Below are 72,089 nucleotides of genomic sequence, written 5' to 3'. Positions count from 1 at the left end.
ATGCAAAAATCGCTGATGTGTCTCCTTGCATTGCAGTAGCGGACTTACCAGAGGTTGACAGTATCCAGTCTAATGTGCAGTGTACAATGACGGCCTACACCGGCCAAACCCAGACGACGCTGGGCAAATGTGCGGCGCCCTATATGACTCCCAATCACGGCCGGTTGTGATACAGCCTGGAAAGGAACCAGGGGGTCTGTAGTGACGCCTCAAGCACTGAGATGCAGTGCCTTAGACCGCTGCACCACTAGACTTGGAGTCCTGTGAAGTCTCTCTGGAATGGAAGGACAAACTGCTGCACCTCATTGAAAATCATGAGTCAACCTTTTCTAGGCACAAAATGGATTGTGGTGAGGCCAAGGCCTTTGTCCACAGAATTCATCTTGTTGATGACAAGCCGTTCCGTCTGCCTTACCGACGAATACCTCCAAGCCAACTATGAGAAGCTGAGAACTGCCCTGAATGAGATGGAAGAAAGAGGCATCATTCGCAAGTCTATAAGTGAATATGCATCTCTGCTTGTTCTGGTGTGGAAGAAAAATGGCGATCTCAGGATTTGCACTGATTTCCGGTGGCTCAATGCCAGAACAATAAAAGATGCCCATCCCTTGCCCCACCAGGCCGACGTCCTAGCTGCATTCGGAGGAAATGGATTTTTCTCAACAATGGATCTCACGTCAGGCTTCTATAATGTTCCTTTACAGGAAGAGGACAAGAAGTATACTGTGTTTTCATCACCGTTTGGACTCCATGAATACAATAGGTTACAGCAGGGCCTATCGAACAGTCCAGCAACGTTCATGCGCATGATGATGTCTATATTTGGTAATGAGAACTTCACAAGCCTACTGTGCTATCTTGATGACGTAATGGTCTTTGCACCTACTGAGCAGCTAGCACTTGAACGCCTCTAGATGGTGTTTTCTCGTCTGTCAAAACTCAACCTGAAGTGCCACTTCTTCAGAAGATCTGTCAGATTTCTTGGTCACATCATCTGTGAAAATGGTGTGCAAACAGACCCAGAGAAAGTTGAGGCCATCAACAACGTCCAGAAAGCTGACCTAATGGACTCTGATGGAATAACACTGTGTCAAAAGAAGATCTGCTCGTTCCTGAGAATGGTTCTCTACACTTCATGGAGACCTGTTCAGCCAAGGCCAAGCCGCTTTTCAAACTCACAGCCGAGCCAACCAAACATAACACAGCAAGAAGAGGACGAAAACCTAAACAGAAAACAGCATATGTCAAGCTCTCACCTTCTGACTGGACTACAGCGTGCCAAGAAGCGTTCGAGACCTTGAAACATGACCTGGTGACTAGTGTGACCTTAGCTCACCGAGACTTCAATGAGCCGTTCATTCTTGCTGTTGGTGCTGTATTTGATGGAATTGGAGCAGTGCTTTCTCAAAAACCCAAGGGTGAAAAGATGGGCAGACCCGTGGCTTTTGCAAGTAGAACACTCTCCTGTTCTCAGATGAACTACCCAGCTCACAGATTGGAATTTCTCGCCTTGAAGTGGGCAGTCTGTGACAAGTTTAGCCACTGGCTAAAGGGACAACACTTCACAACCTGGACTGACAACAACCCACTAACATACATACTGACGAAACCCTGACTCGAAGCATGTGAGAAACGTTGAGTGTCTAAGCTTACGTCATACAGCTTTGACCTGAAACTTGTTCCTGGAATGAAGAACGTAATAGCCGACGCTTTGAGCAGAGAGACCATTCGTCCAGTCATGTATTAGCCACCGCCTTGTGACAGAGCCCTATCTGTCTCTCCTAGATCGGGTCAATGGAGTGGCCAATAGGACTGTACAGGACACCTTCAGAGCAAGAAACAACTGTCAAGCAGTGGTGAGCCCACCAGACCGAGACTCACCTGAACGGAACACTGATGAAGTCACTTCACCTTCAACCATGGTTCCATTATCTCTCAAGAAATCTCAGCTATCTTGAATGCTCACTGCATTGGTGGCCTGAGTCAGGTAATGGGAACAGGGGCAGCCATTCCTCAGCTACAACAGGAAGACCACACCGCTGCTCTCCCTCAGAGTGCTTAGCCTACAGGAGCAAGACAGTACTGTGAGTAGAGCCCTATACTACGTTCAGAGACATCAAAGACCAAACAGGTGTGAGAGTGCATCTGAACCCCGCAGCGTGATCAAACTACTGAAGCACCTGAAAAAGCTCACCATTCGTGATGGTATACTGTACAGGGAGAAGAGAGACCATCACATGAACAAAAAGCTCTTCCAATATGTTGTACCTGATTCCCTGAAGGAGCAAGTTCTCCATGGCCTCCATGATACAGTGGGTCACCAAGGGCGCTCTCGAACACTATCTCTTGCAAGACAACGATTATTTTGGACTGGGATGGAGCGTGACAATGAGAATCATGTGATGAACTGCCATCGATGCATTGTTGGAAAGACTCCGGAACCCCATGCTCGAGCTCTACCTGAGAACATTTGCACCACAGAAGCAATGGAATTGGTTTGTATCTACTTTTGGACTGCAGAACAGAGTGACAACAAGTCCATAGATGTTTTATTTGTAACCGACCACTTCACAAAAATGTCCCATGCATTCCCATGCAAGAATCAGTCTGCAAAGCAAGTAGCTCGTTGCCTGTGGAATGACTTCTTCTGCATATATGGATTTCCGAGGCGTATTCACTCCGACCAGGGAGCCAATTTTGAAAGCAGGCTGATAAAAGAAGTGTTGGAGTTAGCTGGTGTGGAGAAATTACACACTACTCCCTACCATCCTATAGGGAATGGGATTACAGAACGCTTTGTGATGTCACGAGAGGCTGTGTCCTGGAGGGACGTTACATCCCCCTGAGGTGGCTGCAAACCCAGACAGCTATGGCTCCATCTGCTGGTATGGTCGGGAACTCCACCCCTCTATGGCCAATCTTCCCACGCAGCTGAAACAAATGAGGAGCTGATGAGCTGAAGGTTTGGGAAGTGAAGAGACACAGTCTCCAACCTGGGCTCTCTGGAGGACAAGAGTGCTGCACGTCCACTTCCATGAGGAATATAAGGATTTGGAGATACTTACCTTTGGGAAATACTCACCTTTGGATATATGCACCTGTGGAAATACGTGTGGGACATTTGGAAGGACGTTTTGCTGGGTTGGCCACTAGCTGCAACGTGGAATACAGTAAGACTGGGGAAAAGTTATTTGAGCGAGGGAGAGTTATGATTTTGGATGTGGAAGAGACATCCCTGAACTGTTAACCCTTAAAGAGCCACCAGAGAACAGAATTGTGTTATACTTTCGTTAGTTTCCCAAGACCTTTAATAAAATCCTTGTTTTGGTTGAACCTGGTCTCCTTGCACTACTTGAGCAATCCCGCTGAAAGCTGTGTAGCCTCTCGTGACATCACAGATGGTGGAGAATACAGGCACGCTCAAGCGTTAATAGTGCATGTCAGAGGAGGATACCGAAGGTTTGATCACCCAGTTTTCCAAGTTGGCCGTAGGCTCCCCGCCGACTGAAATGGAGGACATATTGAAAGCCCTTGTTGCTGGCCAGCAAGCCCAGATGCAAGCAAACGTGGCTCTCTTGGAGGAGCAAAAGAAAGCCAACCTTCTGAAGGCAGAGGAATTGCAGTTGCAGAGACAGAGGGTGGTCCAAAATACCCGCCCAATAAAGGCAAGTTACTTTATATCTAAGATGGGAGCTACCGATGACATTGAGGCATACCTGCATGCATTTGAGGCCACGGCCACTAGGGAAGCCTGGCCCAAGCAACAGTGGGTTGGTCTGTTAGCCCCCTTTCTAACCGGGAATCGCTGAATGCTGTCCGGGACCTGGGCCCTGACCAGGTTACTGACTATGATGCCCTGAAGTCTGAGATCCTCAGCAGATATGGACTCACAAAGTTTGGTATGGCCCAGCGCTTTCACAGCTGGACCTTCCAACCAGACCAACCTCCTCGGGCGCAGATGCATGAACTTGTCCGAATCGCAAGGAAATGGCTGGATCCGCAGAGGAATACAGCAGCGGCGGTGGTGGAGGCCGTTGTGGTGGATCGTTACCTACGCGCCCCTGCCTTATGAGGCAAAACGGTTCATCAGTCAACAGGCCTTGACCACGGCTGATCTGACCGTGGAAGCTGTGGAAAAGTACCAGGCCACAGCGGAGATGCTGAATGCTTCCCGAAAAAGACCCCAGGAGTGCGGCCCCACCACAAATGGGAAGAACCCGTCCAAAGGACCCCCAAGGTCTCGAACCCAGCCACGTCAGGACTTATCCCGGCTCCAGGGGGAGCCAGAAACCAGGCGGGTCCAAGAAGAGTACACCAGGAGGGGGAAACTTCGACAGTGTTACCGGTGTGGGGAGATGGGACATATCTCCTGGCAGTGTGGGAAACCAGCCGAGGAACCTATGCCCACTGCGGAGTCCTCCAGCTCAGCACCCACACACCCGTTTTGCCTCGCTCTTGGGAGTCGTAGATGGCGGCCCAGATCGACCCCCCACCTGCCCGGTAACTGTGAATCACCATGATGTGGAGGCCTTACTGGATTCTGGTAGCCGGGCCACCCTGGTGCGTAAGGATTTGGTGGGCCCAACGTGTCTGACCCCGGGGAAAGTCCTCCCAGTTTCCTGTGTCCATGGGGACACCAGAGAATACCCCATTACTGAACTTACAATGACCAGCACACGGGGAACCATACACACGACGGCGGGGGTGGTTGATTCCCTCCCCGTCCCTGTCCTAATTGGACGAGACTGCCCAGCCTTTTACCCACTCTGGAGAGAGTCTCAGGAGAGGATAACCCGAGTACCTCGGAAACGGAGAGGCAAGACTCATCCTGGGAAGGCTCCGGTGCAATCCTCCGAGTTACTCACTCCCGCCCGGGCTCTGATAGGGATGGCAGGTGCCCAGACCGACACAGAGACGGAGCTACAGAATCTGGACAAAGAACTGTCTGGTCTGAAGGGGACCGCTGAGAGGTATCGTTTGTTAAAGCAACAGTTAGACATGAAGACAGAAGAGTTAGATATCCTCCAGGCTAAACTCCAACAGAGCTCCTTCCCTAAGCAACCGGAGGAGCTGGAGAGGCTGCGCAGGACCATCGAGGAGTGTGAGGAGACCCTGCGCAGTAGTAAGGAGGTCCAGAAGAAGGCAGAGGAGAAGTACAAGGTGTTGGAGAACAAGATGAAGAATGCGGAGGCAGAGAGAGAGAAGGAACTGAAAGCTGCTCAACAGAAGCTAAACTCTGCTAAAACCAAGGCTGATGCGTTCAGTAAGAAACTCAAGGAGAGACAACAGGAGGCTGAGTCCCTGGTCCTAGAGTTGGAGGAGTTGAAGAGAGAGCAGTCTGGCAAGCACCACGGCAATGCGGACGCCCTCTCCCGGCGTGATGCCTTCTTCGCTGCCTTTACCCCGACGAGGACGTCGGTCCCGAGGAGGGGGATGTGTGATGTCACGAGAGGCTGTGTCCTGGAGGGACGTTACATCCCCCTGAGGTGGCTGCAAACCCAGACAGCTATGGCTCCATCTGCTGGTATGGTCGGGAACTCCACCCCTCTATGGCCAATCTTCCCACGCAGCTGAAACAAATGAGGAGCTGATGAGCTGAAGGTTTGGGAAGTGAAGAGACACAGTCTCCAACCTGGGCTCTCTGGAGGACAAGAGTGCTGCACGTCCACTTCCATGAGGAATATAAGGATTTGGAGATACTTACCTTTGGGAAATACTCACCTTTGGATATATGCACCTGTGGAAATACGTGTGGGACATTTGGAAGGACGTTTTGCTGGGTTGGCCACTAGCTGCAACGTGGAATACAGTAAGACTGGGGAAAAGTTATTTGAGCGAGGGAGAGTTATGATTTTGGATGTGGAAGAGACATCCCTGAACTGTTAACCCTTAAAGAGCCACCAGAGAACAGAATTGTGTTATACTTTCGTTAGTTTCCCAAGACCTTTAATAAAATCCTTGTTTTGGTTGAACCTGGTCTCCTTGCACTACTTGAGCAATCCTGCTGAAAGCTGTGTAGCCTCTCGTGACATCACAGCTTCAATAGAACTGTTGGTGGTATGATCAGAGCTCTGCCTCCAAAGTCCAAAGCCAAGTGACCCCAAACGCTACAGATGTTGACCTTCTGCTACAACTGCACAGAGCTCGAAACAACTGGCTTCGCACCATTTTATCTCATGTTTGGGAGGATCCCACGACTTCCCGTTGACGTCATGTTTCAGAATGTCCTCGCAGACATCAGTGTAATCAACCATCTGGAGTTCGTGTCACACTTGAAGAAAGACCTGTATGAAGCAGTTCAAATAGCTCAGAAGCACAGCCTTCATGAACAGACACGCCATGCAAAGCTCTACAACGGCAAGAAAAAAGGATCACCATTGATGGTAGGAGACAGAGTGCTACTAGCCAACAGGGGTGAAAGAAGATTGCAGAAAGATGGGACTCAACCCTATTTGAAGTGACATCAGTGAAACCAGACATCAATGTGTACAGGATCAATGATCTACAGACAGCCAAAGAGAAAGTTGTTCACAGGAATCTCCTCCTCTCTGTAACGTTCCTTCCAATGGACAGGGGAATTGACGAAAACTCTTGAGGACAATGAAGCCATCTGTGGAAGTGTACCTGAGATACCTGATGAAGAAGAGGACTGTGATACACGGACAGTGAACTGGCTCATGCAAACCGCTGAAAGCGATGAACGAGACTTACCTGATGACTTAACTGATGCAGTTGAGAATACTCCTCATCCAGATGAAGAACTGGTCAGCAACCTCAGTGATGTAGTGATTTACCAAGATAGTGATGACCCCAGTAGTGACATCACCCACTCTTCTGTGGACAGTATGAGTAAACAGTATGAATTACTTTCACATCTCTGAGCCTGCCCAAGATAATGACCACTCAGAAGCATCCATTGACAAACCCGAGCCTGTAGTCAGCCAAAACAAGAGTTGGTGGATCTATTAGACCTTCAAAAAGGCTTATCTGTGAAGTCATAGATGATTCAGATTCGTCAGTTAGCACTTTGCTTTCCTTCATCAGAACCATGTTTGCAGTGTAGAGGAGTAGAGAATGTGTCAAGAGGATAAGCAGAAGCCAAGCTAACATGGTCTGAGGATTTAGGGATGTGCTTCCCCAATTTAAGGGGGGTGTATATAACGGTGTAATTAAGTTGTTAAATTCCTGCTTAAAATTGGTATTATGCCACCTCCTGGTAGATTAGTGTGTTTAGTGTCTTCAACGTGACGTAATTAGAGCTGCTGGGTTCTTAACTAGGTCGAAAATATCTTCACCCTAGGTTCTTAAACGGAAGTTGTAGTTAATTTTAATTGTATGGTTTCCACAGGTTGCCATTCCAATCTGAATAGTCTAAGACAGGGGTGTCAAACGTACGGCCCGCGGGCCGGATCAGGCCCGCAAACGGGTTTAATCCGGCCCGCGAGATGATAAAAAAAATAAAAAATTAATAAAAATAAATTGTAAAGTATAAAAATGCGCTGCAATTTTTCAATAAAATAAACTGCTGTTCCAATTGCGTCCACTGGATGGCGCAATAGCTATTGTGTTAAGCAAGCAAACTGTTTATACCGGGGCAGAGCAAGTAGGTCAAGCACGTGCAGCCAATGAGCTACTTTGTTTTGCCCGCAATATTTATTACGGCTTCTACTTTTAACATTATGTGCTTTGGCACCCTCATTGCCCCAATATGTCTCTGTCAAAAAAGAGAAAAGTGGACGCAGAGTGCAGAGTGTTCCAAGAAAAATGGTCATCCTATTTAATCACGGAATTGAATGGGAAAGCTGTATGTTTGGTGTGTTCAGAGCATGTTGCAGGGCTGAAAGAATATAACCTTCATCGCCACTATGTGAGTCTTCATGCCGACAAATATGACAACTTTCAAGGACAGCGGAGATGAGAGAAGGTGAATGAACTGTTGGCGGGTCTGAAGAAACAGCAGTCTGTGTTTACTCACAGCCGAGACATCAGTGACGCTGCAGTGAAAGCTAGCTACCTAATTTGCTAATGAAATCGCAGTGGCTTCAAAACCATTTAGTGAGGGTGAATTTGTAAAAACATGCATGATGAAGGCAGCGGAGATTGTGTGCCCTGAAAAGCGGCAGGCTTTTGCAAATATCAGCCTGACAAGAAACACAGTTGCAGACAGGATTTCCGATCTTTCAGTGGATTTGGACAGCCAGTTGAAGCAAAAAGTAAAGTCATTTATTGCGTTTTCGGTTGCAATTGATGAAAGCACGGACATTACAGATGTTGCACAACTGGCCATTTTTTCATCCGCGGAGTTGATGACACATTGACCGTCACCGAGGAGTTCGTGGAGTTGGTGCCGATGACAGATACAACGACAGCAGCTGATATTTTTACCGCACTCGTCGGCGCGCTGGACAGGGTCGGAGTGGACTGGTCCCGCTCTGTCAGCCTGGCTACAGATGGTGCGCCCTCAATGATCGGGAAAAAAGAAGGCGTTGTGACAAAGTTCAGAGAGAAAGTGCAATCTGCAAATGGAGGACGTGATTTTTTGATTTTTCACTGTATTTTGCACCAGGAGGCTTTGTGTTGCAAGTCATTAAAGATGGATAACGTCATGAAGGTGGTCGTCCAAACTGTTAATTTCATCCGATCCAGAAGCCTGAATCACCGTCAGTTTGACAGCCTTCTCAGAGAGAAAGACCACATCTATGGCCTGCCATACCACACTGAGGTAAGATGGTTAAGCCGAGGTGCTGTGCTGAGGCGTTTCTTTGATTTACGAGAAGAAATTGAACAGTTCATGGAAGAAAAGGGCAAACCAGTGTTAGAATTTCAATCCGCAGAATGGATGCCGGACCTTGCATTTATGGTGGATGTTACAGAGCACCTGAATAACTTGAACAAACAGCTGCAAGGGCGCAACAAAGTTGTCACGCAGTATTATGACAGTATACATTCTTTCAAGTTGAAGCTGTCATTGTGGGAGACGCAACTTGCCGGTGGTGATGCAGCTCACTTCCCCTGTCTGAAAAATGTGTGTGCGACCCAACATGTGGCAGACATGAAGCGGTTCAAAGATAAAATAACGGGACTGTTACGGGAATTTGAGCAACGCTTTCAGATTTATGTTTATATGTTTTTATGTTGATGTGCTATTGTTTTTAATTGATTTTATTTTATTTGTATATTTAACCTATTCTTGACTCTGTGGTTCTTGCACTTGTTTGGGAACAGGATTTCATTATTTTTATCTACATTTCTGCCTGAGAAATGACACCCTGATATAGTTCTGTGATCTGTGATATACTTCTGTGAATCACTGAGGCATTGTGTGTTTGTGTGTTCTTTGTCCTCAGAACTTTCAAATAACTTGAGGTGTTTTATGATTAATAGTGATGTTGTGCTTTTGGACACTGTCCTCAGGCTCCAGCTTTATGTTTATATGTTTTTATGTTGATGTGCTATTGTTTTTTAATTGATTTTATTTTATTTGTATATTTAACCTATTCTTGACTCTGTGGTTCTTGCACTTGTTTGGGGAACAGGATTTCATTATTTTTATCTACATTTCTGCCTGAGAAATGACACCCTGATATAGTTCTGTGATCTGTGATATACTTTTGTGAATCACTGAGGCATTGTGTGTTTGTGTGTTATTTGTCCTCAGAACTTTCAAATAACTTGAGGTGTTTTATGATTAATAGTGATGTTGTGCTTTTGGACACTGTCCTCAGGCTCCAGCTTTATGTTTATATGTTTTTATGTTGATGTGCTATTGTTTTTAATTGATTTTATTTTATTTGTATATTTAACCTATTCTTGACTCTGTGGTTCTTGCACTTGTTTGGGGAACAGGATTTCATTATTTTTATCTACATTTCTGCCTGAGAAATGACACCCTGATATAGTTCTGTGATCTGTGATATACTTTTGTGAATCACTGAGGCATTGTGTGTTTGTGTGTTATTTGTCCTCAGAACTTTCAAATAACTTGAGGTGTTTTATGATTAATAGTGATGTTGTGCTTTTGGACACTGTCCTCAGGCTCCAGCTTTATGTTTATATGTTTTTATGTTGATGTGCTATTGTTTTTAATTGATTTTATTTTATTTGTATATTTAACCTATTCTTGACTCTGTGGTTCTTGCACTTGTTTGGGGAACAGGATTTCATTATTTTTATCTACATTTCTGCCTGAGAAATGACACCCTGATATAGTTCTGTGATCTGTGAAACAGTTCTGTTAATCACTGAGGCATTGTGTGTTTGTGTGTTCTTTGTCCTCAGAACTTTCAAATAACTTGAGGTGTTTTATGATTAATAGTGATGTTGTGCTTTTGGACACTGTCCTCAGGCTCCAGCTTTATGTTTATATGTTTTTATGTTGATGTGCTATTGTTTTTAATTGATTTTATTTTATTTGTATATTTAACCTATTTTTGACCCTGTGGTTCTTGCACTTGTTTGGGGAACAGGATTTCATTATTTGTATCTACATTTCTTCCTGAGAAATGACACCCTGATATAGTTCTGTGATCTGTGAAACAGTTCTGTTAATCACTGAGGCATTGTGTGTTTGTGTGTTCTTTTTCTGTAGAATTTTCAAATAAACTTGATGTGTTTTATGATTAATAGTGATGTTGTGCTTGTAGGCTCCAGCTTTATGTTGTATGTTGATCGTATTAATACAAAGAAAACAATCTGAAGTTGTTGTTTTTAAGTTATATATACCATGATTTTTCCGGTCCGGCCCACTTGGGAATAGATTTTCCTCCATGTGGCCCCTGAGCTAAAATGAGTTTGACACCCCTGGTCTAAGAAGTGTTTGGCACAAGCTGCACATCTATAGATGATAGGTTCTTCCATGATCTAAAGTGGAGTGAAATCTGCGGTGTTCCTCTGTAGCTCAGCTGGTAGAGCACGGCGCTTGTAACGCCAAGGTAGTGGGTTCGATCCCCGGGACCACCCATACACAAAAATGTATGCACGCATGACTGTAAGTCGCTTTGGATAAAAGCGTCTGCTAAATGGCATATTATTATTATTATTCCTTCCAACTTCTTCCAGCCTCTTAGTTTTTTGAGAGACATGACTGAACTACAACTTCCGTTTATGAACAAAACGGAACTAAACAGCATTTTTAGTAAACGGTTTCTGTTGCAAAACATTTTTCAACAGAGGAAACTTTTTATAACGTTACCGTTGAAGAACCAAACGGAAGCAAATAGAGCAAACGGAACGAAACCTGAATTTGTCCAATAGAAACTGGTTTTCGTTGCAATTTGTTTTCCGTTTGGAGTAAACGGTTTCGATTGCAAAACGTTTTGCAATAGACTAAATGTTTTGCAACAGAATTGGCGTAATGAATACACCCCAGTTGTTCACTTTTTCATCCTTCTGCCTCGTTCAAGATATCTCGGAACTTGGAAACTCAGACTTTGGAACTAGTTGTAGAAAGGTGAGGTTCGAATTTCCCACTTGGAAAGTATCAGAATCAACCAATAGGAAGCTCTAGGCAAAAAATATATGTACATTTTAACTCGGAGGTTCCAAGTTTTCCGCATGGTGAGGTGTCAGGGGGGTGTTTATCAGAGCTGATCCGATTGCACAAAAGACCAATTAGTGAAGAAAGAAAATAGATCAGAATTGGGCTGCCTGTGTAAACGCAGCCTCTGACAAGTAGCACAAGGAATCACATTGACTCTATTCATGACATTTCTATCTGCAACGTTGGACAACATTTGACTACTGAATGTGGCCCTTGATTAAAATGATCCTATCCAATCCTTTTCTGATAAACTAGCTTAAAATCAACCATTATTGATCTGATCTTGGATTGCAAAATAGGGGATAAAATAATATGGATCATTCCTATCCAGATGGAGAGAAAAAAAAGTACAACTGGGCCTTTAGTAAACTCAGATTTTATCCTGGTGCCATGGTCTGGTCAACCAGGCAAACTCTGCAAGTGGGCTATGTAATGAATAGTAAATAATATGCTGCAAGTTGATCGTTTTAGAGAGGCCTTTGTTATAAAGAGCCTCTGCTATGAGCTATAAAGTCAAATTCACATCCTAGTCCACTGTAAATTTAAAGTAACTGTCCAGTGTTTCCATATTTCTATGAAACATTACCTATAATTAATAGCAATATGAGTGAAATAGTTTTCCTTTTAATTAAGTATGCTAAAAAGCAGCTTTTCGGTGTTGGAATGGTGTGGGTGTACCCCAACAACAGAATGGTGTGGGTGTTTACCAGTCATAAAAAATATTAATGCGAGTAAACTGCTCATTGGCCAGATTATCCTCCTCAGGAGGATGACATCATCCTCTATGAGGAAATAGCAAGCATTTTTTAGGTGTTGTTTTTTAAGTGTTTTTTTTTCTCCAATTTATGCTTTGGCTACATACGAGTATAGGATGAGTAAACAACATTATTTGGGTATGAGTTAACAGAATATTAACTTTTAAAAGTAAGATTTTCACTGGACAGTTACTTTAATCTGAGCTAAAAACACTGTATCATAAGGTGTTAGGCTTCTTCAATTACTAATACCACCAGAGGACACTGTTGGCTAAAATACAGACACTGTACTGGTTTTAAGGAAGCAAAAGCCTACCAATGTAAGGCTTCGACCCCATGCTGGCAAGGGAATCATATATGTTCCTAAGAAGGTTGCCTTAACCGCAACGCCATCCTCAGGCATGTATGTCTTGTATTACATAACATACATAATAGCTATAGTATTATCCCAATGACCTCTTCTGACTGACTAAAGAGCAACGCTGCATGCTCAAGTAGTTGTTACATGTACATCGTATTTAGCTTAGTGATCAGATTTTTATCTGCTTCTTGAGTGAGAATGTGTGCAATTAAAATGAATTCATACTGCAATGTCTACTCTGACAGTATGATGACAATTTAGGCTCTGATTATGAGAGGATCGGTTGGGAGGGGAGCTGGTTAAATTCTATTTGATGATGTCACACCTTCTGGTGGTGAGGATGTGGCATTGTGTGATTACTGTAGGTGTTCAAATTGTTCTGTCAGTAAAGAATTTGGAAATGTAAGAAATATTAATGTGTGTGTGCACGTGCGCGTATGTGTGTTAATGTTCTGAAGGTACAATGTAACTAGTGGGTTTAATGTAGAGTAGGCAAAACAAAGTAGGTCCAAAATAGAATTGTTTTATTATGGCAAAGTACATCATAGTTTACTCAATACCTGCAGTGCTAGCATTTAATTAATCTTTCAACCTCCCTGCAAAACTGATACATTCTGTAACTTTGTAGTCAAGTCAAACACTTCTCTTTGACAATATGTCGTCAGCAAGCATGAATTGCTATTCGTTACTGCTAATAAAAGCATAATAGTATGGCACTTGCTTCATAATCATTGTCTAAGGACCAAGAGGTTTTGCACATGTATATGTAGTAGCCTATGTATGAAATATACAAAAGGTTGCAGTCTGGCTGCAGTCTGAAATGTGGTCTGTTCTCTTGTGATATTCCTCTTAAATTCAAGTATAAGTTATCTCTGATCCAAAAGCAGTTAGCCTATATATGCCGACTGGAAAGAGTGTGTGTGTCTTCAATCCAGATTCCAGATCTCCACTTTTGTTGAACCAGACACATACTTTTCCCAACACAATGACATTCAATGTCAATGTCTCTTATCCCAGGTCTCGCACTATGTTTCAGTCACTGTCTGGTATCACTTTTGGGAGTGATACGTCTCTGAATCTCAGCTGCGATAGCTGGCTTTGACTGTGTGTCTCAGACCTCCAGCAGCAGTAGAACACAGGTCCTTGTAGTAGTCAGACTGAATGAATCGAGGGTACGCATCATATTCCATAAGGCTATAGGCCTTCCTCTTGGCGCCGTCAAAACAAGATGGCATTGGCTGGTGGAGATTCTGAGCAATGGTGTCTCTTGTGTAGAAATCAATGTTGACTTGATAGAGAATAAAATGCTATGATCACAATCTACACAACCTTTAATAACACTATTATCATACATGTCAGTCATTCTTCATCTAATTTGGTTAACATTTAGGTTATATTTATAAACTTTTAAATCTATTTTATGTTTTTTCATGTCATCCTGGAAGGCTCAAAGATTTCATTCTCTCACTGTGCGGTAATTACAGAGTTACTCATGGTGAATTTCTAAATATTATTCTTATGGATCTGTATAACTTGCAAAAAAAGTCACTCATCTATTATCACTGTAAGGAAAATAAAGTAATATAATGTTATTGTCATAATGATAACTTTATGTGTGTTTACCTCCATGGGGGAGTCATTTTGGATGAATTCTTCATAAATGCTGGTAGCTCTATAGGCAAGCTTCTCTGGACTGGTGATGGACTTGAACTCTTCACAGGCGAGCCAAAACTCCAGATTCTCCTCACAGAACTCAGACTTCAGGAAGACCTGAAACGCCGCTTGGCCACCTAGAAGTGATATGGAGGGAAAATATTTGAGTCAACTTGGGTGAACTATGCAGACTGGTAAAGTGTGTTTTATATACAGTACCAGTCAAAAGTTAGGACACACCTACTAATTCCAGGGTTTTTCTTTATTTTTACTATTTTCTACATTGTAGAATAATTGTGAAGACACCAAAACTATGAAATAACACATGGAATCATGTAGTAACCAAACATTTTATATTTGAGATTCTTCTTTGATGACAGCTTTGCACACTCTTGGCATTATCTCAACCAGCTTCATGAGGAATGCTTTTCCAACAGACTTGATGGAGTTCCCACATATGCTGAGCACTTGTTGGCTGCTTTTCCTTCACTCTGCAGTCCAACTCATCCCAAACCATCTCAATTGGGTTGAGGTCGGGTGATTGTGGAGGCCAGGTCATCTGATGCAGCACTCCATCACTCTCCTTGGTCAAATAGCCCTTACACAGCCTGGAGGTGTGTTTTGGGTCATTGTCCTGTTGAAAAACAAAAGATAGTCCCACTAAGCGCAAACCAGATGGGATGGCGTATCGCTGCAGAATGCTGTGGTAGCCATGCTGGTTAAGTGTGCCTTGAATTCTAAATAAATCACTGACGGTGTAACCAGCAAAGCACCATCACACCTCCTCCTCCATGCTTCACGGTGGGAACCACACATGCGGAGATCATCCGTTCACCTACTCTCCGTCTCACAAAGACACGGCGGTTGGAACCAAAAATCTCAAATTTGGACTCATCAGACCAAAGGACAGATTTATACCGGTCTAATGTCCATTGCTTGTGTTTCTTGGCCTAAGCAAGTCTCTTCTTATTATTGGTGTCCTTTAGTAGTGGTTTCTTTGCAGCAATTCGACCATGAAGGCCTGATTCACGCGGTCTCCTCTGAACAGTTGATGTTGAGATGTGTATGTTACTTGAACTCTGTGAAACATTTATTTGGGCTGCAATCTGAGGTGCAGTTAACTCTAATGAACTTATCCTCTGTGGCGGGCCTCATGAGAGCCAGTTTCATCATAGCGCTTGATGGTTTTTGCGACTGCACTTGAAGAAACTTTCAAATTTACCGGATTGACTGATCTTCATGTCTTAAAGTAATGATGGACTGTGTCTCTTTGCTTATTTGAGCTGTTCTTGCCATAATATTGGCTTGGTCCAAATAGGGCTATCTTCTGTATACCACCCCTACCTTGTCACAACACAACTGATTGGCTCAAACATTAAGAAGGAAAGAAATTCCACAAATTAACTTTTAACAAGGCACACCTGTTAATTGAAATGCATTCCAGGTGACTACCTCATGAAGCTGGTTGAGAGAATGCCAAGAGTGTTCAAAGCTGTCATCAAGGCAAAGGGTGGCTACTATAAAATATATTTTGATTTGTTTAACACTTTTTTGGTTACTGCATGATTCCATATGTGTTATTTCATAGTTCTGATGTCTTCACTCTTATTCTACAATTTAGAAAATAGTAAAAAAATAAAGAAAAACACTTGAATAAGTAGGTGTGTCCAAACTTTTGACTGGTACTGTATTTACTACAATATTTAGAATATATGTTATATATTTACTGTATATAAACAGTTTTTCTATTTACATTTATGAGTGAAGAGTTTCTCTAAGGATTGTCCCTACTGTTCCGCCCCATCAACAGATTGTCTGCAAAGAAAGAAAATAACAACAAAAAAGTTTGAAAGCTGGGAATAGTGTAATTGAATATACATACCAGAACAAATCATAACAAATCATTTCAGTATCACATACCTGTGCATTTTCTTTCTTGAGGTAGGTGAGAGACTATGGATGGAAGTTGTGGAGTCTGGATTTCCAGGGTTTATGCCTGCAGAAGAAATGAGAAGAACACATGAAGAATGTTCACAATGTTCTTTTTAAAAATTAATTATAGCTAGGGTTGCAAAAGGAGGTTTATATTACTGGAAATGTTTAGCAGTAAACGACCAGCATTTTGATATCTTTCAAGGATGTTATGCTATCTATCACAATACCTTTAGTGGTCCTTTTGGGTACTTCAGATTATCACAGGTGTCTGTAATTATCTCTGGCCCTCTGTGTGGCCTTATCACATGTCAAATATATGAAATAATTCAATAAGATGATTTTAAAATAAGTTGTGGCAGTTGTGAAAAAGAAAAGTAAATAGTGATGAGTGGCAGATGTAAATGAAAATAATTCCATTGTTGATTAGAGTCTTTTTTCATTAATAAGGCTATTTTCTCTTTAACCATATGGTCTATCTACTAGAAACTCGTGGACAATATGGACACAGATTATTTAAAAGTTACTTAAGTATAAATTACCAAAGTTACGATAGATTGCCTTAGATTTTCTCTGGTAAATTACTGGTAGCTTTGCAACCCTAATTATAGCAAACTTAAAGAACAGTGACATAATCTTTTTCCAAATATGTGCTGAAATTATGCAAATATAATGAAAATTGAAAAAATTTGAACAAATACGGTATGTGCTCATAAAGCCTATAAGAACTTTTTATTTATTGGTGAAGCCATCTCACAGCAAATATCCATTTTTTATAATTTTTGTTCAGTGGCTAAGTACTGTGTACATAGCACCCTCTCATCCCTGTTCCTCGAGTTTACGGACCCAATTCTCAAGGAAGCTCGGTGGACTCTTTATGCTCTCGGATACAGCCAATAATACCCAAGCTCCACCTGCATCTCAATCCTGATTGGCTCTTCTGCATAATCAGGGTCAAATCTACCATTCCTAAACTGGCGGCCTCCTCATAACACTTATAACAGTTTCCCTTTCTCTGCATGGGCCGCGGCTTTTGTGGAGCGATGGGTAACGGTGCTTCGAGGTTGACTGTTTTCGATGTGTGCAGAGGGTCCATGGTTCAAGCCCAGGTAGGGGCAAGGAGAGGGACAGAAGCAACACTGTTACATTGATGCTGTTGACCCGGATCACTGGTTGCTGCGGAAAAGGAGGAGGTCAAAGGGGGGTGAGTGTAACCGGTGTGAAATGGCTAGCTAGTTAGCGGTGCGTTCTAGTAGCGTTTCAATCGGTGACGTCACTCGCTCTGATACCTTGAAGTAGTTGTTTCCCTTGCTCTGCAAGGGCCGTGGCTTTTGTGGAGCGACGAGTAACGGTGCTTCGAGGGCGACTGTTGTCGATGTGTGCAGAGGAGCACATGGAGGCTCGCCCTTGGCCAAGCTGGATGTCTCCTGTCAGTACTGTGCCTTATTGGTTTGAAAACACTATTGTTGATCTTTGAATTTTGAATAGGCTTGTTCATTTTCCTCCAAATGAGATATACCCCCCCCCCCACACCCCTTTAACCCATGTGTGCAGAGGGTCCCTGGTTCAAGCCCAGGTAGGGGCGAGGAGAGGGACGGAAGCAAAACTGTTACACATGGCCCCAAGCTGTAGCGATTGCTCAACAGAGGAGTGCTTTTATCTCACAAGCATTACTCCAATTCCTCGCATTTTTAAACCCGTGTTTCGCTTTAACCTGTGTTTACTTGCAAGGCCTTTTGTGATATTAATAGTTGGGGGCACATGAGCGCAAAGTGTATCAGAACTCATGCTCCTCTTTATTATTAGCTAATTACATAACAATGCATTACATTCTTCTCTACTGTGTAAGACTGGATATCAGCTGACTTGATTGTCATTGATCAAGCTGAACTAGAAGCGATAACAACTTTATTAAAAGAAACACAAGGGTATCAACATTTGTATTTGCCACATGCTTCGTAAACAACAGGTACAGACTAACAGTGAAATTCTTACTTACGGGTCCTTTTCCAACAATTGCAGAGTTAAAGATAAAGATACAAAATGAAAATGTATAAATAGAAATAGTGACACGAGGCAAAGGAAATTATCAAAGGAGTTGTGGTTATGTCACCATTTTATTTGTGTGTGACTTTTAGATTTAGATATTAAGGTAAATGGGAGAAAGATAAAATAGAAGTGGATGGACATACTTGAAAGTTGCAGATCAGGATTCAAACCAGACCCACTGGGCACAGACGTCAATTTAATGTCTATTCCACGTTGGTTCAACATAATTTCATTGAAATGACGTGGAAACAACGTTGATTCAACCAGTGAGTGCCCAGTGGCGTTGGCCATGCATGGTCCAGAGTTGGTTGTGTAGAGTAGACCACCATTCCAAACTCCAGCACATCCAACGATTGTTGAGCGAATACGTGTGTATCTGCATGTTCCCTTTAGGATTGCAAATGCTCCCTATGCAGATATGCTTGAGTTGTCTAACTTTGTAAGTGCAACAAAATGTAGAGTTCGGGGGGCCCTAATTCACAAGGCATTTGCACCTGTTGCTTTCATTGGGAAATGAGACATAAAAAGTTGGGGAAAGGACAAACGTTGCTATAAATGAGGGAAGATTAAAACCATTAAATTAAGTGAGAAGTAGATCACAATCTGGTGGTAGACTATTGGTAGATTGTTTGCTTTTCAATAGGCAATATGAAACATGTTAGAGTTCCTCTTGTGTTTTTGGCCTTTATCAAAGAAGCTCAGACGTTAACTCAGGCTATTTCGTCATCAGGTTGAGAATCCAGTTCAATCAGGTCAAGAATGTTCTTTAAATAGACTGTTTTAGGGGTTAAAAATAAACTTCAATGGATGAAGGCTATTTCATCATCAGGTTGAGAATCCAGTTCAATCAGGTCAAGAATGTTCTTTAAATAGACTGTTTTAGGGGTTAAAAATAAACTTCAATGGATGAAGGCTATTTCATCATCAGGTTGAGAATCCAGTTCAATCAGGTCACGAATGTTCTTTAAAGAGACTGTTTTAGGGGTTAAAAATAAACCTCAATGGATGAAGGTTTGGTGAGAAATGTCTGGAATGTAATATATGCCGTTTAGCAGATGCTTTGTACTCTGTTGTGTGACATGATGTAGAACAGACATTCAAATTATGTAAACTGTAAATGAACAGAACTATACAGATGTGTATGTTTGTAAATTGTAGGCAATAAGCAACCTACAATTTGAAACTGCATAAGGAAAGGATGGTGCATTAACTGCATGAAAAGCAGAGTTTCTGGGTGAAATCAGAACTGCTATATTCCCATTAAATTTGAGGTGTACGGTTGTGGGTGGCTTCCTGTAGACTTCCGCGCATCCCCGAACACTTGCGTGATACGGGAATTTCTGTGACAGTAAATTCCCAACTATGCATTAATACGTTTCTGGACATTTCCAGACCGTGCATGTCACACGTATCTCATGTGTCGGAAGAGAAGCCCAGTGAAAAGAAGCCAACTCTCCATGTCTCCTTATTTATCCTGTTTTTAGGTTTGTAACAATTATAAGAACGGTTTCAAAATCTAGAGATAACATGTTTATCTAAACTTTGATGAGTCTTCTGGTCATTTTTATGTATCATTTAAGTGTTTTGACGGAATGAAAAACATGCAAGATTTTCTCATTCATATGAGTGTAGCCAAGCTAAGCTAGCTAACTTTGTATGTAAGTTAATGAGAACAAAATGGCATCTCAGATTATTTTTATTTCTCTTATAAACGTTTGTACATATGAACAACACTAATGCTATGTATTTTAGAAGTTTACTTCTTATGAAATTTGTATCTAACGGTTGCATGCTAATTGATAACCTCTAACGCTAGCTAGCGCAGCGCTAGGTGCTAGCTAGCCTACCATTTCTCCCTACTAGCTAGCTATTTTTAGCTTATGTTGTTGTTGTTGGCTAGCTGTTCATGGGTTTTTGTTACATTTAATACACAGGCCTCTTCTATAATTTGTTTGTACTGTTGTTCATGTCTGGGGAGTTTTCATCAAGGCAACCTATATCACACGGACCAATCAACACTATAGCACCCCCAATGGAGGCTCGCCCTTGGCCAAGCTGGATGACTCCTGTCAGTACTGTGCTTAATTCTTTTGAAAACACTATTGTTGATCTTTGAATTTTGAATAGGCTCATTCATATTCCTCCAAATGAGATATACCCCCCCACACCCCTTTAACCCATGTAAGCAGGTAAGCACCACATTTGAAATTCAAAGATTAATTGAAGTGTTTTCAAAAGAATTGAGCAGAGTACTGGCAGGAGTCATCCAGTTTGGCCCAGGGCTAGCCTCCATGGGGGTTACTTTAGTTTCAGGCCCTGCTTAGCCTAAATGCAGATGCTATTAACCACTTTCTCCTGCTCTACTGAAATTAATTGTCATCATTCAAGAAGTGTATTTGTGTGTTTTATTCAAGGAACTAAGAGTTGTTTTAGTATAGTGATGTCTTGAGGTGCTGGAAAAACCTTGATAGTGGTGCTTGAATTTTATTTCTGAAAAGGTGTAGGAACCCTGATGTATAATATTAATAATAATACAAATAATTTATTCATTCCTAATTCACTGTAATTCATTCATTAATTGAATAATTAATTGTGTTTTTAATATATCAGTGACAGTCACTAACGCAAGCTAGCAATGACTAGCATTAGCATTCAGTGGGGTGAATAAGCTTGCACAACCTTGAGCAAGTTCACAGCCATTTACTGACATTTATGGGAGAGACGGGGCGGACGTGGAGGGAGACGTTAAAGGTGTGCACTGGAATTTCAAGATGTGTCCTGGTAAGTGGGTGGACGTGTGTGGTGGTTTGTGGGGATTTACTGAACCGTTTCTGGACATACTGTATACACGTCCGTGAATGTCAGAGCACAAAAATTGTCCGTTATCTGAGATTTATGGGACGTATGCAGGGCCGAACACTGTTGGACAGGTGCCCGCAAATGTCCAGAAACGGTACATCTTCGTACTTGTGCACTGGAGTGTTTGACCTGTAAATTTGCCTTTTCATACAGTGATAGGGCATTAGAATTAAGGAAAACTATCTTGTGATGCAGAAATAATTATCGTGGTTGGTTTCATAATCGTCAGTCAGTATATTGAAAACATAACTTCATGATGAAGTAGTAAAATAACCTAACATCACCATACTCCATATTATAAAACGGGTTGTTTGGATCCTGGATGCTGATTGGTTTATAGCAGGGAGTTATAGCACCACAATCCCTGCATTCCACGGGTAATGCCTGTTAACAGTTCCATTAGATATATCAATGCGCATCCACGGTTCCACAGACCAGCCAGTCAATTGATAAACTTAATCTCTCCTGGAAAAAAGTGTCTAGACAATATTTCCCAATGCTACTAGCCTAGCATTTGGTTTGGTACAGCGGGGGTTAATATAAGCCTTGCTATGTGCCTATCCGACCTGTGCAACATCTCACTGGGCAAAAACAGTGTTTCCACATCATTTCAACCAAAAAAACCAATGTGATGACGTTGACAGAACGTGGAAAACGTAAAAAGTCATCATCAATGTAAGGGAATTTCGTCTTTTTTTTTACCCAAATTTTAACCTAAATCCAATGACATGGTGACATTTATGGTTGAATTCACGTTAGTTGACAACTCAACCAAATGTAAATCAAAACTAGACGTTGAACTGATGTCTGTGCTTAGTGCAATGCATATGAACGTGACGAGACTGACAGCTACTCTGATCTAGGCAAATTCATTTATCAGGATCATTATACTGGATATATCCAAAGAATTGGCAATATAAAAAACAAGGTAAAACAAACAAAAATGCACATAGTTTGATGTCATTTCAGCTCCTTGATGTGATTGTGTGTTCGCTGTAGTTGGCTAGTTAGATGGCAAAGGAGAAGTAACATTAGCCTAGCTATCCGCCATAACTATCTTATTGACTTGACTCGATCAGCTGGTTGTTGCCTATTTATAAATGATTTATTAAATCAGTTATTGTCTCTCTTGTAATCATTGAACTTCTGCTAGCTAGCTACATGCGTATGATTTGTTTAGCATAGCAACATGGAATGAATAGAATGAACAACAGGGTCAAAACATGAGAATAGAAATAACAACCACCTGTTTGGTTAGCAACTTCAGAACCTCAGAACTAACAACTGGCTTTTGCCCGGACTACAGTTGAAGTCGGAAGTTTACATAAACTTAGGTTGGAGTCATTAAAACTCGTTTTTCAACCACCACAAATTTCTTGTTAACAAACTATAGTTTTGGCAAGTCGGTTAGGACATCTACTTTGTGCATGACACAAGTAATGTTTCCAACAATTGTTTACAGACAGATTATTTAACTTATAATTCACTGTATCACAATTCCAGTGGGTCAGAAGTTTACATACACTAAGTTGACTGTGCCTTTAAACAGCGTGGAAAATTCCAGAAAATGACGTCATGGCTTTAGAAGCTTCTGATAGGCTAATTGACATCATCTGAGTCAATTGGAGGTGTACCTGTAGATGTATTTCAAGGCCTACCTTCAAACTCAGTGCCTCTTTGCTTGACATCATGGGAAAATCTAAAGAAATCAGCCAAGACCTCAGAAAAGAAATTGTAGACCTCCACAATCTGGTTCATCCTTGGGAGTAATTTCCAAACGCCCGAAGGTACCACGTTCTTCTGTACAAACAATAGTACGCAAGTATAAACACCATGGGACCACACAGCCGTTATACCGCTCAGGATGAGACGCCTTCTGTCTCCTAGAGATGAACGTACTTTGGTGCGAAAAGTGCAGATCAATCCCAGAACAACAGCAAAGGACCTTTTGAAGATGCTGGAGGAAACAGGTACAAAAGTATATATATCCACAGTAAAACGAGTCCTATATCGACATAACCTGAAAGGCCGCTCAGCCAGGAAGAAGCCACTTCTCCAAAACCACCATAAAAAAGCCAGACTATGGTTTGCAACTGCACATGGGGACAAAGATTGTACTTTTTGGAGAAATGTCCTCTGGTCTGATGAAACAAAAATAGAACTGTTTGGCCATAATGACCATCGTTATATTTGGAGGAAAAAGGGGAGGCTTGCAAGCCGAAGAACACCATCCCAACCATGAAGCATGGGGGTGGCAGCATCATGCTGTGGGGGTGCTTTGCTGCAGGAGGGACTGATGCACTTCACAAAATAGATGGCATCATGAGGAAGGAAAATTATGTGGATATATTGAAGCAACATCTCAAGACGTCAGTCAGGAAGTTAAAGCTTGGTCGCAAATGGGTCTTCCAAATGGACAATGACCCCAAGCATACTTCCAAAGTTGTGGCAAAATGGCTTAAGGACAACAAAGTCAAGGTATTGGAGTGACCATCACAAAGCCCTGACCTCAATCCTATAGAACATTTGTGGGCAGAACTGAAAAAGCGTGTGCAAGCAAGGAGGCCTACAAACCTGACTTAGTTATACCAGCTCTGTCAGGAGGAATGGGCCAAAATACTAATTGTGGGAAGCTTGTGGAAGGCTACCCGAAACGTTTGACCTAATGCTACCAATGCTACCAAATACTAATTGAGTGTATGTAAACTTCTGACCCACTGGGAATGTGATGAAAGAAATAAAAGCTGAAATAAATCATTCTCTCTACTATTATTCTGACATTTCACATTCTTAAAATAAAGTGGTGATCCTAACTGACCTAAGACAGGGAATTTTTACTAGGAATAAATGTCAGGAATTGTGAAAAGCTGAGTTTAAATGTATTTGCTAAGGTGTATGTAAACTTCTGACTTCAACTGTATATCGTCTGGTGGAAGGATACAAACGTTTTTAATGAAAATATGTTCTTTTTATAAAAGCAATTAGTTATCATGTGATAACTCCCTCCTGTTTCCTGGACTTTGGCTTCGCCTCTGGCCTAAGAACAGTTATCACACGATAATCCCCGGGTTCTCATGCTTTATTGCTGAAATAACTTAATTGTCTATTGTCCTCAGATGGAAAATTTTGGCCTCAGCTTTAACGTTATTATGATGCTACTTAGCTTTAGGGAACTGTGTGACTGCCTGAGGTTTGTGTTTATTGGATCATGTGGTACAGTAAATGAGTGTCACAGAAACATTGGGGTGGTAGTCTGGGTACCTATCTATTTTAGCCATCGTCTTGTCCTTTTCGTCTTGTTTTGTTTGGCCATACATGATGTAATGTTGTTGAGTGGAAAACCAGTCAAGTATCTATGGGCTCTGTGTGTGGACGTCAAACTAGTAAATCGACCAACTCAGCATAGAGGATTCGTTGTTTCGAATTTGCATTGGCTAACTACTGTATAAGCTCAGGGAATGGAAAAAGTATATATTTGCATAGAGCAGCATATTCATACAGCAATACAAAGAAGAGAAGTGTGATGGCTCAGATATTCAGAGGTTATACTGACAAAATTTTAAATTTTAAATGATTTACGAAGATTATAGCCAACAGTAAGTGTATTCAGCCTTGGAATAGTCTAACACCAGGGACTGTATTCACAAAGCGTCTCAGAGTAGAAGTGCTGATATAGGGTCAGGTCCTTTCTCCTATTCGTTATGATTTAAAAGCCAAAACTGATCCAAGTTCAGCACTGGTCTGAGACTCTTTGTGAATACAGGCCGAGAAATGTAGCCAAAACATAGACATTACTTCATTTGTCCTCATGTTCTGAAGGGCCTGACTTTTCTTTTTTTCCACTGTTACAAATGCGGAACATTAATAAGTAGGTTACTGTGCATATACTGTAGGTAGATAGCTGTGTAGTCAATGGCAATGTAAGAAAAATTATAATTTGTGTGATGACCCAGTTGTCTCCAACACAGAGGAGGTGAGAACCTGCTGATCGAAACAGATTACAATCAATGGAAACACTCACATTGTTTTCCTTCAATGAAGCAAGCATTTTCACCTTCTTTTGGTTTAACATACTGTACAAGGCTTCCCTTATGCATTGTGTGGTAAGTTAACATGGTAAATTAACCTAGAATCACACAGTGTTTGTCTATAGATTCCCATATGATTAGAAAATAGTGATGTTCGTCTCATGACTTGGACTGAAGCAATGCATTCTTGATTTGGTCTGTGGTTTTGTTCTGAACCAGACCATAGATAATAATAATAATATGCCATTTAGCAGACGCTTTTATCCAAAGCGACTTACAGTCATGCGTGCATACATTTTTGTGTATGGGTGGTCCCGGGGATCGAACCCACTACCTTGGCGTTACAAGCGCCGTGCTCTACCAGCTGAGCTACATAGATATAGTGATACATGGAGACTATAGACATCATAGATAGGTAATAAATATGCACAGGTGTCCAAGTGAGTTCCATTTGCATGTGCATGTACTGATGCAGTGCATTGTGTATAAGCAATACAAGGGATCTTGCTTTGTCACTTTGGGTTATTCTTGCATGAAAAGGAAAATGTTTTCGGTAACACTTTACATGAAGTTATGCTTTAATAAGTATTGAACAGTAGTTTTTATAGGAATTTTGTAACTGCTTATTATTAGCTTGTATGTTGTTTATTAATCTATACAAAGCAGCTATAACACATATGCATATTTTTCTTCTGACGAGACAGAAACACTGACACGACTGTCATAAGGCTTCTGACTGTCACATAACCCAGAATCTAGTTAGTAATATACAGCGTTGTCCAAACAAGGAAAATATGACTGGTTGTCATGATGTGGTTTTGTCTCACTGCCTCAATCAACAACCAAACCTATCCGAAACAGGAAACTGGTTTAGGAGGTGACAAACAGGCACTGTAAAGTGAGATTCTCTCCCACCAAAATCCTCTGCTGATAACACTTAACTTAAAGTATCCAGCTGTAATGCTTTATAACTTGTTTTAAGCATGTAAGATTATTTTAATGTCTTATAACAAGGCTTACAATATCTTATCTCTCTTTGCATAACATTTTCAACTGTCTTAAACTGTCTGTTATTTTGTCACGATACATAATGCATTATATCTGGATGATTTAAGTAAAGTGTTACTGTCACATTAGTGACAGCCAAGCCTGTCAAGATCACGGTGCGGAAATGGACCGACGAGGACATCCGGAGTGCGTTAAAGCACTGGCCCACAGATTGGGAAATATTCAAGCAAGACAATGCAAACATTCACCAACTACAAACAAAAGGCACCTAATGCAGCAGACAAGCCCATACTGCCGAAAATACCAGTTCGACTGCAGATTTGAATCACAAAGGACCCACATCCACAAGGAACCAGGACACTCCCCCCAGAGTTTCATTTTACTGTATATGTTTATATTGTATATTCTGTATGTTGACTTTGTGTCTGTATTCTGTTTGTACATTGTCAATTGCTGGCAGCACCTATTCACTAAGTCAAATTCTGGGTATGTGTAAATGTAATCAATGAGATTACAACCTATTTTCACCCACTCAAAAAGACAAACGTTTGTTGAATTCCCAATGTTTTATCACTAAGCTTTCATCCATCTAAAGCAGGGATGGGCAACTGGGGCCCCCCCTTTTGTAGACCAGTGGATAAATGTCCACAATGTTTTAGGAACTCAATAGTAGAATATAGGTGCAATTTAAAAATGTGGTTGTGCATCAGCAGTTTTCCTCTTGTTTTGTCAGTCACTGACAGTCACTCAATTAGCCCATGTCAGCTAACATTTTTTAGATTGGTAAGTTAGTCTAGCCAGCAGTCTTGTAGTAAATGTACCAGTATCGAGACCAGGGGCGGACTGGGACAACAATTATTATTTCCTGGCATTCGAGCCACAACAGGCAACACACAGGCTGACACATAACATAGGTAACTATAGTACAGCGTTTCTCAACTTTTACTGTAGCAGTGACCGGTGAAACATAATCCTCCTTTTTTTAGCCAGTTATTTTTTAACCAGCTCATGTTCAAGACAAATACAATACAGTGGCTTGCGAAAGTATTCACCCCAAATTGGCATTTTTCCTATTTTGTTGCCTTACAACCTGGAATTAAAACTGATTTTTTGGGGGGGGGTTGTACATTTGATTTACACAACATGCCTACCACTTTGAAGATGCAAAATATTTTTTTTGTGTGAAACAAACAAGAAATAAGACAAAAAAACTGAAAACTTGAGCGTGCATAACTATTCACCCCCCCCCAAAGTCAATACTTTGTAGAGCCAGCTTTTGCAGCAATTACAGCTGCAAGTCTCTTGGGGTATGTCTCTATAATCCAGGCTCTGTCGCAGCCGGCCGCGACCGGGAGACTCATGGGCGGCGCACAATTGGCCCAGCGTTGTCCAGGGTAGGGGAGGGAATGGCCGGCAGGGATGTAGCTCAGTTGATAGAGCATGGCGTTTGCAATGCCAGGGTTGTGGGTTCGATTCCCACGGGGGGGGACAGTATAAAAAAATATGTATTCACTAAACTGTAAGTCGCTCTGGATAAGAGCGTCTGCTAAATGACTAAAATGTAAAATGTAAATGTATAAGCTTGGCACATCTAGCCACTGGGATTTTTACCCATTCTTCAAGGCAAAACTGCTCCAGCTCCTTCAAGTTGGATGGGTTCCGCTGGTGTACAGCAATCTTTAAGTCATACCACAGATTCTCAATTGGATTGAGGTCTGGGCTTTGACTAGGCCATTGCTTTAGCAATATGCTTAGGGTCATTGTCCTGCTGGAAAGTGAACCTCCGTCCCAGTCTCAAATCTCTGGAAGACTGAAACAGGTTTCCCTCAAGAATTTCCCTGTATTTAGCGCCATCCATCATTCCTTCAATTCTGACCAGTTTCCCAGTCCCTGCCGATGAAAAACATCCCCACAGCATGATGCTGCCACCACCATGCTTCACTGTGGGGATGGTGTTCTCGGGCTGATGAGAGGTGTTGGGTTTGCTCAGTTTTAGTCTCATCTGACCAGAGTACCTTCTTCCATATGTTTGGGGAGTCTCCCACATGCCTTTTGGCGAACACCAAACGTGTTTGCTTATTTGTTTCTTTAAGCAATGGCTTTTTTTCTGGCCACTCTTCCGTAAAGCCTAGCTCTGTGGAGTGTACTGCTTAAAGTGGTCCTATGGACAGATACTCCAATCTCCACTGTGGAGCTTTGCAGCTCCTTCAGGGTTATTTTTGGTCTCTTTGTTGCCTCTCTGATTAATGCCCTCCTTGCCTGGTCCGTGAGTTTTGGCGGGCGGCCCTCTCTTGGCAGGTTTGTTGTGGTGCCATATTCTTCCTTTTTTTAAATAATGGATTTAATGGTGCTCCGTGGGATGTTCAAAGTTTCGGATATTTTTTTATAACCCAACCCTGATCTGTACTTCTCTACAACTTTGTCCCTGACCTGTTTGGAGAGCGCCTTGGTCTTCATGGTGCCGCTTGCTTGGACTTTATTTAACTAATTATGTGACTTCTGAAGGTAATTGGTTGCACCAGATCTTATTTAGGGGCTTCATAGCAAAGGGGGAGAATACATATGCACACACCACTTTTCGTTATTTATTTTTTAGAATTTTTTGAAACAAGTTATAAAATAACTGTGCAGCGATGCTCCCCATCCAACCTGACAGAGCTTGAGAGGATCTGCAGAGAAGAATGGGAGAAACTCCCCAAATACAGGCGTGCCAAGCTTGTAGCGTCATACCCAAGAATACTTGAGGCTGTAACTGCTGCCAAAGGGGAAAAAAATATGTAATCCATTTTAGAGGAAGGCTGTAACGTAACAAAATGTTGAAAAAGTCAAGGGGTGTGAATATTTTCAGAATGCACTGTATGTACATGTAGGCAGGGGTAAAAGTTACTAGGCAATCAGGATAGATAATAAATAGAGTAGCAGCGTGTGGCGTCAATGTGCTTGAGTGTGTATTTTTGTGTGTGTGTGGGTAGAGTCCAGTGAGTGTGCATAGAACCCGTGCAAGAATGTCAGTGCCAAATAAAAGTGGGTCAATGCAAATAGTCCAGGTAGCTATTTGAATAACTGTTCAGCAGTCTTATGGCTTGGGGGTAGAAGCTATTCTATAGGCTTTTGGTCCCAGACTCGCTCTCGTACCAGTACCAAGAGAACAGTCTATGACTTGGGGGGCTGGAGTCTTTGACCATTTTTAGGGCAGCTGTAGAACCTTTTGAGGATCTGAGGGCCCATGCCTTTTCAGCCTCCTAAGGGGGAAGAGGCGTTGTTTTGCCCTCTTCACGACTATGTGTGTTTGGACTGTAGTATATGATGAATGGTGGCAATTATTGCCATCAACAAAGAGTCCGTTATGCTGCATCGTGTTAGAAGTTTTTATTCATACCACGAGGTTACAGCATAGATTACAGACTCGCGAGGTCCGGAGAGCAGTGTCCTCCAATTCTAATGTCTGCTCTGTCCTATCTTCTTCGTGTACCCCTATTTATAACCAATGCAACAAGATGGGCTCCCTCTTCTGGCCAGTTTTACAATACACTTCCTGTCTACAACCCACCTCCTGTCGGTGATATGTGGTATTACACCTAAAACATTCCCTCTTGATACTACCATAAACAACATTCCATTTCTTCATGAAAAACATTTAACAAAGGCATAATCTTCAGATACTATAGGACCATGATAGGTCCTTACGGATGTGGACACCGAGGAACTTGAAGCTCTCGACCCGCTCCACTACAGCCCCGTGGATGTGAATGGGGGCGTGGTCGGCCCTCCGTTTTGTTAGTCACTCTCACTCAGATATCATATTAAAAACTGCAAACATTCGTCTCCACCCTATGGCAAAATGTGTAGAATTGCAGGAAATTAGCTGTAAAACGGAACAGTTTTCTCTCCGTCCCATGGCAAAATGAGTAGAATTGCATGAAATGTGTTATAAAATTGCAAAATCTTTTCTCTGCCAATGGTGACATGTAGAATTCCAGCAAACTTGCCTTAAAACTGCAACATTTTCTCTACGCCCCATGGCAAAATGTGTCGAATTTAAGGAACTTTACTCTAAAACTTATATTTTTACTCTCCGCTGTCAAGAGGGGTGCCGCTAAAATGTTTTGCTTGCTAGGGCTCTGACTGCATGTGTGGGTATGGATGTCGGTATGCAGACCCGCGATCCACCGTGGCCCTTCCTTCCTTTGTGGTCCCCACCCCCATCAAATTTGCCCATTCCTGATCTAAAAGCACAACCAAATTCCAATGGAAAATGTAAATGTCAGATTTTTCGTTTAGTTTTCACCTTAAATGTGTTATCACTGCACCTTTTAACCATTTAAAAGCACAACAAAGCTCAAATGGGTATACAATGTGAGATATTTTGAATATTTGTATGACACCTTTATATGTTATCACTGTGCTTCATCTAATAGCACAACCAAATGACCTGGATTGCAGTTGAGATTACATTAAAGTACATGGTGCAAGTGATCAATGCCGTTGCAGATTATTATAGCATTTGTGAAGATTTCCACAGACCTGCAACCTTTGCATGCTATCTTGAACATGCATGCTTTCTATGACAAAATGTGGCCATGATGTGTTACTAATTTTAAGGTTGAATAAATACTGTTACATTACTTTGTAAGATAGCCTTAACTATAGGATATTTACTGAATTACAATGGTAATATTGAGTTTGGTTGTATTTGGTTGACAACACAACCAAATATCAATATTTAAAGAAGATGTATCTACTGCTTGGATAGTTCCATCTGATCCACTGGCTTAATCCTATTCTTGAATTTTTCTTTTTGGTTGAGATGGAGAAGTGAATCCAACATATAATTTGTTAACTTGTTAACTGGCTATTTACTGCATTGTAAAAGTGATAATGAATATTGTTTTGTTGTCAACGCAACCAAATATCAACATTTGAAGGAGATGTACATGCTCCATCTGTGCCACTGAGTCTGGCTTTAATTCTAGTTTGTCTACAAATTAATAGTTGATATGTTGGATTCACTTCTCCATCTCAACCAAACATCTAAGTTAAAGAATGGGACTAAGTCAAATTTGAAATGCACTTTAAATACAGTTTGATTTAATTTAGTCCTATTCTTTAACTTAGATTTTTGGTTGAGGTGAAGAGGTGAATCCAAAATATGTATTATTAACTTGTAAATTCCATTTGAAATCAACCAAAGCTTGAAACAGTGGGCCTACAGTGAGGGAAAAAAGTATTTGATCCCCTGCTGATTTTGTATGTTTGCCCACTGACAAAGAGTAGGTTTATTTGAACAGTGAGAGACAGAATAACAACAACAAAATCCAGAAAAACGCATGTCAAAAATGTTATAAATTGATTTGCATTTTAACGAGGGAAATAAGTATTTGACCCCCTCTCAGTCAGAAAGAATTCTGGCTCCCAGGTGTCTTTTATACAGGTAACAAGCTGAGATTAAGAGCACACTCTTAAAGGGAGTGCTCCTAATCTCAGCTTGTTACCTGTATAAAAGACACCTGTCCATAGAAGCAATCAATCAATCAGATTCCAAACTCTCCACCATGGCCAAGACCAAAGAGCTCTCCAAGGATGTCAGGGACAAGATTGTAGACCTACACAAGGCTGGAATGGGCTACAAGACCATCGCCAAGCAGCTTGGTGAGAAGGTGACAACAGTTGGTGCGATTATTCGCAAATGGAAGAAACACAAAAGAACTGTCAATCTCCAACGGCCTGGGGCTCCATGCAAGATCTCACCTCGTGGAGTTGCAATGGTCATGAGAACGGTGAGGAATCAGCCCAGAACTACACGGGAGGACCTTGTCAATGATCTCAAGGCAGCTGGGACCATAGTCACCAAGAAAACAATTGGTAAAACACTACGCCGTGAAGGACTGAAATCCTGCAGTGCCCGCAAGGTCCCCCCGCTCAAGAAAGCACATATACATGCCCGTCTGAAGTTTGCCAATGAACATCTGAATGATTCAGAGGAGAACTGGGTGAAAGTGTTGTGGTCAGATGAGACCAAAATTGAGCTCTTTGGCATCAACTCAACTCGCCATGTTTGGAGGAGGAGGAATGCTGCCTAAGACCCCAAGAACACCATCCCCACCGTCAAACATGGAGGTGGAAACATTATGCTTTGGGGGTGTTTTTCTGCTAAGGGGACAGGACAACTTCACCGCATCAAAGGGACGATGGACGGGGCCATGTACCGTCAAATCTTGGGTGAGAACCTCCTTCCCTCAGCCAGGGCATTGAAAATGGGTCGTGGATGGGTATTCCAGCATGACAATGACCCAAAACACACGGCCAAGGCAACAAAGGAGTGGCTCAAGAAGTAGCACATTAAGGTCCTGGAGTGGCCTAGCCAGTCTTCAGACCTTAATCCCATAGGAAATCTGTGGAGGGAGCTGAAGGTTCGAGTTGCCAAACGTCAGCCTCGAAACCTTAATGACTTGGAGAAGATCTGCAAAGAGGAGTGGGACAAAATCCCTCCTGAGATGTGTGCAAACCTGGTGGCCAACTACAAGAAACGTCTGACCTCTGTGATTGCCAACAAGGGTTTTGCCACCAAGTACTAAGTCATGTTTTGCAGAGGGGTCAAATACTTATTTCCCTCATTAAAATGCAAATCAATTTATAACATTTTTGACATGCGTTTTTCTGGATTTTTTTGTTGTTATTCTGTCTCTCACTGTTCAAATAAACCTACCATTAAAATTATAGACTGATCATTTCTTTGTCAGTGGGCAAACGTACAAAATCAGCAGGGGATCAAATACTTTTTTCCCTCACTGTATATGTATTGTCTATTTTTAGTTCAATCCTGGGATGAATTTAAACAATAGCTGTTGATGACTTCCTGCTATATAGGCCTAAATAGCATCATTGATGATATATGATTGAAAAAGTATGGTTACATTTAATTTTCTCTGTTAAACCTACCCTTTGGAATGACTTTGATAGCAACAGTGAATCTATTAAGTGGAGATTTCTCAACAATCCTTCTCACGATAGCACATCGGTAGTAAGTAGTCAGTGGCAAATATCTAAAGAGGGCTTGTTTAAAACCCTGGATGGGAGACCAAAATGATAGTTGTAGATAGATCAACTCTCCAGTAGGAGGTGCTGCCCAACCTATATTTTGTTTTTCTGATAGTGGATATTAGGTTGATGATCTGACGTTGTTTCAATGGTACAAATTCAACATATTTTATATAAGGTTTGTCTATGTTGAAAATTGATTACCATGATGACATAATCCTGTGGTAGAAATTTCACAAAACAACAGTTTGTTTGAATCAAATGTATTTTCCATGTAGATTCCACATCACAATAAGTTGACAAATTACGTTGAAACAACTTTGATTCAACCAGTTTGTGCCCAGTGGGATGGTGGTTTCATGGAGGGGAAATTGATTATTGTGAGTTTGAAGGAAACAAGATGGACGCCTGCCTCCTGGACTGCACCACCTCCTGTGCCTTTTGGTTACTTTGATTGTTAGTGTCATTTTAAATTGCATGGTTTGTAAAGGTTCCTGGGCCATGAGAAAGTCCACTGCTGAAAAGGTAAACTTGTAAACCCTGACCTATTATTTATTAAATGGTGAAACTAGTCCCTTGTTGTCTGCTTCTACTTCACTCTTCCTGCTCAACCCAGATCCAAAATAACCTGTCATATTTCCACCTCGTGACATTACCCTTTCAGTAAAGTTTGGGAAGCGTCTTAACAAAGGCAGTAAAATATTAGTATATTTTAAAAGAGCTTTGAAGGATTAAAGCATTTACATTTTTGTGAATTTATGTGTTTTTATTAAATGTATGATTTAGCAGTTCTAATTTGGAAACCATGTGCCATTTTATAAATACACCTATAGAAATCTTCATATTTACACATTTCCAGTGTAACAACAGCATTCTCCAACATCTTATTTTTGAAAGCTTATATCACAAACATGCCTCATGGTGTTAGAGTAACAAAAATAACCCATTCTAAAATTGTCTTGGTTTTAAAAAGTCAAATTTAGTAGATTATCTTATCAAATGCCTTAGAAAATAACTCTACTGGTGACCTGCAGATAATGTGCAACTGCAGATACCTTCTCATACAGTTACAGCCCTGACTGTTTAGTTCCTACATAATACATCATTGTAAACATCCCTGGAACTTTGACACAGAAAGTCCCTAACAATCACATACTATGCAAGGTAATCCCCCGACACCACCAGCACAATGTCTCTCGTAGAAATATAATCAACATTATATTTCTATGGTCTCTTTAGTCCCCTTCTATGTGCCGTATGTTCCTCTTTAAAGTGAAAGTACATAGACTAGGCACAAATGTCAAAAAGGCTTGCCAGCACAGTCGCTTCTGTATGTTCCTCCCAGCATTCCCTTAGGCCTCTTACCTCTGTACCCAGTATAATTCACATTCGGAAGCATCTTCTTATGAATCCTGTTTGTAGACGCTCCCTGGCTGTTAAACATTGCAGTCCATTTCTATCATCTGTATTCAATCACATCTTCACATAGTCTGATGCGGAGTCCAGTAGGGTCCTGTAGATGTTGGATCTGAGGAACCTGGGGTAGGAATCTTTCTCCATCAGGCTGTACACAATCCTCTGGGCCTCGTCAAAGCAAACTGTGGAGGGTGTCTTCACATTCTGCGCGATGAGATCTCTGGTCTTGTGGTCAATGTTGATCTGGAGCGATATAGAGGGAATTGATGAGACTTAGTGGATACAAGAAGTAGATGTGCCTGTACAAAGCAAATGTGGCCATACAAAGTAGATACATACATGATCAAAGATCTACATGTTTTTGTGAAGTAATATACTATGTTTGTGAGTACAACATACCTCTTTTGGAGCCTCAGCTTCAATGTATGTCTTGTAGATCTTCTTGGCCCTGGAGGACAGCCTGAAGGAGGACTTGATCTTCTTGTAGTCTTCACAGATCAGCCAGAATTCAATGTTCTCATCGCTGAACTCCGATTTCAGAAAGGCCTGAAATGTTGCCATGCCATCTAAAGGGGGCGTGAGAAGACACACTTACAGTGGGGAGAACAAGTATTTGATACACTGCCGATTTTGCAGGTTTTCCTACTTATAAAGCATGTAGAGGTCTGTAATTTTTATCATAGGTACACTTCAACTGTGAGAGACGGAATCTAAAAAATCCAGAAAATCACATTGTATGATTTTTAAGTAATTAATTTGCATTTTATTGCATGACATAAGTATTTGATACATCAGAAAAGCAGAACTTAATATTTGGTACAGAAACCTTTGTTTGCAATTACAGAGATCATATGTTTCCTGTAGGTCTTGACCAGGTTTGCACACACTGCAGCAGGGATTTTGGCCCACTCCTCCATACAGACTTTCTCCAGATCCTTCAGGTTTCGGGGCTGTCGCTGGGCAATACGGAGTTTCAGCTCCCTCCAAAGATTTTCTATTGGGTTCAGGTCTGGAGGCTGGCTAGGCCACTCCAGGACCTTGAGATGCTTCTTACGGAGCCACGACCCATCTTCAATGCTCTTACTGAGGGAAGAAGGTTGTTGGCCAAGATCTCGCGATACATGGCCCCATCCATCCTCCCCTCAATACGGTGCAGTCGTCCTGTCCCCTTTGCAGAAAAGCATCCCCAAAGAATGATGTTTCCACCTCCATGCTTCACAGTTGGGATGGTGTTCTTGGGGTTGTACTCATCCTTCTTCTTCCTCCAAACACGGCGAGTGGAGTTTAGACCAGAAAGCTCTATTTTTGTCTCATCGGACCACATGACCTTCTCCCATTCCTCCTCTGGATCATCCAGATGGTCATTGGCAAACTTCAGACGGGCCTGGACATGCGCTGGCTTGAGCAGGGGGACCTTGCGTGCGCTGCAGGATTTTAATCCATGACGGCGTAGTGTGTTACTAATGGTTTTCTTTGAGACTGTGGTCCCAGCTCTCTTCAGGTCATTGACCAGGTCCTGCCGTGTAGTTCTGGGCTGATCCCTCACCTTCCTCATGATCATTGATGCCCCACGAGGTGAGATCTTGCATGGAGCCCCAGACCGAGGGTGATTGACCGTCATCTTGAACTTCTTCCATTTTCTAATAATTGCGCCAACAGTTGTTGCCTTCTCACCAAGCTGCTTGCCTATTGTCCTGTAGCCCATCCCAGCCTTGTGCAGGTCTACAATTGTATCCCTGATGTCCTTACACAGCTCTCTGGTCTTGGCCATTGTGGAGAGGTTGGAGTCTGTTTGATTGAGTGTGTGGACAGGTGTCTTTTATACAGGTAACGAGTTCAAACAGGTGCAGTTAATACAGGTCATGAGTGGAGAACAGGAGGGCTTCTTAAAGAAAAACTAACAGGTCTGTGAGAGCCGGAATTCTTACTGGTTGGTAGGTGATCAAATACTTATGTCATGCAATAAAATGCAAATTAATTACTTAAAAATCATACAATGTGATTTTCTGGATTTTTGTTTTAGATTCCGTCTCTCACAGTTGAAGTGTACCTATGATAAAAATTACAGACCTCTACATGCTTTGTAAGTATCAAAACCTGCAAAATCGGCAGTGTATCAAATACTTGTTCTCCCCACTGTAGCTAGGCTTTAAAACCTGAAAACCTACGAAAATGGACATATGATGATCATATCTTCAATGGTTCAACGTCCTTTTGTATGTTTAAAAATTGTTTTGAAGAACATGAAATGCTTACATTTTGATGCGAGAAGTCTCTCCAAAGACTGGGACCACAGGATAATTTCCTCAGGACTAAGTCTGTAAAGGTGGAGGACAGTTACTTTCAGATCAATACACTGGATGTTAATGTGGTTCATGGATGGGTCCTGATAGGAAAGGCTCATGGACATGGAGAGTCTATCCTTAGGCTATATACCGTTCAGCGTTGGGGGCATGGGAAGGTCTGCGTTGTAGTCGGGACCTCAAGTCGCTTCCTCTGAAACACAAAGTAAATAGGTAAATACACAAGCATACACACAAAACGTGCACATGCACAGAAAACCTCAAAGTTATCTTGCTCCTATGTGCAAAGGCAACCAGCAACATAATTGAGTGTTTTTAAAGAACAATTGTTTTTAAGAATCTGCAATTGTGCAGAATGACCAATAAACCAAACCAATAAATCAATGTGGATTGTAAGCAATACTTTATCAGCGAATACTCACTTTGTCTGCTTTCTTCTGTTGTCCTCCATGTCAATGTTGAGTGGATGCAGTTCCCTTGATGGTGATGTGACTAAGATAAGCATGTTTGGGGGAACACGATCATTGGGTTCTGTGTATGTATTACTCAGTGTTGGAGTTCTCTGCTAGCTGTCAAATTGCGTCTGTTTTGACGGTCCCCCCAACACCCTCCTTTATACAAGCGATTGCTGCTGTGAGGATAGTGTGTGTAGCGTCACCCATTTCGTTGGCCTCTAACCGCAGAAATAGAGGAAGTAGAGGATGACGCTAGCTTGTTCACACCACTGCAATGCAGCTGCCTGTCTGTGCATTCAGAAACCTGCACAGGTCATTGCCTGCCGATATTAAGGCCTGGGGATGCAAATGTAACATGGAAAATTAAACAACATATAAGCAAATTCTTACCTTTACTCTGTGGGTTGGTTCAAGTAAAGAACAAGGTCCTTTGTTGAATTTTTAAACACATTTGTCAGGTGGAAGTGATACTTTCATTAGAAGGTCTTCTGCTTTCATGTGTCATGATAGTGGAACTGCTGCTGTTTTTTACCAATATAAACTCTTGTCTTTTCAAAAGTATAACCCTAATCATTTTATCTGGAGTTTTTGGCAGAGGAAGAGAACAATTGAAATAGGTCAAACCATGCAAGTAGAGGATTTTACCGGATTCATCAGTGAAAATCCCACTGTCCACCTTTTAGGCTCACTTCTCCTTTAGTACACTTCACCTTACTGTATGACATCAGTAGTGGCCTCTGACATTTATTTTCCTGTCACAGAGAACCAATCATATACAGTGTGTTAGATAGACAGATAGATTGTGGCCTGATCACAATAGATACAAAGAAACATTTGTCTTGACTAGATGACTAGACATCATGCTGTTAGTTTACTTCCATTTTCAAAATGGCAGATCTTTATCAGATGACAACTAAGCAGACAAAACCAGCAGTCACAGTGTTGCTTACAGTTAATGTCACTGTGATGAACAACTCAGGATATATGTAAAATGGTCAGATGGGTATGAGAAATCATATTCTCATGCACAGGTTGACCTGCAGCATATAAAATAATACTTCCGATATAGTCCTCATGAATATATTGTTTCATGCTATACATTATGATATACATTATCTAAAATAAATAGATAATATTAACATTGTATATCCATATAAATCAATATTCAAATTGAATATTGACCAAAGCAATGCATTTTTCAACTGCGTGCGTGGGTGCGTGGGTGGGCATACGTGCGTGCTTGTGTGTCACTTGCGTAGTGCAGTTTTGAAACAAACCACCTCTACTTCCACTTCCTCTTTCCTAAGCAGCCAACTGAAATGTGTTCTATAATGACCTGATGACTTGCATGAAAATAAATACATAAAATATCCTATAAATGAAATATATGGGAGGCAGTGCATTCGACATGAGGTACAGTTGAAGTCGGAAGTTTACATACATTTAGGATGGAGTCATTAAAACTTGTTTTTCAACCACTCCACAAATTTCTTGTTAACAAACTATAGTTTTGGCAAGTCGGTTAGGACATCTACTTTGTGCATGAGTAATTTTTCCAACAATTGTTTACAGACAGATTATTTCACTTATAATTCACTGTATCACAATTCCAGTGGGTCAGAAATGTACATACACTAAGTTGACTGTGCCTTTAAACAGCTTGGAAAATTCCAGAAAATGATGTCATGGCTTTAGAAGCTTCTGATAGGCTAATTTACATCATTTGAGTCAATCGGAGGTGTACCTGTGGATGTATTTCAAGGCCTACCTTCAAACTCAGTGCCTCTTTGCTTGACATCATGGGAAAATCAAAAGAAATCAACCAAGACCTCAGAAAAAAAATTGTAGACCTCCACAAGTCTGGTTCATCCTTGGGAGCAATTTCCAAATGCCTGAAGGTACCACGCTCATCTGTACAAACAATAGTATGCAAGTATAAACACCATGGGACCACGCAGCCATCATACCGCTCAGGAAGGAGATGCGTTCTGTCTCCTAGAGATGAACGTACTTTGGTGCAAAAAGTGCAACTCAATCCCAGAACAACAGCAATGGACCTTGTGAAGATGCTAGAGGAAACAGGTACAAAAGTATCTATATCCACAGAAAAACGAGTCCTATATCGACATAACCTGAAAGGCCGCTCAGCAAGGAAGATGCCACTGCTCCAAAACCGCCATAAAAAAGCCAGACTACGGTTTGCAACTGCACATGGGGACAAATACCGTACTTTTTGGAGAAATGTCCTCTGGTCTGATGAAACAAAAATAGAACTGTTTGGCCATAATGACCATCGTTATGTTTGGAGGAAAAAGGGGAGGCCTTGCAAGCCGAAGAACACCATCCCAACCGTGAAGCATGGGGGTGGCAGCATCATGCTGTGGGGGTGCTTTGCTGCAGGAGGGACTGGTGCACTTCACAAAAAGATGGCATCATGAGGAAGGAAAATTATGTGGATATATTGAAGCAACATCTCAAGACATCAGTCAGGAAGTTAAAGCTTGGTCGCAAATGGGTCTTCCAAATGGACAATGACCCAAATCATACTTCCAAAGTTGAGGCAAAATGGCTTAAGGACAACAAAGTCAAGGTATTGAAGTGGCCATCACAAAGCTCTGACCTCAATCCTATAGAACATTTGTGGGAAGAACTGAAAAAGCGTGTGTGAGCAAGGAGGCCTACAAACCTGACTCAGTTACACCAGCTCTGTCAGGAGGAATGGGCCAAAATTCACCCAACTTATTGTGGGAAGCTTGTGGAAGGCTACCCGAAACGTTTCACCCAAGTTAAACAATTTAAAGGCAATGCTACCAAATACTAATTGAGTGTATGTAAACCTCTGACCCACTGGGAATGTGATGAAAGAAATAAAATCTGAAATAAATCATTCTCTCTACTATTATTCTGACATTTCATATTCTTAAAATAAAGTGGTGACCTAAGACAGGGAATTCTTACTAGGAATAAATGTCAGGAATTGTGAAAAACTGAGTTGAAATTTATTTGGTGAGGTGTATGTAAACTTCCGACTTCAACTCTATGTAGCCAGTGAATTTCACTGACAGGATTGGCATATTAACATATTGGACATATATATATTTTTTAAGTATATTTTGGAAAGAAATCATACTAATACATTGTGATAGTGTGGTACACCTAACATACCACCTAACTGCAGCCCATGCAGAGCCTGCGGGGTCGTTACACCACAAAAAGCACAAGAAAGAGGATTTCGATACCCACCATCTCAGATTGTTCTGAAATCGTTTATGTTGTTAGAAACAGATAAGATTAGCATTCTTGCAACATTACTTTGTTGAAATAGAATTTGATCTCAGAAATATTTTGCTAATTGATTGCATCCAAATTGGCCATTTTAATTCATAGGATTCATATAATATTCAATAAATATAGTACCTAAAATCAGATTTGAACCAAACGTTTTACTAACAATGAGTTAGACATTAGGAATGGACAAAAGCCACCCACAGACCCGCACCCCACACCAATCCCACCCCAACAAGTATACACCGAGTATACAAAACATTAAGAACACCTGCTCTCTGGCTGCTGCCTCATCTTCACACAGTTGATTGAAGTGCTGATCCTGCTGCTGACGCTGGCCTGAAGTGTTTCCAGGTATGAGGCCTCGGTCTCCCTCATGAAGTTCAGGTATTCACTGGTTGTGCTCGCAGTGTTGTCCCTTCCCTGGGAAAATATATAGGCAAAAGTAATGAAATATACAGTACAGGAATTATAAGGTACGGACTCCATAGCAAACCTGAGGTCAACCAGTGTGAGTGCAATTTTGTTATCCAACCATGTATTATCTCATTACATGTATTACATTTTATCCAGCAAAGGCCAGTGTGCAACAAATCAGATCTAACAAGCAGATACACCAAGATGCAAATAATAAGGGTCTTGGGTCTCCTTGAATAATGTTTAGGAACATAACCCTGCCATGACAAACGCCCTCTGTAGATGAGATTGCCCTGTTGAAGACAGCTAAATTGTGTGATTAGGGCTAAACAAGTGAGCATGACAATCAATTGATATTGAACTGTTTACCAACTCAGAATGAAACCTGGGTGTTTGTGGGTGCAGGGTTCAGGGGTTGTGGCTTTACCATTCGAGCATGCAGCTTCTTCTGAGTCTGTAGGTTCCGGAATGTCCTCTGAAAATACATTTTTGCTAATTTATTGAGAATGAAATACAGAAATATCTAATTTACATAAGTATTCACACCCCTGAATCAATACTTTGTAGAAGCACCTTTGGCAGTGATTACAGCTGTGAGTCTTTCTGGGTAAGTTACTAAGAGCTTTCCACACCTGGATTTTGCAACATTTGCCCAGTATTCTTCAAAAAATTATTCAAGCTCTGTCAAATTGGTTGTTAATCATTGCTAGACAACCATTTTCAGGCCTTGCCATAGATTGTCAAGTAGATTTAAGTAAAAACTGAAACTCGGCCACTCAGGAACATTCACTGTCTTCTTGGTAAGCAACTCCAGTGTAGATTTGGCCTTGTGCTTTAGGTTATTCTCCTGCTGAAAGGTGAATTAGTTTCCCAGTGTCTGGTGGAAAGCAGACTAAACCAGGTTTTCCTCTAGGATTTTGCCTGTGCTCCCCAGTCATTAACGATTACAAGCATACCCATAACATGATGCAGCTACCACTATGCTTGAAAATATGGAGAGTGGTACTCAGAAATATGTTTTATTGGATTTTCCCCAAACATAATACTTTGTATTCAGGACAGAAAGTTAATTGCTTTGCCAAATGTTTTGCAGTATTACTTTAGTGCCTTTTTGCAAACAGGATGCATGTTTTGGAATATTTGTATTCTGTACAGGCTTCCTTATTTTCACTCTGTCATTTCGGTTAGTATTGTGGAGTAACTATAATGTTGTTGATCCATTCTCAGTTTTCTCCTATCACAGCCATTAAATAAATATTGGCCTCATGATGAAATCCCTGAGTGGTTTGCTTCCTGTCTGGCAACTGAGTTCGGAAGGACGCCTGTATCTTTGTGGTGACCGGGTGTATTGATACACCATCCAAAGTGTAATTAAAAACTTCACCATGCTCAAAGGGATAGTCAATGTCTGCTTTTTTATTGTTACCCATCTACCAATAGGTCCCCTTCTTTGCGAGGCATTGGAAAAACTCCCTGGTCTTTGTGGTTGAATCTGTGTTTGAAATTCACTGCTCGACTAACAGATAATTGTATGTGTGGGGTACAGAGCTGAGGTAGTCATTCAAAAATCATGTTAAACACTATTATTGCACACAGCCCATGCAAGTTATTAAGTGACTTGTTAAGCAAATTTTTACTCCTGAACTTATTTAGGCTTGCCATAACAAAGGGGTTGAATCTTTATTGACTCGACATTTCCGTTTAAAAAACATTTGTATACATAATTCCACTTTGACATTATGGGGTATTATGTGTAGGCCAGTGACCAAAAATCGCAATTAAATACATTTTATATTCAGGCTGTAACACAACAACATTTGGGAAAAGTAAAGGGGTGTGAATACTTTCTGAAAGCACTGTAAGTATGTTTGTTTGTATAATGTAAAGTCGGATGCTCTTGCTAATGTCAAACATGTAGCTAAGTCCTCGGCGTTGGCCTTCCATGGATGTTTATATGACAAGTTATTGACCTTGGTTTACATCTCGCACAGTGGTCACTCTGACATGCTACAGCTAGCTATGCTGAAGACATTGGTAGCTAGCTAGATAGTAATTTGGCTAAAACAATGTATTACCGTACTGATCATTGCTGCTCGGCATCATGGCTTCAAATATCGCTGTCGGTGGTGTCAAATCCAGTGTCCCCCGACTAGACATACCTGGTCTGCATCCAGCATAGCGTCAATGGTGTTGAACCACAGGTGTGTTTTGCGTTGTGATCCACTTTTGTTGTCAATAGAAAGAAATAGACAAAAGTGCCAATAGAGAACTGATACTGTATACTGGGTTGGGATTGTTGTGGGGTGTGGGGGGGTCTGTGGGTGGCTTTTGACCATTTATTTGGATTCCTCATGAGTCAAGTCCTACTCATTGTTAGAAAAAAGTTTGTTCCAAATCAGATGTAAAGTACTATATTTGTTGAATGTTACAGTGCCTTCGGAAAGTATTCTGACCCCTTGACCTTTTCCACATTTTGTTACGTTACAGCCTTATTCTAAAATTGATTAAATAAAAAAAATCCTCAGCAATCTACACACAATACCCCATATTGACGGCGAAAACAGGTTTTTAAATTTTTTTGCAAATGTATTACAAATACAAAACAGAAATACCTTATTTACATAAGTATTCAGACCCTTTGCTATGAGACTCGAAATTGAGCTCAGGTGCATCCTGTTTCCATTGATCATCCTTGAGATGTTTCTACAACTTGATTGGATTCCACCTGTGGTAAATTCAATTGATTGGGCATGATTTGGAAAGGCACTCACCTGTCTATATAAGGTCCCACAGTTGACAGTGCATGTCAGAGCAAAAACCAAGCCATGAGGTCGAAGGAATTGTCCATAGAGCTCCGAGACAGGATTGTGTTGAGGCACAGATCTGGGAAAGGGTACCAGAAACATTCTGCAGCATTGAAGGTCCCCAAGAACACAGTGGCCTCCATCATTCTTAAATGGAAGAAGTTTGGAACCACCAAGACTCTTCGTAGAGCTGGTCGCCCGGCCAAAGTGAGCAATCAGGGGAGAACGGTCTTGGTCAGGGAGGTGACCAAGAACGCGATGGTCACTCTGACAGAGCTCTAGAGTTCCTCTGTGGAGATGGGAGAAACTTCCAGAAGGACAACCATCTCTGCAGCACTCCACCAATCAGGCCTTTATGGTAGAGTGACCAGACGGAAGCCACTCCTCAGTAAAAGGCACATGACAGCCCACTTGGAGTTTGCCAAAAGGCACCTAAAGACTCTCAGGCAAAGAGAAACAAGATTCTCTGGTCTGATGAAACCAAGATTGAACACTGTGGCCTGAATGCCAAGCGTCACGTCTGGAGAAAACCTGGCACCATCCCTACGGTGAAGCATGGTGGTGGCAGCATCATGCTGTGGGGATGTTTTTCAGCGGCAGGGACTGGGAGACTAGTCAGGATCGAGGCAAAGATGAACGGAGAAAAGTACAGAGAGATCCTTGATGAAAACCTGCTCCAGAGCGCTCAAGACCTCAGGCTGGGGCGAAGATTCACCTTCCAACAGGACAACAACCCTAAGCACACAGCCAAGACAACACAGGAGTGGCTTCGGGACAAGTCTCTGAATGTCCTTGAGTGGCCCATTCACAGCCCGGACAGAGAAGAATGGGAGAAACTCTCCAAATACAGTTGTGCCAAGCTTGTAGTGTCATACCCAAGAAGACTCGAGGCTGTAATCGCTGCCAAAGGTGCTTCAACAAAGTACTGAGTAAAGGGTCTGAATACTTATGTAAATGTGATATTTATAAATTAGCAAAGATTTCTAAAAACCAGTTTTTGCTTTGTCATTATGGGGTATTGTGTGTAGATTGATGAGGGGAAAAAAATGATTTAATCAATTTTAGAATAAAGCTGTAACCTAACAAAATGTGGAAAAAGTCAAGGGGTCTTAATACTTTCCGAAGGCACTGTATATGAATCCTATAAATGTAAATGGCCAATTTGGGTGCAATCAATTAGCTTAATTTCTCAGAGATCAAATTATATTTCAACAAAATCATGTTGCAGAAATGCTAATCTTATCTGTTTCTAACTACAGAAACAATTTCAGAACAATCTGAGACGGTGGGTGTCATGAAATGACATGGAACGACCCTGCATTAAGATTTGATTATTCTGAATTGTGTCCATGATTACAACCAATTTTACATAACTAGAAAATATACATTTCCAGAATAATATTTGTGTGCTTGCTCAAGCTGTCCAAAATTATTTTTATGGTCGTGGGAGGAGTTGAAATTGTTAGAGGCCAGTGTAGAATTCAAGCCGAACAGAAGATATAGCAGTTGTAAGAAGACATTGGAGACTTTCGATGATACCAGATGTACTATTTTTGGGACAACATGCCCTCTCTGTCTACCCAGGCTTACTTTGCATGCCTTCACCATGGTTACGTAAGATATGCAAAGGTACATCAATCAGGTCAAGGCTCAGTAATGCACCTTTGGCCCTACGCACAATGAACTAACATTGTCAGTGCATCTAAACATTCCATTAGATGAGTGTTGATCGTATGAAATGGGTATTCTCAGTGGATACAATATTGTTCATTACTGCATTTCTCTTTGCACTTCAAAGATATTGACAAGCTCTCACAGTCTCACTGAAGAATTAGAGGTTCATCCACATTCTCCAAAAGTGTTTTTGTTGCTCCTGCTGCTCTGTATGGTTTTATTTCTTCAAACATACATTTTCGAGGTTAAGGGTTAAGTTTAGGCACTAATTCCGAACAGTTAAGGTAAGGATTAAGGTTTGAGATAGGGTTAAAACCAAAAAGAAAAGTAAATGACTGGGATTGAACAATCAACCTTCTGATCAAGAGTCATGGAATTACACCCAACAACAAAACCCAAGCCTACTTGATGGTAATAGTGTTCACTGTTGCCCCTAGTGTCCTGTTTTGAAGGCATTTCGCAACGTCCTCAGGACATGGATAGATCTCCAATTTCGATGTCAAATTTGAATCCCCTGGCTGGAGCACAATCTAACATACATGGAAGTTCGACAAAAAATGTCCACACAAATTGTCTGCCACAGTGTGGTGGTATAGGCTAAGTCATGACAGTCACCATGAAACCTGTGCAGCTTCTGTTTTATCTATACATACCAGTTACTGTAGGAGGAAGCTGCTCCTGAAGTTTGACATTTTAATCATTTAGCAGACGCTTATCCAGAGCGACTTACAGGAGAATGTAAGCGCTTTGCTCAACGGGCACATCGACAGATTTTTCACCTAGTCAGCTCAGGGATTCGAATCAGTGACTTTTCAGTTACTGGCCTAACGCTCTTAACCGCTAGTCTGGCCCAACCACTAGGCTTCCTGCCACCCAAGTTCTGGTGTAGGGCCAGTTTCATTTGTTTACAAAATAGTCTCCGCTCTACGAGAACATAAGTCAATCTGTGAGCTTTGCTCCCATCTGGAGTTGGAAAGTTGTATACACTTCACCGACCACTCTGTTCCAACAGCCTTCTGCAGCATTGAAGGGTGTTGTGGTCCTCTGTAGCTCAGCTGGTAGAGCATGGCGCTTGTAACGCCAAGGTAGTGGGTTCGATCCCCGGGACCACCCATACACAAAAAAAAAAAAAATGTATGCACGCATGACTGTAAGTCGCTTTGGATAAAAGCGTCTGCTAAATGGCATATTCTTCTTCTAACCCTTCTCCTTAAAGTGTTCATAATTGTTTTTTGAAGTATTGGATTGATGCCCGCTTGGGCTAGAGGGAGTTTCCATCATATTTCTGATTCCATTCATATTTATCCATGGATGGGGAGTGAACGTGTACACTCTTCGGGGAGAAGGGAAGTTAATCGGATCACAATCACGGTCAATCAAAACAATCAGGGGATGTTTTGCATCAAATTCAAAATGACAGCACGGCCACACCCTGACTGCACTACGCACAATTTATATGAGCCAAATTGCTGTTGATTAAAGGTTTTCTTCAAAAGAGATCTCTGATTTTAAATACATACATATACACAGACCAAAGAAACAAATGACAATAGAGTTTTCAGATAATTCTCATTCATCACCTGACTGCCAAAGTTTTCCACCACATGTTATCCACCATTCACAAAAATGTCTGGGAACTTAAAAGGTTACAATGCACTGTAAATGTTTGTATGACAAAGATGCATACAACCTTGAATTGCAGTAGCCAGTGCACCTGTAAACAGCAGGCACATAAAGCTTGCATTTTGCATCTGGCTTTCCAAAAAATTATCAACACAGAACAGGGATAGGAGCTTGGCAACTCATTTGTATAGTTTTTTATTTCAAATTTGATGCTTGATTCATTCAGATCATTTTCATTTCAATTTGAGACAGTATCTGATTACATACAGAAGTGATAATACTATTGATACAAATTAAGAACTTATTCGTCATCAGATCTATGGTCAAAGGGGCAACATTTAGGCATTTTAGTCTCTACAAATAACTTAGTTAAATACAACAACATTGCACACATTATACTATATACATTAATTGAGAATGGAATCAATCCATGAAATGTAGTCACCAGTTTAAGAAAAGCTATCTCTGATATCGTTTTGACATGGATTGCAATAACATGGTAAGCATAAGTAGATGAAAGAGGTGAAAGAATGTACTTTACATCATCTTTTAGAGCAGTGTTTCTCAACCTATGGGTTGTTCTTGACCAGTTCCTTGTTAGATGGTTAGCTGACAGCCATTTAGTCAGTTTTCAGGTGCTAGTTTTAAGGAATGAAAACATTCAAACCAGGAGATTCTGGATGTTGCTAAACTAAACCCTAGGTAACAACACCTTAGGTAAGTCGAAAGTAAGGTTAAAAACAAAAAAAAAACAAGTGAACCATCCCTTTATTCAAAGTGGTCCTCCATGGATGGAGGGACTATAGCTTGCCAGTGTCTGGTAAATAAAAGGTTGAGAAACACTTAGAGCGTTTGTCATTTGAGAGAGTCACCTTGCATCTGCTCTCCTCAGCAAATCCTGGTAGATGTCTGACTTGAGGAATCGTGGGTAACAATCCCTGGCCATCAGACTGTAGATCAGCTTCTGTGCCGCGTCAAAGGAAGTCAGGCTTGGCTGGGAGATGTTCTTGGTGATATTTTCTCTGGTTCCACAATCAATGTTGATCTTCAACCAAGATATATGCCCAGTAAATACATGTGTTTGGTTTTTTCCAGATACATTTCTACATCTTATGTCTACTGAATGTAAAAAGGCAGATACAAGTATAAACAGGTCTAGATCCAACCAGGTCCTTATTAATTAATTTGTTAATTCTGAGTTGTTATAAATACAGCAGATTGTGATCAGCGGTTGTATGTGTTGAGTGTATCAGAGTAGGGGTGCTGATCTAGGATCAGGTATCTGTTGTCCATATAATCGTTTTCATTATGATCTTAAAGACTAAGCTGATCAGCCTAGATCAGCACTCCTACTCTGAGAAGCTTGATACATACGGCCCCAGGTAGCTACTTACCTGTCTGGGTGCTTCACATTCCACAAACTCGGAGTAGATCCTGTTTGCAGAGGAGATCATCTCTGGAAGAGACTTGATCTTCTTGTAGTCCTCACAGGCCAGCCAAAACAGCATATTCTCCTCGCTATACTCTGACTTCAGGAATTGTCTGAAAGCTGCCTGCCCAGCTGGACATAAAAAAAATAGGAAAAGAAGGGAACATTTGGGAATTGTTGGAAATGAGATTTCTCAATGTTTGTTATTGTATGAAAGCATATGAGCATGAGTTCTGTCACAAGACAAAGGCAGTAATACTAACTTGATACATTTTAGTTACTTGTAAAAGACAATCGTAATTTGCCTGTGATTTTCTAAATCAGATATCCTGAGGATGCCATAATCAGTTTAGCACTCTTGGTGATGCCTTCCAGACAGGCAGTATATTAAAAGGATATAACGTTGTCCTTACATTTACAACACAGGAGTTTGTCCACAGACTCTCCCCAAGTCTCAGCCTCTTCAAGTGGGTCCTTGAGAAAGCAACAAAATCTACCCTTGAAAAGAGCGTTGAGATCCATCACTAGTGCAGTAATCAGTGATTTTCAAAACACAATATCAAATCTGCCTCACACCTGGAAATAAAATAGATGAATATGGTTCATCAATGGTTTTGCATTAAAAAATATATATTTTATAGTCCAGTGAAAAGATCTTAAACATTTTCCAATAACCTGTTATCCAATACATTATATTAACTTAAATGCATTCTTGTAATAAGTTGTAACTTGTATTGAAACATAGCGGCATTCATCTACAGAATCAGAGATAAAGGAACTCACTTTATTGCCATGGCTGCGTTGTCTGTCTGGGAGAGAGAAAACTGTTCCTGCCAATGTGAGGCTAAGATTTTGATTGTTTCGAGGTGAGGGAGTTGAGTTGCAGGTAATGATCTAAACAAAGCTTCCTCCATGAATTGAACACATGAAAATCAGTATGCAAAGTGTTTGGAGATAGGGTATCCTTCCTTCCAACGTCTCTCTGACCTCTGAGAGAGTAGACACCTGGGTTTCAAGGAGTGGTCCTCATGCCTTCTTTGATATCCTGTCCACCTCAGTTTCAATCATAGATATGAAGATGAAATACAGAGTATATAATCCTAATATAACCCTAAAGTCAAAAGAGCGTACACATAAATGACGTCACCATCGATGAATGGCACTTTTGAAGAATTCGAAATAACTAGTACTACTTGGTAACAAATGGTGCCCAGTAGAGCTTGTTTCAAGTGATTATTAGAATGTTATCATAGAGATATAGCTTTTTACATGTTATTACTCTGTAATTGCCATTTCACCTGATCATTTCTCAGTGGATTAATACTCTACAGTAAAACAAAGTGCAACCAAATTCTATTTCAGATAGTCATTCATAGTCAGCAACAGAAACATAAGATAAACATGCCTGGCCATATGCTATAGTATCACAACAAAATAGTCACCTAAAATACATAATACACATATCGAAGTATGTATTTTTATACTTTTGAAGTACAGGTATGTGTATTTATGCTTTTGAACAGCCTAAACAGCTACACATGGAATACATCATAAGCTATTCAATTATAACAAAATAGTGTAGTGTCTAAAAGAAACACTTTTGCTGGTCCATGCTTGTGATGATAAGAAGATCCGCCGACACTGTACTCTGTTTTTAAAGGTTTATTATAACAAAGGTTCCAGCATCGGAATTTGACAGATTCTGCAGATATCTGTGAGACAGCACAGCCAATCAGTAATTTGCTATCTTCCCTCTCTGTTCAAGACATGGCATTATATCGTACATGGCCAGAGCATGGCGTGATTCTAACATCCAATCACTGGCCATTACATATCCTCTTTTCCAGGAATTTAGTAATGCTTTCCAGATGTTTCAGCAAAAAGAGCCACGTTTCCTATAACACACTTTTGTAAACGTCAGCACAATCCCAGACTGTTTAAGATACTACATATTCCCCCCTTCGAGACTAATTAAGTCTCGAAAACAAAAAGAATAGGATTATGACAAATAACAATTCTTGCTCTTGAGTAACTTTAACAATAAACCAAAATTAATGGAGATTAAACACATGTTTATATAGACACATTTTTGTATGTAGTGTAAATACATTATTATGGAGTGTAAATAAATTGTCATGGAGTGTAAATAAATTGTCATGGAGTGTAAATGAATTGTCATGGAGTGTAAATGAATTGTCATGGAGTGTAAATGAATTGTCATGGAGTGTAAGAGCGAAAAACCTGTCTGGCAGCTTTCATTCCAAATATCCATCAGTCAGTCAAGACAGGAAAATTCTCTCACGGCCCCTCTGCCCTAGGCGACCACCTAAGTACTCCAGATCAATTCACACATCTTCATGAATACATTTTAAGCTATGATGCAATTGAATACATATGAAAAACCCCAGCAAACAAAATACAATCAAAATGTCCACATTCAGGCTGGTCGACCCATCGGACCCTCCTGTGGATTCTCTCTGTCCTTGCCTAGACCCCATATCCCTAAACTTCAACGAAATAAACAAAAACATCTGAGGTCCCCACATGTACCCAACACAGAAAACATAATTCTTCAAAAATTAATACAGAAAGAATATAACACTGGAGTGTAGTAAGAGTATAACACTTCATCTCCTCCACAGTGTCATCTTTCAATGCGACGTTGATGATGGAATCGGAACATTTCCACTCCTTCCTTGTTCCACTTCCTCCAGTCCATTCATATTGTCCATGTTTGAGTATTTGAGTCCCTCTACATATTCCCCCATATGCTTCTGGAAGAAAAGAAAATACCAAACAGTATCTTTTGCAAAACAACACATGCAAATTAAAACATCAATATCAGCAATAATATAAGAATTCCAAAAATGATATGAATTCCATTTCCCCCCTTTGATTCATCACAATAATATAATCATCCCACAATCAGATATTCCAAATTTCCTAGAGTTATTTCAACCCTAGTTTTCATAACATTTTAGTCTGACTTTTTTCCAATTTTTCTTTATCTAATTTTTTCAAAAACCATTTCACTGATTTATTCACAAAAACTCTTTCCCATTTTCTTTTGAGTATATTAAATCGGGAAATTCCCACCTGCTGATGACTTCTTTACACAATAACTTTGCAACCGACTGAGCATCTTTTAGCTTAGTTGAACATCTTATGCACCACTTGGTATATGAATGTAACCAAGAATAACAACCACACATTATTTTTCAGACAGATTATGCACCTACCTATGACATAGTCTATTCAAGAAAATATGGTTCCCAAAAACTCTACTCCTTTGTGATCTTTATCCTAATCTCCCCTTTTTACAACATAAGCTAACCCATAGCTTCCTAAATCATCATGGTTTCTCCAAAACAATAATTGATTGCTACTCTAACGATTTTTCTATTTCATTGTCTTCAAAACACTTGCTTTCGAAAGTCCTTCAATTTATGGTTCAATCCCTTGACTTGCTTCATCTTTCAATTGATACTGATTCTTCCAAGGATGTCTTCCTCCTCAACTTTCACCTCAATTGAGTTCAATCTCAGTCCTACTTTGATATCACAAACATTCTTGAACTTTTTTTTTTTTTTTTTTTTTTTTCAACATCTCTTCTTCCATAGATTCTCAATCCATCTTCACACTTCAAACACATTCATTTATCTTCCGTATAGCTTATGACTCTCCTTGTCCTTGAGCCAAAATCATCATTTTCAGAAATCGCTGATTTTCACTTCCCATAGTCCATTGTTTATTTTCACTTCAATTGTTGGATCTTTTTCTCTTCTTCTCTAATCGGTGCTATCAGTTGAAACTCCTCCTTTTCGGATCTTCTGGGCACCTCTAGAATTCTTGCTCCTTTCCTCTAAAGGGTTCACCTGTCCTCCAGATGATCTTCACTTGCTCCTGTATCTTCCTCTGAAATTATTTCTTTCCAGAAACTATCTATGGATATGAAACAACTTGTACCACTAGTTGTGGCTGGTACAGTTGCATTTGACCTTGTTCAGTTGAAACTGTAGCAGTGATTGTTGATTCGGTTCCCTCTGATTGATCATAACCAACACTTCTTTTCTTCTTCTCCACCAGTTGTATGATTGAGTTTTCAGAGTTTCTTCGTCTTGTTCTTTCTCGTTGTTGACATATCAGTATTCTTCAAAAGGTTCTCTTCTAAGTTCTGTTCTTGAAATATCATCTTCTTACCAGTGGCCTTTCCTTTGGCCTCACTGTATTATTCTTTTCCAATTCTTGAGGTCTTCATCCAGTCGTGTTACTTCTTCCACTTCTCCATTTCTTCTTTCCTCTCTTGCCAACCTCTGTCTGATGACAGGGTCATATCCACCCATGATCTCTTCTGAATCACTCTCATCTTCATCATCCTCTTCTCCTTCACGTTCCAGACATCTCATTTTCTTCCGTCTTCTGGATTCATCTTCATCGTTGTTTCTGCGGGTACCCTATCTATTATTAATCTATATTTCTGATGCAATAATCACTCCTGGATGATCATTGTAAGCTGAGAACAAACATCCCCAAGCTCTACTTTTTGAACCTATCTTATCGCTGAAATATTTTATCAATTTCTGTTTGAGAATGAAGGGCAATTTTTGTTTCACTTGCCGGATAACCTAGCAACACTTTAATTAAAGGATTACCCCTATTTCAACCCGTGTAATGACTTTCATAGTCCTGATATCTTTTTCCCCATTGTAATGACTATGTTATGTGTTTCCCTCTTGTTTCCCTCCTTTTTTTTTTTTTTTTTTTAAATTAAAAAATAATTAATTAATTAATCCAATCAATCAATTAACCAATTCAAATCAATATATCAATCAACAAACTAGTCAAATCAATCAACCATTAATCAAATCAATCAATGAATTACTAATCAATCAAATCAATCAACTAATTAGACCAAATCAATCAATCAATTAATTACTCCAATCAACCAGTCAATTAATTAATTAACTAAATCAATCAATAAACTAACTAAATCAATCAAACAATCAATCAATTTGTTTGTGAATTTTATTTTACCAAATTATTGATTGGTGGCAGTCTTACCACATCCGATCAGGAAAGGTAAAGGAAAGTAGTCAACTCCAGAGCAATTAAAAATAAAAGATCTGTACCAACTCACAACCCAATTGCTTAATAAGCACCTAATTACCTTAATTTTACAGAATAATGTTAATGCTGGATTTCCAACACAACTCTAATCAATACAAGTCATTCACGGAAACTGTAATGTGCAATTATCAATTACATAAATTCATCAGTCTGTTGCCAAGCTCTTGCGAAATGGTCACAACATGAAATATTCTATGTAAACACAATGTATCAATTATATCCTGTAAGGGAAAGTAGATTTGTGAATAATGACAGCACTGGCCTTGATTTGGACAGGGTTGCCGTCACTGGTGTCAGTTGATGTCAGCCCCTCCTCTTTCTCTCTCTCTCTCTGTCTCCTCCTTCTCGTCTCTCGTATGACAGAAAGGCAAAAGAACAAAGAAGAGTTTAGTTTATACTTTTTTTTTTCCACATTCACGCTAAGAAATAAGCAAACAGCTTAATTCAGGAATATTATAAATAGCTCAATAACATTTTATTTTATTCATTTATTTTATTATTATTATTATTAATCCGTCAATATATCTGTCATTCACCAACTCAACCGATTATCAACCAAACAGTTTTACAGTCAAGCAATAGTTAATTCAAGAGAAGATTTCACTTGTGTGCAAAATTCCCCCTCCCGTTTTCTATTTTGTCTGCACTGAAAACGGACTCTCCCGTTCTCTCTCCAGTTCAGTGCAGGGGAGTGGCTAACTCATGAATCCTACGCGTGCGCAGTTCAGTCACCAATGTGATTTCAGAGTGGTAGGAGCGGACAGAGCAGACTGTTGCTCCGTTCTCTCCTCCCATAGACAATAACACTTAAAGACATTAACAGAGCTCACAAACTGAACACATAGAACATACAAGACATATCCAACTTCGAAGTTTGTTATCACTTATCTGCAGATTTATAGTAATGATGTTATCAAATATAAAACATCTCTATACACTCTTAAAAAGTCCTCCCTGTAGGCTCATGATTAGTTAGTAAACTATAGAGACTCATAAGATCTTTAAACTTATAGTCCTTCCAGGGGGCTCATAGTTTATATAGTTTAAGAATTACAAACGTTCTCACAAACAGAGACTCATAAGATATTTAACCTTAACTGTGTTGTAGGGGTTTTAACTTTTTACTCTAGGGGCTTAACTTTTGAAAACCAAGATACCTAACACATTTATTTACAAGAGACTAAAAACTCTGCTCAAAACCTTAGTCGACACACATCTGGAAGAAATCAGAGAAGCAGCCCCCCCTTTCACTCTGTTTCACACACACACACGCTGACAGAGAAATGTGCTTTTTCTCCTCTCAGACACACACACAGAGAGAAATTGGCTGTCTTTCTCTTACACAGACACACAGAGACATACAGGATCCATTTATCGCCGTTCCTATTTTGTTTTGTATATTCCATTTGCTAAATTTCTGCTACCTTAAGTTGACGACATTAAATGAGAGGCGACATTGGATATACAATTCGTCAACTATATTCCAAGAGGTTACATACAATTTAATATATGTCGTACAACTCACTGTTCCCAGAACAGACCAGAGAGTCAAACTAACAACTCCCCTGGTTTTACGGCCATCATATGGATGCCTTGGTCTCACAAGGGCTTCCTTAAATTAACGGCGCCCTAAAAGTATACTGTTAACTCATTTCACGCGTTATCCTCTAAGCCTTTCATTGGACACTCCTTTCACTTTTATTCAAGGCAAAATATGTGTGTCCAAATCGGTGTGCCCTACTGACACTCCCCACTTTTTGCGTTGTTCTCAACGCAAACTAATTTAGAGAATTTAGAACGGAACTCCTACCACACAGCAAACACCAGCAAAACGCACACACAAGTTCTTAGACGGTGCATCCCCCCCAGCGCACACACACACACAGCCACACGAACCGACCAGCGCCCAAAGTTTGTGAGAAAGCTCACCTTTTTTGCATGCTTCTTGAGCGGGAGTCACTTCGTAGCCCATGAATGGAACGCTGAGAGAAGATGCAAGACGCCCCATTCCTCGTCGCCATTATGTAGTGTCTAAAAGAAACACTTTTGCTGGTCCATGCTTGTGATGATAAGAAGATCCGCCGACACTGTACTCTGTTTTTAAAGGTTTATTATAACAAAGGTTCCAGCATCGGAATTTGACAGATTCTGCAGATATCTGTGAGACAGCACAGCCAATCAGTAATTTGCTATCTTCCCTCTCTGTTCAAGACATGGCATTATATCGTACATGGCCAGAGCATGGCGTGATTCTAACATCCAATCACTGGCCATTACATATCCTCTTTTCCAGGAATTTAGTAATGCTTTCCAGATGTTTCAGCAAAAAGAGCCACGTTTCCTATAACACACTTTTGTAAACGTCAGCACAATCCCAGACTGTTTAAGATACTACAATAGTCAACCACAGCATCAATACTCATTGAAGTATTTGTTAAGGCTTTTGAAATACTGGTATCTGTATTTATGCCTTAGAACAGCCTAAGAAGCTACAGATGGAAAATGAAATGAGGTAAAATGAGTGAGGTAAAATGCAAAATAGAAAATGAATTATAAACAGATGATGAAGTGCTGATGAAGCCACTCGATGGGAGGCTGACCATGAACAAATAGAGCATGAAGGGAATTCCGCATCCTGGTATTACGCTGATTTGCATATCGGTTGTGGAATATCTTCCACATTAATTACAATGACACATCAACAATAATATTCTATGCTATGCACTGTGCATGATATCTTCGGTCATTCTCTCTTATGTCTGTCAAATCTAACCCTGCACTAAAGCACATCATATGTTTAGGCTTTGTAGACTCTATTTTGACTTGTGTGAAAGTTTGAGTGGTGTATCTGAGTGTTAAGAATACTGGCCTTTGTGAATAACGTAGTTAAAGTACAAAATAGTCCATGTTTGCTTGAAAAGTGCTACTTATATATAATATTGTGCTGGTTATATTTCCCTTCTCTGATCCTTTTATGGTATTGAATATCTACGGCCTAGATGGAGGGTCAAAGGTTATCCACAGATGCTGTCAGTGCAAAGTATGCCCTTTCTGCATATAGGAAACCCATCCTCATGTGTCAGCTAAGTGATGCATTGTGGGATAGGGGTAATGGAATATTCCCAATGTATACAGTAACTGCAAATGTGTAGTCATTAACGTACTAATGATGGCGGGTCATGGTGTACGAGGACAGTCCTGCCTGGGGTGCACACATATCCTGATCCCCATTATCCTCCAGCCCAGGACATTATGTGCTTCCCAAACAAAACCAGGAATGTAAATCTCACCAGGTGATGGAAAACACCACGGCGATCCCGATTTGCATCCGTGTGGACACACCAAGACTGGGAAATTTGATTTTCAAAAGAGGTGCCTGTCTCGCATGTGCACAGTGCTGAGAAGTGTTTCCATTGGTGCAGTGCAGACTCTGAAACACTGTCTATTGCTGGTGGGGTTGCTATACATCCCAAAACTACATAGTTGGTGGATTCTGATTGAAGTGAACCCAGAGGAGTTTACTATCAAAGCATTCCTACCCACACACAAAACATAAATAAAACAGTTTTTCCCCCGTTTGTTGTTTCCCTTGTTCCCCTAGCTGCCATGAAGACATTGCATTGTGGAATGTTTAATATAATGTACAGATTTTATACAAACACTCATTTATTCCTCTTCCAACACCCTGTCATCTAGCTGTCATGGCTAGGGCCAGGAGTTTTCCCTAGTAACCAGACCACATGGTCACGAGCCATGAATTATAACAAGGGCCAATAGTTCCTGGTCAATAGACTTGACCAGGAAGTACTCTTGGCCCACACTGGCTCTTGTGAGCCACAGTGAGGCGCTGTGTGTCCTCGACCAGCACCTTCAGCAGCCTGCAAATAAAGACACCGCCAAGATAGATTCAGTGGAATCACTGGCAGCTTAGAATGATTACATATTTTTCTTTGTAAGGAATACAATGATGTGAATCTTTCTAATCATAGAGTGGTTACTCACTTGCTCAGTGAGGTTTATACATTTTTTAGTGATTCGGTAGGGGTTCCTTCCAAATACTTCCCCTTCTGATTGTGTAATGCACTAACATCATAGTCGCTATTTGTGATGTTTTTGTTTGTCTCTTTTGACATAATTGAACAGTTATAAACATTAGAAAAAGCTTTCAAAGTACGTTGTTTATTCCAATAATTACTCTCCAGACAATATATACAATTTACAACTAAAAGCCAACATAACAGATTATTATCATAAATTATTGAATTAATACAAGCAGTGGCAATGCATTTAACGGTAATCAAGATGAATATTGCATATTAGTATTCAAACACAGTATTATGTGCATGTTTGCTGTCTAGATGGGGAACACTTTAACAGGTAGCTGTAAAGTCAAATCTCTTCAGAAAGTCTCATTAAAAAGACACAACGTTCCACAGTCACACAGCTAGTCAGAAACAGGCATTGCACTGCAAGGGAAATTAGAAGGGTGTGTGTGTGGTGTGTGTGCGGGTGTTTGTGTGTGTGTGTGTTTGTGTGTGTTGTGCTACTCTCAGCTTAAGATGCTACAACCAGGCAGAGGAGTCGCCCGTGGCCTCCCCTCGCGGCTCATTGAAAACGCAGGACCGTGACCTCCGGCGGTACATGGTGGTCCCGGGGCCTTTTCTCTTGGTGAGGCGCAGGTAGATGTCGGAAGTGAGGAACCTCGGGTAGCAGTCTTTTTTCATCAGGCTGTAGACTTTGCTCTGTGCCGCATCGAAGCAGGTATTCGTCGGCGTGGCGATGTTCTTCCGGATGGCCACCTTTGTGGCGTAGTCGATGTTGACCTAAAAGTAAAGTGACACTATCATGAGTATGTTAAATGGATGTGGCTCAATCTCAAATTGAACCTTAGATATGGTAATATGGTAATAGCTCCACCTTGCCCTTTGATTTATTTCAAAAGGAAAGCAATGCGCATTCCAACTGTTGCTTGTACAAAGCACATCTCCCCATTGATTTTCCGATCACTGAAACGCCTGTTATGACTGCTCAAACAAATGCCAGTTCCCTTCAAAATGTCAACAATGGAACATGTGTTTTTTTATTTGCATCTACACTATATATACAAAAGTATGTGGACACCCCTTCAAAATAGTGGATTTCAGCCACACCGGTTGCTGACAGGTGTATAAAATCGAGCACACAGCCATGCAATCTCCATAGACAAACATTGGCAGTAGAATGGCCTTACTGAAGAGCTCAGTGACTTTCAACGTGGCACCGTCATAGGATGCCACCTTTACAACAAGTCAGTTTGTCAAATTATTGCCCTGCTAGAGCTGCCCCGGTCAACTGTAAGTGCTGTTATTGTGAAGTGGAAACGTCTACGAGCAACAACGGCTCAGCGTGAAGCAGTAGGCCACACAAGCTCACAGAACGGGACCGCCAAGTGCTGAAGTGCAACACTCACTACCGAGTTACAAACTGCTACTGGAAGCAACGTCAGCACAATAACTGTTTGTCAGGAGCTTCATAAAATGGGTTTCCATGGCCGAGCAGCCGCACACAAGCCTAAGATCACCATGCGCAATGCCAAGCGTCGGCTGGAGTTGTGTAAAGCTCGCCGGTATTGGACTCTGGAGCAGGGAAAACGCGTTCTCTGGGGTGATGAATCACGCTTCACCATCTGGCAGTCCGACGGATGAATCTGGGTTTGGAATGCTACCTGCCGAATGCATAGTGCCAACTGTAAAGTTTGGTGGAGGAGGAATAATGGTCTGGGGCAAATGCAAACAGCAAATGCATCCAACAAGTTTGTAGAGTCACAAGCTTGATGTAATCATTGTGTGCTAGGAATATGGGACCAAATACTAAACTTTTGACTACTTTAATACACATATAAATGAATTTGTCCTATTGGAGCTCACTGTAGTCTCCACCTAATGTTGAATATGCAAGAGGATTTGACAAAAACAATCATGAATTTGAGTGAAATCCATGGTGAAAGCTACTGGAGATTGTGAGATTATGAGGGGGCGGTACCTTAGTAAAATGCTGGTTGGATAGAGAGTAATTTCATGCAAATGTTATAATTATGCCCACGGGTATATGCAAATGAGATGTTATTTCAGCTGAACACCCAATCCTTTATATTGGCAAGTGCGACTTGTTTTAGATCAGTGGGTGAGAGGTCAATATACTGTAAACAGCTACAGTTCATGACTGGCCCAAGACACCTAGAGGCATTCTTCCTAGTTTATGGAGCCCTCCATGTAAGTACACTTCTGTGACACATTACATGTCCCTGTACTTGGTTTGGAAGTCCTGCTCACTTATTCTTCAACTGAGCTTAGAAGGCGCTAACGTCTTCATATCAAACTGAAAGTGTGTGGGTAATTATTCCACGGGCTCAGTTGCTGCTAGTTGCAGAGAAGGAAAACCACACGCTCACGTCTGTCTGCGTCCAATGGTGCCTGAGGTTATAACGCTCCTAAACCACACAGTTCTATAATGGTCATATCTGTCTCACTAGGCGTATAGAGCATATTCTCAACCACAGGGTGCTCATGCACTCAGAGCTTTGTTCATGCATCATACTCATTGTAACCTCTGCATAGTTCCTGTGCATAGTTTATAAAAGTCAAAGTATGTATAGTGGTGAATGTTGATGCATTGCATCAGTCTCCTTTTGAATTAGATAAAGACCATAGAAGAGCAACAAAGATGAGATTTGATCTTTCTGTGAATAGTTGAATGAGATGCCCGTTGACCAACCACCAGCTTTAGGGAAGTTCCATTGGTGTTGCCCACAGATTTCCTATTGCCATTGATAGGGCCCACATGGTCAGGAAAACCTGTAGACCCTATACGGCTCATAAAGCTCCAGCAAGGCCCATTTGGTTTCATTTCTCAAGCACCATATATACCTCCTTTGGGGCCTCGGCTTCAATGAAGACAGCATACATCTGCTTGGCTTTGGTGATGAGCCTGGAATCCGAGTTGATGGTCTTGTATTCCTCACAGGCCAACCAGAACTCAATGTTCTCCTCACTGAACTCTGTTCTGAGGAACTGAGAGAACGTCTCCACTCCATCTACCCGGGGGAGAAGAACATACTCTTTAATGATCCATTGGATTCATTGGATTCAATCATGAGGCTTATATGGATAAAAACAGCATGTACTGCTCCAGAATAATGGTGACAAAGGGATCTGCACTGTGCCCACTTGAGGCTGAAACTGTAGATGAGTTACTTTGTAACTTACACTTGATTGAATTTCAGACTATGTTAAATGAGATTTGGCTTATTTTTGTTTATTCATATTCAAAATAGAGATGGTCAAACTCTGTAGATTCTCAACCTGCTCGCTATGAAAAGTGGGAAAGATTCTCAATGACTCATAGAGCAAACCCTGCAAAATGATTTACAGCTGTAATGAAACACTCTTCAATAGACATCTCAGGAAGTTAGACAGGTTTGATAGTCTTACCTAACACCGAAAACATGCAGTGAAACTCCATTGTTCTCTCCTCTAACCTTTAATTTCCCTAAAGACAATGTGGCTTCCCATTAACGTTGTGCTTTGAACAAAAATAGACTCGCAATTTGTGACTAAATGAGACATCGCTGGCTTCAATCTAACCTGAATGTCTGAGCAGCTCTTCAAAGGTGTCGCTCCATCTCAAAGCTGCCTCCGGTGAGATGCTGCGAAAAAAGAGTCAGAGATACCATTTAAGGCCCGCACAGACTGTACGGTTTTAGCCATCTTATGCCACGATTTTGCCGTCCAAGACAACATTTCCAAGTTGTGGGCAAATTCTTAGGTCGTAAACGATTGTCGGACGTCTCAGTGTGACAGGGTCTAGGTCTGCCCATTAAGCACGACTATGTGCGGTCGTAGGCTCCAACAAAGTTCTGGCAGCGTCAGAAATGTCGTGTAGTGTGGCATGCATTTGTTTATTCAAAATTAGACTGTAGAATTCACACATTGTATAATGAAAACTTGGTGCAAGTAATGGCCTGTGTGTAGTTGCTAATAACATAAACACACCTCGAATGTCAAAATGTCAATGAATGTATTGAGAAATGGCAATGATTATGTGGAGGCGCACATCACATTTGAGCTATGGGCCATATATCCGGTGTTAGCCTTTTCCATGTTGTGATGTGCCTCTTCAATTTGAGAGTTGAGCTTTTCATTACGAGGAGCTTGTTGTTGTTCTTTCGATGCCATGCTTGATACGCCCAGTTGACGTAGCCTACGTCGGCTGAACTAGCCTCGCAAGCCAATTGCAGAATGTGACGACAGAACTGAAGCAAATCATACAATCTGGCCAGGTTGATATCAATATTTAAATTTGGTCACATCGCACAGTGTGACATGTAATAATCTTAAAAGACTGAAACCGACGTACAGTGTGGAATGCCCTTAAGATTGAAAATGCTCTTCAATACAAATTGGGTAACTGGGGCAATTAAACATGTTATGTTATTCTGCAGGGCAATCTCTTTCCATTGCTTTGCCACTATACTTGACTGAGGTCTTACTTGCTGGTTGCGGTGGTGGTCTTCTTTTCTGGACCGATGTTTTCATGGGAGCCTGACTTGGTCAGCAGAAGGCTCAGTCGGCTCCTCTTGTCTTTCAATCTGCAACCGGAGTTTATGGAACACTTTACATAATGATACATTCCGGTTTATTGTACAGCAGTTGAATCATAATGTACGAAATCACTAGCCTGGTCCCAGATCTGTTTGTGCTGTCTTGCCAACTCCTATGGTTATTGTCACGCTAAACATTGTTTCAGTCGGCAAGACAGCGCAAGCATATCTGGGAACCAGGCTACAAAAACAACAACAGAGGAGTAAACCGGCCATTGTTTACTCAAGCCGAGGACCTTCAACATGGACGTTCACATGACAACTGAAATAAATAGGCCCTCTTCTTTCTTTCCACCTGGGTCACATGACGTAAAGGTCAACAGAGCATGCAGTGTTTCACTGAAGGCAGCAGTGGCATCTCATTTGTGGCCAAGATGGTGTGGGGTGGACAGTGCCCTTGAGAATGCTAGCAAAACAAGATGGTGTCAGTGTGCTAAGCATCATTCTGAAACTAGGAACCAACCACACATATGCCCTGAAACACAGAACAAAGGCAAACCAAGGGGAAATGTACTTCTGCACTTCTACTCAACGAGCCACAGTATCTGCAGCACATTCAAGGGAATTTGCATGGACAGGAATTGACACAGACAGCAACTGAAACTGTGCTGCAAATCACTCAAAAGTTTTATTTCCCCTGTCTCCTCTCTACCTCCTGTCGAGGTTGTATCATTCAACTTTTGTATAGTTCATTGATGGATAGTTATGAAGAACAACTGTTTTACCATGTCACAATTCATCGCCATCGTGTAGTCATTTAATTTGCCTCACTGTTCTACATCAAAAGAATCAACATACCGAGACAGCCCCAAATGACTTCATACTCTCAAACAAACAACATCATGACACTTTAACACCTACTCTGTGTCTCCACTTGTCTTGTCAAATACTCAAAGATGCAAATAAATGAACCAAAGTACAGAACTCACAATTGTTAGTTCTAGGGTGTCACCTTAACGAATAAACATTTATTTTCTGATCTTCTGCTATTGAGATAATGGCAATGGCTCTCAGATACACATGTACACTCTCACTCTGTAGAAACAAGTCAAGCATGGTGCCATGGCAGACCCCCTTACATGATGAAGTTAACAGCAACACTTAAAGAGTGGAAGAGTTGTGGAGGAGAAAGTCACAATATCAGAGAACATATTCATATTAGTGGTAAGGTTTTCTCTGTCTGTCTCCCATTATTGTTGTGCAATGCAAATTAAGGAAGTGGAATTATTACAAAATGTAATGAAAGAAGGACTTAGAAGCTTTATAGAATTGTTAAAATACACAAAAATCTAATTCTGCTTTCAAATAAAAAGGATATGAAGATTTTAAGTGCAAAAAACCTACCTGGAATTACTATCTTTCATTCTCGGTGCCTTCAAGTCCTCAGGACCGAGCATTTTGAAATATGCTTCCTCCTTTGGTGCCAAAAAGTTGAATTGAGGAAACAGAAAAACACATGCCTCCATGCTAGCTTCCTTATAATTTTAGCATTTGTGAAGGCAGACCACGAGCAGCTCTTAGCACTCGTTTAACCCCATTGTTTGTACCACATCTCTTTATAAAGCTTCACATAGCCAAAATATTTCCCCTAACCTTTCACACTGCTTCCTGATCTAGGTGAACTCCTCAGTTTACCGCAGAATTAGTGACAGAGAAAATCCCCCCATGCTCAACATCCTGCTTTAAAACTATTAGCTATGAACTTCACAGAAAACAATAACTTCCTATTACCAGACAAATACTGCATTTACATTAGTAATACTGTACTAATATGGATTAGGCCTACAATATGACTCCATCAAGCTTCAATAAGCAATAGATTGATATGCAAAACTACTGTTGCAAATATTCAGTTCAAAGTAGTGTACTATGGTATATTGAAGCGCTTTGAACCCGTATTAAAAGTGGATTGAACTTAATTGAAGCGTGTTCAAACCCTCGCTTTGAACACGGCAGGTAGCCTAGCAGTTAGCACGTTGGGCCAGTAACCAAAGGTCACTTGTTTGAATACCCGTGCCGATAAGGTGAACAATCTGTTGATGTGCCCTTGAGCAAGACACTTAACCCTAATTTTCTCCAGGGGCGCCGTACTACTATGGCTGACCCTGTAAAACGACACATTTCACTAAACCTATCTGGTGTATCTGACAATAAAAAAAGACATACACTGAGTGTACAAAACATTAGGAACACCTGCTCTTTCCATGACATAGACTGACCAGGTGAAAGCTATGATCCCTTATTGATGTCAGGTTAATTACTGCAGTGGGCTAAATCAGGGTCACACAGAGTGGTTCTTGGTAGTCTTAAACAAATCTACTTTGAAACAAAAGTATACACCTCACACACATGGTTATGGGCTTAAACATTCCACCCATGACGCCACTAAAGGGCGATTTGGTCATTTGACTGCAGGAAAGAGCTACAGAAGGATTTTTAAGCCTTGAGACAATTGAGACATGGATAGTGTATGTGTGCCATTCAGAGGGTAAATGGGCAAGACAAAATGTAAGTGCCTTTGAACGGTGTATGGTAGTAGGTGCCAGGCGCACCAGTTTGAGTGTGTCAAGAACTGCAATGCTGCTGGGTTTTTCCCCCTTAAACAGTTTCCCGTATGTATCAAGAATGGTCCACCACCCAAAGGACATCCAGCCAACTTGACACAACTGTGGGCCAGCATCCCTGTAGAACGCTTTGCCCTGACGAATTGAGGGCAAAAGGGGGTGCAACTCAATATTAGGAAGGTGTTCCTAATGTTTGTACACTCAGTGTATATATACAGTATATTATATATTATAGTGAAAGGAAATGTGTCATGATAAGCAAGATCCCACTTTCATAAGCATTAAAGTGTAACGCCGTGGGTGCAAGTGTGACTTGACTGGGTATCAAGGTATTGTTGAAAACATGAAACGCTGTCAGTATTATTGATAATATCAGATAATTATATGGGTAGTTGTCTGACAATGCATGATGTAACAGTGATTGATTGTGTTGCTGCGATTATGTTGTTGCACACTATAGGTGTCATGTCAGGCCATGTGTCTGCAAACTGCTCAAATTAACAGTGTTACATCATAACAACCAACACACAATTAACACATGCAATTAGCATTCACCTCAAACGAAGCCATAGGTTTTTTAACACCACACGAGCGAAACAACATCCCCTCATATTCAGATAATACAAGGGATGGTGACTTTGCAACATATCGGCAAGATGTCCTCTCGAAATGCAAAGCACTGTCATTCCCTATGACAGAGTAATTCTGTGATTCCGCCGCGCTATCGGCAGCCAGCAAGTGCAGAGATAGAGGGGAATAAGATGGAATGAATAGTAAAATGGGTATGCATTAAGGCTAGGCTGGGTATAGAGGCCTGGCGGTTTCCAGGGCATCAATGGCTTAATGGAGATAGACAAACTCACTGTGACACGGCGGATAGCAACAGGGAATAGGTGCCCTCGCAGATAGACAGAGACAACTGTGATGTCTTTGTTTAAAGGAGAGTAGGAGGAACAACAACAACCAAAGCCCAGAGAAGAGAAAGGACATGTGAATGGGAACAATGCAGTTGTATGTTTAACCATAGCAAACACAGACCTTGGCCATGGTTCATTGTACTGCTTGACACTACACCAACTACGGATCCTATGGTACTGCAATGCATCATCAGTCCTCCTCTACTTATAGTGGATACGTTATCCTAATAATCACAAGACAACACAAGTTGAAAATGGCAACTTGCGGTTGTTGACATAACTGGACTTCAGCATTTATGAAATTCTTATGTACTACTTATGAATGATGTATGAATGAGTTATGAAGCCCTTATGTAGGGGCCCTTCAAATAAAGTTTTACCTAGAATACTATATAGATGCCATCCAGGACCTCTATACCAGGCGGTGTCAGAGGAAGGCCCTCAAAATTGTCAAAGACTCCAGCCACCCTAGTCATAGACTGTTCTCTCTGCTACCGCACGGCAAGCGGTACCGGAGTGCCAAGTCTAGGTCCAAAAGACTTCTCAACAGCTTCTACCCCCAAGCCATAAGACTCCTGAACAGCTAATCATGGCTACCCGGACTATTTGCACTGCCCCCCCCACCCCATCCTTTTTACGCTGCTGCTACTCTGTTAATTATTTATGCATAGTCACTTTAACTCTACCCACATGTACATATTACTTCAACTACCTCAACTAGCCGGTGCCCCCGCACATTGACTCTGCACCGGTACCCCACTGTATATATAGCCTCCCTACTGTTATTTTATTTTACTTCTGCTCTTTTTTTTTCTCAACACTTTTTTTGTTGTTGTTTTATTTTTACTTTTTTTGTTAAAAATAAATGCACTGTTGGTTAAGGGCTGTAAGTAAGCATTTCACTGTAATGTCTGCACCTGTTGTATTCGGCGCATGTGACCAATATAATTTGATTTGATTTGAGATTTTTCACGTTGTCGGTTTGGGTATTCAAACCAGCGACCTTTCGGTTACTGGCCCAACACTTTTAAAGCTAGGCTACCTGCTACCCTAGCTACCTTATTAGCTAATAACAGTTCTGTAGCAATGAGGTTTGTGCAGTAGGCTATAGGCCCAATACATTATAACTGCATATTGGCTATGCTTGAATTGCCCTGACAAGGTTATTCTTCTCAGACCATTTTGAAATACATTTTTTGTATATGATAACACTGGTAATAGATAATTTGTTGTATTACTTGTGAGGCACAGCTGAGTGAACATAATAATTCGCTTTTTATTTTATTTTACTGGACTGACGGCCTGCATCTGATGGTCAGTCTGAGGGGAGGGAAGGAGAGAGCAGCGGTGAGGCTCACCCGTCCCTCCGCTCTCCCTCCCGCCGCTGAGAAAAGGGGACACAAGTCTTCCAGCTGATTGCGAAACTCAAGTCGCACTGCAATATTTCTGCCTCATGCACCAATTCATGTTGTTACTCCTATGACCAGAGAAAGTGAAATATTCCTCAATATTAAAAAAGACACAAGCCGCTAATAATAACAATTCAAGCTTATCAAAACACTTTGCTATACTTATTCATTGCAGCTGCAGTGCTGGTTGTAGCGTGAATGGAAGTAGGGAAAATGCACATTTTATGGCTTATAAAAGTGTTGAACAAAGTGTTGACAGTGATGAATAATAACTTAAACATGAACTTACTAATAAAAACAGCAGCTCTTTGCTGTATTCATTAAGTCTCTCTCTAGTCATGCTTTTACAAGTTTTGAAATCTCACAGTATCAACTTTGCTATGCGTTCGGGCTTATTTTTTACAGCCTATGGCTTGAAGAAACTGTGCAGACACAGTGATCTGAGCTATTTGATTGTTCAGTGGTAGGCCTATAGGTGCACTTGATTCACTCTCTGGGCCTGCTGGGTAGGCGGAGTTCTATCTTCAGACACATGAAATGGTTCAAAATGGGAACACTTTGCCTTCCCGGCGCTATGGCTGCTGAATCAACTGCACCTACCGCCAACAGCAAAACAATTATAAAAGGAACGTTGTTGTTTTTTACAGAAATGTTTGGTGTTCGACTACGAATGCCTTGGAGACAGACCAGTTGACCACTGCTGTAAGTAGTTACTGCTTTGCACTTTAAGGTCCAATGCATCTGTTTTTATCTCAATATTAAATAATTTCTGGGTAACAATTAAGTACCTTACTGTGATTGTTTACAATTAAAATGGTCAAAAATAAACAAAAATAGCTTATTAGCAAACAGCAATTTCTCAAGCAATAATTTAGCTAAGACTGTCTGGGAGTGGTCTGAGGGGGGAGGGGAAAACAAAAAATTTGCCGTTGTTGGCAGAGAAGTTTGGAACTCTCTTTTTTATTGGTCTATTAACTAATTTTCCCACCTGGTGATATCACCAGGCAGGTCAAAACTCCATCCCACCAAAACAGGCTGACATTTCTTTTCAAACAGCTCCCACACTAAAAGGGCATTTTCACAATTTCCCAGTATTATTCCAACTTCATAATATATATAAAACACAGGGAAATCACATTTTTGACTGCACAGGGCCTTTAAGGTGCATTACCTTTTGTTTTTCTTCAGTCTGCTCGACTGCGGCAACACTTGAGCGTCGTCCTGTAGTGGCAAGTTCATTACTAACAGTTGAATCATTACAACCAATTAAAATGAAAGTCTATGAAATTAGTTTGTTAGCCCAGGTGTGGTTAACTCATTAGGTATTCTGGGCCAAATGACTGGAGGATCGATACGTCTGCAGAACCGAATAGATGCTGCCAGCTGGTCACCAATGATTTGATTTGTTTCATTATTCGAAATAATATTCAGAGAACCATTACAGTTTAATTATTTCACCACCAGCTCCTGCAATTCATTCCAAAGCAATATGGCCACACGTCGTTAGCATGAAAACTCAATGAGAGCAAAGGCTTCTCTTCTGTCTTTGTGGATTTCCATGATGCTTTAAAATGTTGATTTAGATGGAGTATAGTTGCTGGGGTGGATGAGTAGATTTAGTGTAGCTAAGACACTAGGGGATATGAAGGCACCATTTAAAAAACTGTGGGTTAAATTTTACTGGCAACATACATAACCACAGTGCAGAGATCAACACAAAGGGAGATAGAGTTACAGGTGCTGTGGTTTGTGGTTGTCTTGTCTTCCTTGGTTGAATGCACTTATTGTAAATCTGTCTGGATTCCCAGAAAACAGGGGACGTGCTACAGACATTCGGCTACATTCCTTTTGGGACACTTTAAGGGTTTCAGCGAGATGTTATATCACTCACATTCGGAAAACGTTCTAGGAACATTAAAACGTGACAGGACTATAAGAGGACGTTCAGTACAGATCCCAGTTTGGTCGCAGTATAACGTTATCATAAGGTATTTTCATGTATATTAGGGAACGTTATGAAAAGGTTCGTATTTGGTTCCGATAGGACGTTCTCCATGGGACATTCAATGACCACAAGGGAACGATTCATGATGGTCAAGGGGATGTAGCATAATGGTCCCAAGGGAACGTTCTCTGGGGGACCTTTGTGTAGTTCCCTGTAAGGTACCAGGACGTCACTGAGGACCATGTCAGGACCTTTTTAGGACGTTCTCAGGACTTTAATATTTACTAGTCATTACGACGTTGCGTGAGGGAACATCCCTGTATACAAAAAAAATGTCGTTAGGACGTCCCCAGAACATCACAAAATGGTTGCCTCAAGTGGTCAGGACGTTGTGTCATGGTGCCCTGGAGGTTTTGTCTAGTTCACATCACAGTTTGCCCCGGGGACAACCCAGAGGACATTGTTAGGGCGCTCTTTGGACGTTGTGTCATTTTGAATGAGAAACCCTTTCTGCTTTGGTTGTCATCAAGGATTGACATATTGAGAGGATGGTTATGAGATATAGTGGTTGGTGCTACACTGACTGCAGCCCCCTTATGAAAAACATCAGGCCCTAGGGCCCTCATTCTCACAAAGGAGGGGGGTATGGCAGTAAAAGACGGACTCCCTGGTGGCACACTCTCTTCCTCTGCCTTTTCATCTTTCTCCCTATTAGGTATTCTGTTTCTGCTGCTTGGTGTCTTCCCCGAAACTGGGTTATAATTATTTAACAAGTGACATCAGCAAATATAAGGAAAATAAAATTAGTAGGCTAATCAATTTCGGTAGCGTCATCGTACACTCTGTTACAGTATATCAATAATGTATTCCTAGAAAGAAGACAATATTTTGATATGTGCGTAGTCACTTTGACTCGATTTCCAATCATCCACTAAAAATATTGGAATTGACATTTCTCGTCTATGGGGAGCTGGTTTCAGCTGTTGTGTACATAGTCTATCAGCTCTGGTATTTCCCTTACTAATATACCTTACCAGAAAGCTACAGGCTTCCAGGAAGAGAAGCTCTCTCAGCTTTCAACTTGTTGGGTCTGACACAGGCAGACAATGACACCTAGATACCAAGATGGCTGATCTCAATTGACATAATTTCCTTTGAGAAACCACGCGGTTAGCAGCTAACCACAGCTCAGGGGCATTTACATACTGTGTAGGTCTCAAAGCAGGGCAGCAGCCAGTGTGTGTTTACATAGAACCAGAAGTGCAAATAGGGGATGTACATGGAGGAAGAGAAGAAGAAGAAAACAAGTTCAGTATATTTACAGAATGTGATATTATGGGAAATGGCTGTGGAAGAGAAATGCATCAAGGTCTCTCTAGCAGTAGCAGTGTCTCTGTAGGAGTATCTCTCAACTCTTCTCTTTTACTGTTGTGGCTGAGTCAGGCAAAAAAAAGTCAGGCTTACCATGGCCATCAGTATATTTAGTATTGGCCAGCAGACAAAGCTTGAAAGTTTCACAGACTCTGCCGGAAGGCTTTGTCCTTTTGTTATCACACTACACTCATACTAGCACACAGACCCGATGCTGCCACCTACTGCTGTGTAGACCAATGAGCCCACTGGGCACAGACGTCAAATCAACATCTATTCCACGTTGGTTCAACGTATTTTCATTGAAATGACGTGGAAACAACGTTGATTCAACCAGTATGTGCCCAGTGGGAGGCTTTCTACCCCAACCACAATATAGGGTATAGCCAGCTACAGTTGTCATTTGGAATCTAAACCTACACATTTCTGATCACAAGACGTCCAGTTCCTTTACTTCAACCCAAATTCCTAACTTTAAGAGAACTTAACTTTTCTTCAAAGTGACTTTAGTGGTGTTGCTCCCCCCATATTGAATCACAGACATTAAAGGATTTCATTTGGGCTTTTTTAGGCCCAGGACACAGGCTATAGTGGCTCAACGGGGGGCTAGCCTAAGTTAAGGTGACTGTGCCAAAAGGAGGAGAGAGAGCAGGGTGATTTGTAGCGATGCACCGTCCCATCGTACAGACACTCTGAGTGATGCGCTAGTAAAGAGGGCCAGACAGAGTTCTTTATCATAGGTCTATGAGAGTTTCATAGTCTCTCTTGTAATCAAGTCCACATGCCAATAGTGATGGATTCCACTCTTCCAATTGCCCAGTCTGGACAGACAGCACCACACATACAAATAAGGATTTACATGCCAAGTCGCCTTGATCAATAAAAATGTTCTCCTTAAGAGAGATTTCTGTCTTCTCTCGGGGTAGGAAATAGAATACAACTTTTGGCTGAATTGTGGTCCTGACTGGGGACAGGGTTGGGGAGTAACCAATTACATAAAAACTCTAACTGTAATCCTTTACATTGCCAGCTAAAATAATGGTATCAGATTACTGATGCTGTTGAAAAACTAGATGATTACTTCTAGGATTACTTTGAAATTCAGAAAGGATACTTTGTGACACCTTTCTGTTTTCTCAATGACATTCAAATCAGCAATGAAAAAAGGTGCAAGTTTAAGTTTGTTCCGCCTGACGTATGATACAGATATCACTTAGGCCTATTGTTGATATCTATATAACAATTATGTGAATCACACTGCTGCTCTCTCAATAATTCGAGCCTTGCGGATTGTGGTTGTTGTGGATGGCTGTTCACAAATGTATAGGTGACTTTTACCGCAATAATGGTTGAATTGAAGAAGGGTAATCTAAGCTGCCTATCAATCTCTGTTTATGATTTTTCACTAGCTGAGCCATTGACAGCCAGTGAAAAATGCACTCTTGCAACAGCTGCATAGTGCGAATCCCAGCCCATGGAATAAACATTTG

The 72,089-nt window shown here is 41.0% G+C and overlaps 3 protein-coding genes, 1 long non-coding RNA gene and 1 pseudogene across 4 annotated transcripts; all 5 read right to left on the bottom strand.

Annotated features, from left to right (window-relative positions):
* Positions 1 to 13,734: 13,734 nt before the first annotated feature.
* LOC121534776 lies at positions 13,735 to 17,336 on the bottom strand (annotated as a pseudogene).
* Positions 17,337 to 33,480: 16,144 nt separating this feature from the next.
* LOC121534961 (regulator of G-protein signaling 21) lies at positions 33,481 to 38,833 on the bottom strand. The gene is made up of 5 exons (XM_041841603.2): positions 37,364 to 38,833; positions 37,075 to 37,134; positions 36,895 to 36,956; positions 35,038 to 35,204; positions 33,481 to 34,881 (listed from the first exon to the last, which is right to left on the bottom strand). The coding sequence occupies exons 1-5, from the start codon at positions 37,444 to 37,446 to the stop codon at positions 34,696 to 34,698; spliced, it is 558 nt and encodes a 185-aa protein (XP_041697537.1). The 5' UTR covers positions 37,447 to 38,833; the 3' UTR covers positions 33,481 to 34,695.
* A 2,124-nt stretch (positions 38,834 to 40,957) lies between these two features.
* LOC121534574 lies at positions 40,958 to 46,436 on the bottom strand. The gene is made up of 3 exons (XR_005994638.1): positions 46,230 to 46,436; positions 41,526 to 41,573; positions 40,958 to 41,104 (listed from the first exon to the last, which is right to left on the bottom strand). It is a non-coding gene; the product is annotated as an uncharacterized LOC121534574 (long non-coding RNA).
* A 1,631-nt stretch (positions 46,437 to 48,067) lies between these two features.
* On the bottom strand, positions 48,068 to 49,150 carry LOC121534775 (regulator of G-protein signaling 21-like). The gene is made up of 3 exons (XM_041841346.1): positions 49,042 to 49,150; positions 48,594 to 48,760; positions 48,068 to 48,244 (listed from the first exon to the last, which is right to left on the bottom strand). Exons 1-3 carry the CDS (start codon positions 49,148 to 49,150, stop codon positions 48,068 to 48,070), a joined length of 453 nt encoding a protein of 150 aa, XP_041697280.1.
* Positions 49,151 to 57,918: 8,768 nt separating this feature from the next.
* On the bottom strand, positions 57,919 to 63,955 carry LOC121534960 (regulator of G-protein signaling 8). The gene is made up of 5 exons (XM_041841602.1): positions 63,738 to 63,955; positions 62,283 to 62,381; positions 61,378 to 61,439; positions 60,661 to 60,827; positions 57,919 to 58,578 (listed from the first exon to the last, which is right to left on the bottom strand). The coding sequence occupies exons 1-5, from the start codon at positions 63,857 to 63,859 to the stop codon at positions 58,318 to 58,320; spliced, it is 711 nt and encodes a 236-aa protein (XP_041697536.1). The 5' UTR covers positions 63,860 to 63,955; the 3' UTR covers positions 57,919 to 58,317.
* Between the last annotated feature and the right edge of the window lie 8,134 nt (positions 63,956 to 72,089).

This window comes from Coregonus clupeaformis, chromosome 21 (genome assembly GCF_020615455.1).
Source record: "Coregonus clupeaformis isolate EN_2021a chromosome 21, ASM2061545v1, whole genome shotgun sequence".
Taxonomy (NCBI): Eukaryota; Metazoa; Chordata; class Actinopteri; order Salmoniformes; family Salmonidae; genus Coregonus; species Coregonus clupeaformis.
The sequence above is the reverse complement of the archived record's forward strand: the minus strand, read 5'-3'. Positions and strand labels throughout refer to the sequence as shown.

Excerpts from the sequence above, each read along its gene's own strand:
- LOC121534775 (XM_041841346.1), bottom strand. The coding sequence starts at position 49,150 with ATGGATCTCAACGCTCTTTTCAAGGGTAGATTTTGTTGCTTTCTCAAG. Across the intron at positions 48,761-49,041 it reads CAAACTCCTGTGTTGTAAAT|CTGGGCAGGCAGCTTTCAGA; the intron begins GTAAGGACAACG and ends TTTTATGTCCAG. Across the intron at positions 48,245-48,593 it reads AATGTGAAGCACCCAGACAG|ATCAACATTGATTGTGGAAC; the intron begins GTAAGTAGCTAC and ends TCTTGGTTGAAG.
- LOC121534960 (XM_041841602.1), bottom strand. The coding sequence starts at position 63,859 with ATGGAGGCATGTGTTTTTCTGTTTCCTCAATTCAACTTTTTGGCACCA. Across the intron at positions 62,382-63,737 it reads ATGAAAGATAGTAATTCCAG|ATTGAAAGACAAGAGGAGCC; the intron begins GTAGGTTTTTTG and ends CTCCGGTTGCAG. Across the intron at positions 58,579-60,660 it reads AAGCCGAGGCCCCAAAGGAG|GTCAACATCGACTACGCCAC; the intron begins GTATATATGGTG and ends CTTTACTTTTAG.
- LOC121534961 (XM_041841603.2), bottom strand. The coding sequence starts at position 37,446 with ATGCTTATCTTAGTCACATCACCATCAAGGGAACTGCATCCACTCAAC. Across the intron at positions 37,135-37,363 it reads AACAGAAGAAAGCAGACAAA|AGGAAGCGACTTGAGGTCCC; the intron begins GTGAGTATTCGC and ends TTTGTGTTTCAG. Across the intron at positions 36,957-37,074 it reads CATGCCCCCAACGCTGAACG|ACTTAGTCCTGAGGAAATTA; the intron begins GTATATAGCCTA and ends CCACCTTTACAG.